This window comes from Lepisma saccharinum, chromosome 10 (genome assembly GCF_977018435.1).
Source record: "Lepisma saccharinum chromosome 10, izLepSacc3.1, whole genome shotgun sequence".
Lineage (NCBI taxonomy): Eukaryota > Metazoa > Arthropoda > Insecta > Zygentoma > Lepismatidae > Lepisma > Lepisma saccharinum.
In genome coordinates, this window is record NC_139238.1 from 47,133,828 (window position 1) to 47,205,916 (window position 72,089).

Genomic DNA, 72,089 nt, shown 5'->3' on the forward strand with positions numbered 1-72,089 from the left:
TGCTCACAGTTTTTAAATTTTTGCCTAAACATAAACATGAGAATTTCATTGAAGTTTGTATGTTTTAAAAATTTGCTCATGCCTGGCTTAAAATCTTCAGGTAGGTATAAATTGCCCTCATCTGTAGTGACATATTCAAGAGGATTCAGGTCCACATAAACTCTGTTTGAGATTTTATAATGGACCCAGTTTAGACTCTGCGGCATAATTATGTCCATTCTGTGCACAAAACAATTCTTATTGCAATTGTTGTACCAGTAATCATCATACATTGCAAATCCACAATGCCAATAATAACACTCTACAGAATAATGCACAAAAAATCCAACAATTCTTTTGCATGTATTGAACATGGATATTTCAAATCTTGTCAGGGATTTCAGGGACAGGTAGTGAAAAGCAAAATCACTTGAAAGCACCCACTGCATCTCAGTTTCATTCTGCACAGAGAACAGGTCATGCTCAGAGAGTCCAGAGAACCTATGCCTGAAATCCCCAACAAGTGATTCTGATTTTATATATTTGTAAATAGATCTTCTGTCAAAAAATTCCATACCTTTGATTCAATCCTCTCTCCCACTGCTCTGCTTTTCCTGCTGTTTCTGCTCTCTCTCTGCTGTTTCTGCTCTATCTGAAATTAAATTTTTAATCTAGATAATTGTTTCCCACAATTGCATGTTCCGCTGAGATTGCTCCCACCAGTGTTTGAATTTTTCTCTTATGAAATACAAAATAATCTCATTCAAGTATATATGCTTAGAGTACCACACGCAATCAGGATCAAAATCATCCCCACTGTACAAGTGGCCACTGTCTGTTGTAACAAATTCAATATTATGATTTGTAGATATCCTGAATTTGTAATGCATCCAATTCAAGCTTGGGTATGAAACAATATTCATCCTATGCTCTGCAAACAAATTATAGCAATTACTCAACCAATGATTATTGAATATTTTAAGCATGAAATAATAACCATAATTATCTGTGTAAAAATTCACAAAAAATCCAGCAATTCTGCCACACTTGTTGTAAACAATTTTTTCAAACTTGCTTATATGTTTGAGGCACAGGTAGTGAAAGGGCAGGGCACTGTCAAGCACCCATTGCATCTCTGTTTCATTGCAAACTGCAAACAGGTCATACTCAGAGAATCCAGATAATCTGATTCTGATATTTTCCACCATTGTTCCTATATAAACGTTTCAACGTATGTTGAACATATTTATTGTATTAGTATTGTTCAGAAGACCGAGAGTAACGATGAATCTGCAACAACCAAGAAACGTGGAGCTGCTACATTGAAGGACTTGTCACCGTTTCTTATCAAGAAACAGCTAGACTACGCCGCTGGTTCAGATGTTCCAGAAATAAAAAAGCTGAGAAACGGGAGTCTACTTATCCAGACCATCACAGATCGCCAAACCAACAACCTTTTAAAACTAAGATCTTTGGGAGACTTGCCTGTTAATGTTGAACCCCATCGTCAACTTAACAGTAGTAAAGGTGTGATTCGCCACTGGGATCTGCTAAATGCTGAGGAGGAAGAGATTCTTGAAGCACTCTCACACCAACATGTCACCGCAGTGCAGCGAATAAAGACGCGAAAGTCCGGAGAACTTATACCAACTGCTTCACTTATACTGACGTTTCAAACGACCACTCTCCCAGATAGGGTACGGGCTGGATATTTGAGACTGAAAGTCCGGCCGTACATCCCTAACCCGATACGGTGTTTCAAATGCCAGCACTTTGGGCACCCTCAGCCTTCCTGCAAGGCCACTACCGCCCTTTGTGGCAAGTGTAGTCAGCCTGATCCTGGGACCGAACCTTGTTCTTCTGGTCCCAAATGCATTAATTGCCAAGGCGAGCAACCAGTCTGGAATCGTGACTGCCCCTCCTTCCAACAAGAGAAGAAAATCAGAGAGTTGGTCGTCATAGAGAAAATCTCTGCTGGTGAAGCCAAGCAACGTCTCCGCGAAAGTGTACGCACTACTTTACCTGTACCATTCGCTATCTTGCTGCAGCTGCTCTTACCCGTCGCAGTGTAGGTGTACAAACCAGCGACGTGTCCACTCAAACTACAACGCTTCCTGGAGTAGCTCGCCCTGCTTCGAGGAAACCAGTAACCACTCCTCGCTCCACAGAGAAGAAGTTCAAGCAGGTGCATACAAAAGAATATTTTATGAAGTCCAGTAGCTCTCCAGTCAGGGCGGCATCGACCACCCTGAGACTTAAAGCGCAGCTGAAAGCTGCCCGGCGGGCGCTGAAAGCTCCCGCCACCTTCCCCCCTTCCCCATCCCCTCCGCCCTCAATGTCCTTACCCGAGGACATGATACAGGACGAAGCCGCGGATGAAGCATTTATCAAGGTGACAGGGCCTAGAAATAGAGTACGCCTTAAAAGGTAACTATCTTACCTACAGCTATGGCTTATTGTCTCCAATGGAACCTTAACGGTTTCGGTACGCATCTCGAGGAACTACAGATTCTAATATCCGAATTTGACCCTGCCATCATATGTCTCCAAGAGACACATTTTCGTCCAAATGAATCAGTGATTCTCAACGGTTACACGCTTTACCGCACCGACAAGCTTCCTGAGGGTCGTCGAGTTCACGGTGGTGTTGCAATCGGTGTTCGAGATACCATCCACTCAACACCAATCTTTCTCACCACCCCCCTCCAAGCTGTCGCCGTGTGGGTCCATCTACTCCAGGCAATATCTGTGTGCTGTGTCTACATCACAAGGAAAGAGCGATTCTCTCTTGAGGATCTCCTTTCTACATTCGAACAACTTCCGTATCCTGTAGTTCTTTTGGGCGATTTTAATTCTTACCATCGTTTGTGGGGCTCCGTTCGTACAGAACCCCGGGGTCAAATTGTAGATCTATTCCGTGAGTCGTCAGGTTTATCGTTGCTGAATGATGGGACTCCCACATATTTCAGTCCTTCCTCAGGCACACACTCTGCGTTGGACTTGTCCTTCTGAAGTCCCAGCCTTGCTCCTTCTACATCTTGGAGCCTTTACCCTGATCTCTGTGGGAGTGATCACTTCCCACTCTTTCTTACTTCCGAACATCTTCAGCACTCACGTGAACAACCCCCTCGCTGGCATCTCAGTCGGGCCGACTGGGGTGCCTTCGAGCGTGCAGTGGACCTTGAAGTCGATCTAGCGTCGACTTTGCCAGCAATCGACGCCTTAGATATGTTTGTGTCACGGGTGCATGATGCTGTACGCACCTCCATTCCACATCCCAGTGGACCTGCGAGGCGACGCCCAGTCCCCTGGTGAACTGCGGAGATCAGTGCAGCCATCAAGGACCGCAATCATGCCCTACATCGATTCAATAGGAACCACATTGCCGCAAACCTCGAGCAGTTCCGCATTAAGCGTCCCCGTGCCCGTCGGCTCATTCGAGCCAGTAAGATGGCGTGCTGGGTCGAATACGTGTCTTCTTTGACGAAGCAGGCTTCGTCGAAAGCCGTTTGGACCAAAGTACGTCGCATCCAGGGGGCTGTATCTGCTCCTATGGGCACTCTGGAGCACGATGGGACCTTGTATACCACTTCCGGAGACATAGCTAATATCTTGGCCACGCAGTTTTCTGATGCGTTTAGATCGGAAAATTATGAACCACGTTTCCGCCATGAGAAGGACCGTCAGGAACGACGTCCTCTAGTCTTTCGAAGTCATAACACTGAGCCATACAACTGTCCATTCACTGAATGGGAGTTCGATCAGACGCTTCGAGATTCTAAGAATACAGCTCCTGGAGTGGACAAGATCCACTATGAAATGCTTCGTCATCTGCCCATTGGAGCAAAAGGTTTCCTTCTGGCGGTATTCAACAGGCTTCGGTTGGAGGACACTTTCCCCACCTCCTGGAAAGAAGCTATTATTGTTTCAATCCTGAAACCAGGTAAACAACCTACCACAGTCTCGAGTTACAGGCCTATTGCCTTAACCAGCTGTGTGTGCAAGTTGATGGAACGCTTGATCAACAAGCGTTTCTCCTGGTTTTTGGAGGAAAACTCATTGATAAGTAATTTTCAATGTGGTTCTCGCTCCAAGCGTTCCACACTGGACCATCTCGTTCAGCTGGAAACACATATTCAGGACGCATTCCTCAACAAGGAACATTTAGTTGCAGTTTTCTTTGACCTCCAAAAGGCATATGACACAACGTGGCGCTTTGGCATCATAAAGCAGCTCCATTCTTGGGGCGTCCGTGGCCATATGGCGTACTTTATTAAAAACTTTTTATCATATCGCTTTTTCCGCGTACGTGTTGGGAACTCCTTTTCAGATCTTTACGAACAAGATAACGGTGTCACGCAGGGCAGCGTATTAAGTGTGACTCTGTTTGCCATAGCAGTGAACAGTGTTATGGCAAACATTCTTTCCCCTGTACATGGTCTCCTCTATGTAGACGACCTCACGATCTTTTGTTTCTCACGGAATCTCGCGTCAGCTTCTCGTCAACTCCAACTGACGATAAACAGTTTGGTTGAGTGGTCCTCCCAAACAGGTTTCACCTTCTCAGCCGAGAAATCTGTGTGTGTCCACTTTTGTCGTCAGCGTACATGTCATGTAGATCCTGACCTGTACATGGGGAAATCTCCCCTGTGCTTCGTGAATGAGGTCCGCTTCCTGGGCCTCATTTTCGATAAGAAATTAACATGGCTACCTCACCTTCGCCAGTTAAAGTTCTCTTGTCTTCGAGTTCTCAACCTTTTACGCGATTTATCTCATACTTCTTGGGGTGCTGATAGGAAGGTACTGCTTCGCCTGTACCGTGCACTCATCAGGTCGAAGCTTGATTATGGATGTGTTGTGTATTCTTCTGCCCGCCCATCTAGACTTCGCATCCTAGACACCGTCCACCATGCTGGTATACGTGTGCTCTGGTGCCTTTCGTACCTGTCCAGTCGCCAGTTTATACGTAGAGGCATCTGAGCCGTCGCTGTCTCTGCGAAGACAGCGGCTTTTAGTGAACTACTTCCTCCATCTTCGCTCGATGCCTTCACATCCTTCATTTCACACCATCTCAGACGAGAGTAGGCTGGCAAGGTATCGGCTCCACCCTAGTGTCACTAGACCATTTGGTGTTCGTGCAGACGAGATCCTGTCAGCACTTGGTGTTGACAGTGATCTTCCTGGCGTCTCTCCACTCATTCCGCCTCTCCCGACCTGGGAGTTTTCTGCACCTTCTATCGATTTCTCTCTGAGTGCCCTTCCAAAGGCAGAAACACCAATGGTTGTATACCAGCAACGGTTTTTAGAACTTCGTGCGAAGCACCCCAATTTTAATGTGTTTTACACAGATGGGTCCAAAACAGTCGAATCAGATGGTTGCGCCTTCGTCCTAGACTCTCAAAGTTCCAGTTTCCCACTACATCCTGCCTTTTCCATCTATACGGCAGAGTTGTACGGCATTCTAAAGGCAGTGGACCTTGCACACGTGAATGGGCTGAACAAAGTCCTTGTGTGCTGCGATTCGACCAGCATGTTGCAGTCTCTGGATTCGCCGTATTTCTGGCATCCGGTAGCGCAACGCATATTCAGACGGCTTGTGTCCTTATCTGCCAGCGCGGACGTACACTTCTGTTGGGTCCCTAGCCACGTGGGCATTCAGGGGAACGAAGCAGTTGATGCTGCCGCCAAGTCTGCTAATGCAGATGGCAACGTTCTCGTCCACCTTTTGCCAGCTAGCGACCTGCAGAATGTGTTCCGTTGTTGCCTTCTTGACATTTGGCAGGCCGAGTGGGATGCGGAAACGGGGAGCTAGCTTCACGCTGTTAAATCCACAATAGCTGCTTGGCGTTCCTCGTCCCGTCCCTCTCGTCGAGAACAAGTTATTTTTACCCGAATGCAACTAAGACACAGCCGTCTAACGCATGGTCACTTGCTGCAAGGGCTGGACCCTCCGTTGTGTCGTGTTTGTAATGTTGTTTTAAGCATTCGACAGATTCTCGTTGAATGTGTCGATCTTGATTACCTCCGGCAGACTTTTAACCTTTCCGGCTGTTTGTCATCCCTCTTGGGTGATGACAGCAGTATTTTATCACATGTTTTTAGTTTTTTGCGAAGAGCTGGACTCTTCCACTGTCTGTAAACAGGTTTTTAGTTTGTTTGTTCTGACTTTATAATGTGTTGTGTTTGTCTCATGCAGGTCTTTTTAAAACCTTGCACTTTTAGTTTTTCCCAAGGGGCTATTTACACCCCTTTTTTAAGTTCTCAGTCAGAATTTTATATAAGGCGATATTTCCCCGTATACATAGAAGGGTGCGAAATGGCCTGAAGTGCCGACGCACCCAGAAATTTTAAATCAATTCCAATTCCAATTCCATAACGTGAGATTCAGGTTGCCTTATCTGTGTTAGGCTGTGTTATTGTGTTTTGATATTTTTTTATTCAGTACGGTAACCTTGGGAGTATAGCGTCGTCGTAAATGAATGGATGTGTACGTAAGCACTGTAGGTAAAAGTGACAACAAGGCTTCTCAGAAAAACAGGTGGTGGCTCGAAACCAGATACGCGTCCGGTCGGCTTCCTCTAGAGCTCCGAACTGGGGTTCGAATCAGGAATTTAACTTTACACAGAAGACGTCACCTGAGCTTCAGTAGATTGGAAAAATCTTGCTTTTTTTCGTTTTGATGGCAGTGGTATTCATTATACTGTACAGTAATGCGGTGTTTAATCCACAAATGTCTGTGTACAAGTATGTGCGTTCACAAAGTTCAGAACATTATCATTTACATTGTGGGCAAGAGGTCAGAAGTGATTGGTTGTGAAAAAGACAAATGATGAGAACCGAAATTCTCAGGCACCAAAATGTATATTCAAAAGTATATACACAGCACATATAAAATAACTACAAACAAGGCCGAGAGATGGCAGGAAATAAAGCAATCGAATCTATTAATTTTTAGAAAATATTATACATGTTTAATGAAAAGATTCTAAAGAAATAAGTAAGACAAAAATGGTACCTAAAGCGTATTTTTTTTAAAAAAACTGAAAATTATTAAAATAGAAACACAAAAACAACGGAAAATCATAAGGATGCTTGAGGAAATAACACAACAAAAATTCAATATCCCAAGATTGTACAGAACACCTTCTATACACAACGATTGCAGTTAGATGAATCACGTATTCAGGAAAAAAAAAAATGTTTTAAGTAATAATAAACAATTAGTTTGACAAAAAGTTCACTATTATACAAGAACACAGATAATGGCACTGACAAACTTCCAAGACAAATAAAAAGATACACCTGCATTTTCGCTTGCTCAAAATCGATCGAATCTCCCACGCTCCAGAGTGATTCGCTCCATTATATATAATATATTCGATCATTTCAATGTGACAATAATCGTACAATTATGTGTAAAATTCGTACTGGCAGTTTCAGCCCATAAACATCTATTTCTTTTCATATATTGCTATGTATTGGAAAGATAGACTAAATTACATTTTAACATGCAGATGGTGACTATGTTCACATTAGTTTCAATTTCACGGCATCTTTCACTTCAAGAAGCATATTTGAAGGCCCACTGCCACAGACGAATTACTGTTGTACCTGAACTACTGGGCTTCTAGCGTATACCGATCGTTATTCGCTCGAGGGAAGAAACAGTAAATTCCGTAACGCTATGTCCAACGTGGATACGGGCAAGGCGGTGCGTGCGGTGTGATGCGAGCGCCGCACCGCAGATATGTGCGTGAACGCAGGGAGTGTCCAACGTTACTGCGTGCGATTGTGTTGAGCAGTTGCGACGAACATGGCTTCCAGTTCGGTGCGCTCCGTGCTATTAATGGAAAGTAGTGTAATTAAAATGAAAATATTGAAGGAACACAAGAGACGTCACAGACAAAAGACGCACACAAACTTCAGGAAAAGGTTGTCGTATGGAGAATTTCATCATCTGTATCCGCAGCTACGAGCAGATGAAAATGCATTTCATCAGTACACAAGAATGACAATAAACACCTTTGACTATATTGTGAAAAGATTGGATGGTGCTTGTTATCATTAATTCCTGTACTCTCAGCTACGGAATCCCACTCCTTATCAACAATTAAACGATCTTTGTAACGAGGGTTTCTTTTATCCCACAACATATTTCTTCTTTGCACTTCTGCAATAAGCCCTTCCATCTTTCTTGGCGACTGGCCACCGGACGGCAAATGCGATACAAAACAAACCTGTTTGAAAATCAAACGTTGCGTGCGTTGCGAGCGGGCGAATCGCACGCGTCACGTGTCTACGTAGGACGGGCCCATTTCTGACTACAGGTTTGATCGGATACGACTCCCGCGTTGCTCGCATCGCCCCGCACGCACCGTGCTGCCCGTATCCACGTTGGACATAGCGTAAGCCATCTAACGTCATCCGTGCGAAATATTAGACGATCGAGCAAAAAAGGCTCGATGCAGCACTCTAGTACACATCATTAGATAATTATTTTTTTGTCTCGAAAAGCTAAATAGAAATTAATGCTTACAGTAAATTTCCTTTAGTAAATATCTATATTAAATACATAATTTGCTACAGACAGTAAAGATTTTTACAATGATTATAAATAGAAATCTTCTTATATTTGGAGGCAAAATAAACTATTTCAAGTTAGCTTCCCGATGTATTTAGGCGTGTGTAGCCCCGTCCTAGCTTGCAGTTAGCTCTATGACATATTCGGGACGATTTATATCCGTCCACGCTTGCAGTTAGCTCTATGACGTATACGGGCGTGTGTAGTTTCGTCCTCGCTTCCAGTAAGCTCTATAACGTATTCGGGCGTGTGTAGTTCCGTCCACGCTTGCAGCTAGCTCTATGACGTATTCGGGCGTGTGTAGTTCCGTCCTCGCTTGCAGTTAGCTGTATAACGTATTCGGGCGAGTGTAGTTCCGTCCTCGCTTGCAGTTAGCTGTATAACGTATTCGGGCGAGTGTAGTTCCGTCCTCGCTTGCAGTTAGCTGTATAACGTATTCGGGCGAGTGTAGTTCCGTCCTCGCTTGCAGTTAGGTGTATAACGTATTCGGGCGAGTGTAATTCCGTCCTCGCTTGCATTTAGCTGTATAACGTATTCGGGCGAGTGTAGTTCCGTCCTCGCTTGCAGTTAGCTGTATAACGTATTCGGGCGAGTGTAGTTCCGTCCTCGCTTGCAGTTAGCTGTATAACGTATTCGGGCGAGTGTAGTTCCGTCCTCGCTTGCAGTTAGCTGTATAACGTATTCGGGCGAGTGTAGTTCCGTCCTCGCTTGCAGTTAGCTGTATAACGTATTCGGGCGAGTGTAGTTCCGTCCTCGCTTGCAGTTAGCTGTATAACGTATTCGGGCGAGTGCAGTTCCGTCCTCGCTTGCAGTTAGCTGTATAACGTATTCGGGCGAGTGCAGTTCCGTCCTCGCTTGCAGTTAGCTGTATAACGTATTCGGGCAAGTGTAGTTCCGTCCTCGCTTGCATTTAGCTGTATAACGTATTCGGGCGAGTGTAGTTCCGTCCACGCTTGCAGTTAGCTGTATAACGTATTCGGGCGAGTGTAGTTCCGTCCTCGCTTGCAGTTAGCTGTATAACGTATTCGGGCGAGTGTAGTTCCGTCCTCGCTTGCAGTTAGCTGTATAACGTATTCGGGCGAGTGTAGTTCCGCCCTCGCTTGCAGTTAGCTGTATAACGTATTCGGGCGAGTGTAGTTCCGTCCTCGCTTGCAGTTAGCTGTATAACGTATTAGGGCGAGTGTAGTTCCGTCCTCGCTTGCATTTAGCTGTATAACGTAATCGGGCGAGTGTAGTTCCGTCCTCGCTTGCAGTTAGCTGTATAACGTATTCGGGCGAGTGTAGTTCCGTCCTCGCTTGCAGTTAGCTGTATAACGTATTCGGGCGAGTGTAGTTCCGTCCTCGCTTGCAGTTAGCTGTATAACGTATTCGGGCGAGTGTAGTTCCGTCCTCGCTTGCAGTTAGCTGTGTAACGTATTCGGGCGAGTGTAGTTCCGTCCTCGCTTGCAGTTAGCTGTATAACGTATTCGGGCGAGTGTAGTTCCGTCCTCGCTTGCAGTTAGCTGTGTAACGTATTCGGGCGAGTGTAGTTCCGTCCTCGCTTGCAGTTTGCTGTATAACGTATTCGGGCGAGTGTAGTTCCGTCCTCGCTTGCATTTGGCTGTATAACGTATTCGGGCGAGTGTAGTTCCGTCCTCGCTTGCATTTAGCTGTATAACGTATTCGGGCGAGTGTAGTTCCGTCCTCTCTTGTAGTTAGCTGTATAACGTATTCGGGCGAGTGTAGTTCCGTCCTCGCTTGCATTTAGCTGTATAACGTATTCGGGCGAGTGTAGTTCCGTCCTCGCTTTCAGTTAGCTGTATAACGTATTCGGGCGAGTGTAGTTCCGTCCTCGCTTGCAGTTAGCTGTATAACGTATTCGGGCGAGTGTAGTTCCGTCCTCGCTTGCATTTAGCTGTATAACGTATTCGGGCGAGTGTAGTTCCGGCATCGCTTGCAGTTAGCTGTATAACGTATTCGGGCGAGTGTAGTTTCGTCATCGCTTGCAGTTAGCTGTATAACGTATTCGGGCGAGAGTAGTTCCGTCCTCGCTTGCAGTTAGCGGTATAACGTATTCGGGCGAGTGTAGTTCCGTCCTCGCTTGCAGTTAGCTGTGTAACGTATTCGGGCGAGTGTAGTTCCGTCCACGTTTGCAGTTAGCTGTATAACGTATTCGGGCGACTGTAGTTCCGTCCTCGCTTGCAGTTTGCTGTATAACGTATTCGGGCGAGTGTAGTTCCGTCCTCGCTTGCATTTGGCTGTATAACGTATTCAGGCGAGTGTAGTTCCGTCCTCGCTTGCATTTAGCTGTATAACGTATTCGGGCGAGTGTAGTTCCGTCCTCTCTTGTAGATAGCTGTATAACGTATTCGGGCGAGTGTAGTTGCGTCCTCGCTTGCATTTAGCTGTATAACGTATTCGGGCGAGTGTAGTTCCGTCCTCGCTTTCAGTTAGCTGTATAACGTATTCGGGCGAGTGTAGTTCCGTCCTCGCTTGCAGTTAGCTGTATAACGTATTCGGGCGAGTGTAGTTCCGTCCTCGCTTGCATTTAGCTGTATAACGTATTCGGGCGAGTGTAGTTCCGTCCTCGCTTGCAGTTAGCTGTATAACGTATTCGGGCGAGTGTAGTTCCGTCCTCGCTTGCAGTTAGCTGTATAACGTATTCGGGCGAGTGTAGTTCCGTCCTCGCTTGCAGTTAGCTGTATAACGTATTCGGGCGAGTGTAGTTCCGTCCTCGCTTGCAGTTAGCTATATAACGTATTCGGGCAAGTGTAGTTCCGTCCTCGCTTGCAGTTAGCTGTATAACGTATTCGGGCGAGTGTAGTTCCGTCCTCGCTTGCATTTAGCTGTATAACGTATTCGGGCGAGTGTAGTTCCGTCCTCGCTTGCAGTTAGCTGTATAACGTATTCGGGCGAGTGTAGTTCCGTCCTCGCTTGCAGTTAGCTGTATAACGTATTCGGGCGAGTGTAGTTCCGTCCTCGCTTGCATTTAGCTGTATAACGTATTCGGGCGAGTGTAGTTCCGTCCTCTCTTGTAGTTAGCTGTATAACGTATTCGGGCGAGTGTAGTTCCGTCCTTGCTTGCATTTAGCTGTATAACGTATTCGGGCGAGTGTAGTTCCGTCCTCTCTTGCAGTTAGCTGTATAACGTATTCGGGCGAGTGTAGTTCCGTCCTCGATTGCAGTTAGCTGTATAACGTATTCGGGCGAGTGTAGTTCCGTCCTCGCTTGCAGTTAGCTGTATAACGTATTCGGGCGAGTGTAGTTCCGCCCTCGCTTTCAGTTAGCTGTATAACGTATTCGGGCGAGTGTAGTTCCGTCCTCGCTTGCAGTTAGCTGTATAACGTATTAGGGCGAGTGTAGTTCCGTCCTCGCTTGCATTTAGCTGTATAACGTAATCGGGCGAGTGTAGTTCCGTCCTCGCTTGCAGTTAGCTGTATAACGTATTCGGGCGAGTGTAGTTCCGTCCTCGCTTGCAGTTAGCTGTATAACGTATTCGGGCGAGTGTAGTTCCGTCCTCGCTTGCATTTAGCTGTATAACGTATTCGGGCGAGTGTAGTTCCGTCCTCGCTTGCAGTTAGCTGTATAACGTATTTGGGCGAGTGTAGTTCCGTTCTCGTTTGCAGTTAGGTGTATAACGTATTCGGGCGAGTGTAGTTCCGTCCTCGTTTGCAGTTAGCTGTATAACGTATTCGGGCGAGTGTAGTTCCGTCCTCGCTTGCATTTAGCTGTATAACGTATTCGGGCGAGTGTAGTTCCGTCCTCGCTTGCAGTTAGCTGTATAACGTATTCGGGCGAGAGTAGTTCCGTCCTCGCTTGCAGTTAGCTGTATAACGTATTCGGGCGAGTGTAGTTCCGTCCTCGCTTGCAGTTAGGTGTATAAGGTATTCGGGCGAGTGTAGTTCCGTCCTCGCTTGCAGTTAGCTGTATAACGTATTCGGGCGAGTGTAGTTCCGTCCTCGCTTGCAGTTAGCTGTGTAACGTATTCGGGCGAGTGTAGTTCCGTCCTCGCTTGCAGTTAGCTGTTTAACGTATTCGGGCGAGTGTAGTTCCGTCCTCGCTTGCAGTTAGCTGTATAACGTATTCGGGCGAGTGTAGTTCCGTCCTGGCTTGCAGTTAGCTGTGTAACGTATTCGGGCGAGTGTAGTTCCGTCCTCGCTTGCAGTTAGCTGTATAACGTATTCGGGCGAGTGTAGTTCCGTCCTCGCTTGCAGTTAGCTGTGTAACGTATTCGGGCGAGTGTAGTTCCGTCCTCGCTTGCAGTTTGCTGTATAACGTATTCGGGCGAGTGTAGTTCCGTCCTCGCTTGCATTTAGCTGTATAACGTATTCGGGCGAGTGTAGTTCCGTCCTCGCTTGCATTTAGCTGTATAACGTATTCGGGCGAGTGTAGTTCCGTCCTCTCTTGTAGTTAGCTGTATAACGTATTCGGGCGAGTGTAGTTCCGTCCTCGCTTGCATTTAGCTGTATAACGTATTCGGGCGAGTGTAGTTCCGTCCTCGCTTTCAGTTAGCTGTATAACGTATTCGGGCGAGTGTAGTTCCGTCCTCGCTTGCAGTTAGCTGTATAACGTATTCGGGCGAGTGTAGTTCCGTCCTCGCTTGCATTTAGCTGTATAACGTATTCGGGCGGGTGTAGTTCCCGCATCGCTTGCAGTTAGCTGTATAACGTATTCGGGCGAGTGTAGTTTCGTCATCGCTTGCAGTTAGCTGTATAACGTATTCGGGCGAGAGTAGTTCCGTCCTCGCTTGCAGTTAGCGGTATAACGTATTCGGGCGAGTGTAGTTCCGTCCTCGCTTGCAGTTAGCTGTGTAACGTATTCGGGCGAGTGTAGTTCCGTCCACGTTTGCAGTTAGCTGTATAACGTATTCGGGCGACTGTAGTTCCGTCCTCGCTTGCAGTTTGCTGTATAACGTATTCGGGCGAGTGTAGTTCCGTCCTCGCTTGCATTTGGCTGTATAACGTATTCGGGCGAGTGTAGTTCCGTCCTCGCTTGCATTTAGCTGTATAACGTATTCGGGCGAGTGTAGTTCCGTCCTCTCTTGTAGTTAGCTGTATAACGTATTCGGGCGAGTGTAGTTGCGTCCTCGCTTGCATTTAGCTGTATAACGTATTCGGGCGAGTGTAGTTCCGTCCTCGGTTTCAGTTAGCTGTATAACGTATTCGGGCGAGTGTAGTTCCGTCCTCGCTTGCAGTTAGCTGTATAACGTATTCGGGCGAGTGTAGTTCCGTCCTCGCTTGCATTTAGCTGTATAACGTATTCGGGCGAGTGTAGTTCCGTCCTCGCTTGCAGTTAGCTGTATAACGTATTCGGGCGAGTGTAGTTCCGTCCTCGCTTGCAGTTAGCTGTATAACGTATTCGGGCGAGTGTAGTTCCGTCCTCGCTTGCAGTTAGCTGTATAACGTATTCGGGCGAGTGTAGTTCCGTCCTCGCTTGCAGTTAGCTATATAACGTATTCGGGCGAGTGTAGTTCCGTCCTCGCTTGCAGTTAGCTGTATAACGTATTCGGGCGAGTGTAGTTCCGTCCTCGCTTGCATTTAGCTGTATAACGTATTCGGGCGAGTGTAGTTCCGTCCTCGCTTGCATTTAGCTGTATAACGTATTCGGGCGAGTGTAGTTCCGTCCTCGCTTGCATTTAGCTGTATAACGTATTCGGGCGAGTGTAGTTCCGTCCTCGCTGGAATTAGGTGTATAAAGTATTCGGGCGAGTGTAGTTCCGTCCTCTCTTGTAGTTAGCTGTATAACGTATTCGGGCGAGTGTAGTTCCGTCCTCGCTTGCAGTTAGCTGTATAACGTATTCGGGCGAGTGTAGTTCCGTCCTCGCTTGCAGTTAGTTGTATAACGTATTCGGGCGAGTGTAGTTCCGCCCTCGCTTTCAGTTAGCTGTATAACGTATTCGGGCGAGTGTAGTTCCGTCCTCGCTTGTAGTTAGCTGTATAACGTATTCGGGCGAGTGTAGTTCCGTCCTCGCTTGCATTTAGCTGTATAACGTAATCGGGCGAGTGTAGTTCCGTCCTCGCTTGCAGTTAGCTGTATAACGTATTCGGGCGAGTGTAGTTCAGTCCTCGCTTGCAGTTAGCTGTATAACGTATTCGGGCGAGGGTAGTTCCGTCCTCGCTTGCATTTAGCTGTATAACGTATTCGGGCGAGTGTAGTTCCGTCCTCACTTGCAGTTAGCTCTATGACGTATTCGGGCGAGTGTAGTTCCGTCCTCGCTTGCAAATAGCTGTATAACGTATTCGGACGAGTGTAGTTCCGTCCTCGCTTGCAGTTAGCTGTATAACGTATTCGGGCGAGTGTAGTTCCGTTCTCGCTTGCAGTTAGCTGTATAACGTATTCGGGCGAGTGTAGTTCCGTCCTCGCTTGTAAATAGCTGTATAACGTATTCGGGCGAGTGTAGTTCCGTCCTCGCTTGCAGTTAGCTGTATAACGTATTCGGGCGAGTGTAGTTCCGTCCTCGCTTGCATTTAGCTGTATAAAGTATTCGTGCGAGTGTAGTTCCGTCCTCGCTTGCAGTTAACTGTATAACGTATTCGGGCGAGAGTAGTTCCGTCCTCGCTTGCTGTTAGCTGTATAACGTATTCGGGCGAGTGTAGTTCCGTCCTCGCTTGCAGTTAGCTGTATAACGTATTCGGGCGAGAGTAGTTCCGTCCTCGCTTGCAGTTAGCTGTATAACGTATTCGGGCGAGTGTAGTTCCGTCCTCGCTTGCAGTTAGCTGTATAACGTATTCGGGCGAGTGTAGTTCCGTCCTCGCTTGCAGTTAGCTGTGTAACGTATTCGGGCGAGTGTAGTTCCGTCCTCGCTTGCAGTTAGCTGTGTAACGTATTCGGGCGAGTGTAGTTCCGTCCACGTTTGCAGTTAGCTGTATTACGTATTCGGGCGACTGTAGTTCCGTCCTCGCTTGCAGTTTGCTGTATAACGTATTCGGGCGAGTGTAGTTCCGTCCTCGCTTGCATTTGGCTGTATAACGTATTCGGGCGAGTGTAGTTCCGACCTCGCTTGCAGTTAGCTGTATAACGTATTCGGGCGAGTGTAGTTCCGTCCTCTCTTGTAGTTAGCTGTACAACGTATTCGGGCGAGTGTAGTTCCGTCCTCGCTTGCATTTAGCTGTATAACGTATTCGGGCGAGTGTAGTTCCGTCCTCGCTTTCAGTTAGCTGTATAACGTATTCGGGCGAGTGTAGTTCCGTCCTCGCTTGCATTTAGCTGTATAACGTATTCGGGCGAGTGTAGTTCCGTCATCGCTTGCAGTTAGCTGTATAACGTATTCGGGCGAGTGTAGTTTCGTCATCGCTTGCAGTTAGCTGTATAACGTATTCGGGCGAGAGTAGTTCCGTCCTCGCTTGCAGTTAGGTGTATAACGTATTCGGGCGAGTGTAGTTCCGTCCTCGCTAGCAGTTAGCTATCCAGCGTAAATCTTGCTTATTTTGAGGGTACAGGAAAAGTATTTAATTCTCTTGCCTTGGCTCTTTCTCAACCGACAAGTAGGTGCCATTCATTTCCCCGAGTTGATTCCTTCCTGGAAGTGAGGCCTGCCCGGAAAGATATTTAAAGTTTAAGTACGGGTCTGTTCTGGGTAGGATTTGAACGATTCGTTGGCTACACATCTTATACCATAGTAATTTAATTTTTCAATTACATTATCATGAGTTACGAAATCGAACGCTTTTGATGCATCTAAACAGAGAACTACACAATTTTCTTCATTATCCAACAACTGTCTTATATGTTTTCACTGACATACAATGAAATTTGCCGCGACCGGAAGACAACCGATTTCTAAGTTTTTTGTCTTGCGAACACGAAAATGATGTTATTTTTTCTCCGTCACGTCTAGTTTTTGAAATAACACGAAATTGAAATAAATGTAACAAAGCTTTTTTTTCGCCATATGATATACAAGGATTCTTCAAGAGAACAAGTGTGGCTGTTTTTCCTGCATAATATGAAGAAAGCATTGTAACAACAAGAAAAAAGACAAACATTGTTGTTTATTTTATTACCCGATAAGATAAGAGTAGAGAAAAGTCTTTGTTAAAGAGGCAAGGTGATGCATTGTACTATGTCTTTATCAGTTGCGTTCTGTTTGCTGGAAGAGTAGGTTGTGTGTTAGGTTGTGTGCTTCATCGCGATTGTTTTGTGTGGTATTTGAAAATAGTGCAGTGATGCCTCGTAACTGTGTAAATTCACCCAATCTGTTTTGCTATGTGTGTGGTGAGTTCACGACAAAATTCCAACGAAACTCAATTATTCAAATACTGAAGAAAGCTTACGAGCTATATTTTGGATGCAAAATCGGAGACCAAGATGAAGGGTGGGCTCCTCATGTCTGTTGCAGTAGATTCTCGCGATTCTTCGCTGTTCCTATGGTATTGCGCGAACCTCGAGATCACATTACTGATTGTTACTTTTGTTTAACTAATGTTACGGGAATCTCAAGAAAGTCCAAATATATCCTACAGTATCCAAATTTACCTTGTGCGATTAGACCAGTGCAACATGATGGGACATTACCTGTTCCAAAGCCACCAATGGAATGGTCTTTGGAAGAGGAAACAGAAACTTCCTCAGATGAACCGATATCTTCTCTCGGACATGATCCTGACTTTCAAGAGTTGCGGAAGACACCGCATCTTATCACCCAGCCAGAATTAAATGATTTAGTATGTGATTTGAACCTTACAAAGAAAGAAGCGGAATTGCTGGGTTCAAGACTGCAAGGGTGGAATCTGCTGGAACCAGGGACAAGCCTTACATTAGAAAAATGTCAACTAAAATTTTCTTCTTAGAAATCAGACGTATGAAGGTTGTTCATCGATGCGTCAAAAACTAACTTGAAGGCGGTCCTCCTGCATAATGGAAATGAGAAACCTTCAGTGCCAGTTGCTCATGCGAGTGAAATGAAGGAAACATATGAAAACATTGCTTTGATTCTCACAAGTGTTAGCTACGACAAACACCAGTGAAAAATCTGTGCTGATCTGAAGGAGATGCAATCAGGTTTCACGAAATTCTGTTGTTTCCTCTGTCCACGGGACAGCAGAGCAAAGTTTTGCATTACAAAACTAAAAACTGGCTTCCCAGAGAGTGTTACACACCTGGAGAAAAAAAGTGTCTCTCACAAACCTATTCTCGGCACAAACTCCCCCACTGCACATCAAGTTGGGTTTAATGAAGAACTTTGTGAAGGCCATGAACAAGGAAGGAAAAGGGTTTGAGTACTTACGAAGGAAATTTCCTGGTGTAAGCGATGTTAAAATAAAAGAAGGGATTTTTGTTGGCCCTCAAATCCGGGAGGTAATAAACTATCCCAATTTTGAAGAACTGTTAAGTGATTGTGAGAAAGCAGCATGGGGTGCGTTCATGGGTGTGTGTCGCAATTTCCTTGGCAACCATAGGGCTCACAATTATTCTGAACTTGTAGAACGTATGCTGGCAACATACAAAGAAATGGGATGCTATATGTCTCTCAAGATACACTTTCTGTGTTCCAATTTAGACTTTTTTCCCTGTAATCAGGGTGCAGTGAGTGACCAGCAAAGCGAGCTCTTTCACCAACAAATCGCAGAAATGGAAAAAAGTTATAAAGGCAGATGGTCTCCCAGTTTACTAGCGGATTACTGCTGGAACACAGTCTCAGATGTTCAACACGCCTGCTATATGTGGGAATCATACAAAAATACGTTTTGAAGGTGCTATACTTTTACTGTTTACTTTATTGTTTACTACTTTACTGCAACTGCAAATTTTAGTGCATGTCATAACTACATCATTTACAATCATATTTGGTTTTCTGTAAACCCAATGTATTACTAAAATGTACACTCTCACATTAAGGTTTGGATCAAAATGCTACATTTTACCCTTCTTTTAATGTGCTGTGAAATTTTTTCAAAATGGTTTCCGCCAGAAATGGTACGTGATATAGCATTTTTGTTATGATTTTTGAAATCAGCGCACCCGATTTATTAAAGATCACCTATTTTCATCTAGTGATAATTGAATACTGTTGTTTCTGTGATTTTCTTTCACAGAAATCATGTTGGTTCTTGGATGGATTAATATTGTGCTTATTGAAAAATATAATCTGTTTATACTTAGGAATTTTAATATCTTTTGTGGAAGGTGATATTTTTATACATTCAGTGTTTCCATCTTTTAAATAGTGGTTTATCTTTTGATTGTTTCAGAAACTCAGAGAAACTTCATTTGGGGTGGACAAGTTTATAATGTATAATAACGCTTGTGTAATGGACCATTTCACTCAAAGCTGCCATTAACTTTGGCATAAAAATAAAGACAGTAAAAATTCTGTCAAGTGATGGCTAAAAGCTTGAACTTCAACATACAAATTGGTATTTACACATTGTTTTAGGTTGGTACTATGATTTTAATAGGCTGCCTCTAGGCTGTTTTCTTGTGCTCATTGGTTTGAAGGTTTGAGTGCGTACTTGTTGACATCTGCAGTTTTCCCGCTAATTGTGCATCACTGAATGGTGAAACTAAGAATTAACTAATTTCATAAGAATAAATGAATCCAAGAACCACAGATTTTGAAAGTGAATTTTCTAAACTTAGATGTTCTGCACTTGACAAGAATAACGGCACAATGTGTTTTGTTTCAAAATGGTTTATTTTGTTTGAGTTTCTACACTTTTACCAAATACAATTGATTTAAGAGAACATTAATTCAGTTATGTTTTCATTAGATTCGTTTCTACGGTAACATACTTTTCGTCACACATATGACGTCACGTGCAAAACTATAAATATGGGCATATAATATTAAAGTGAATGGAATATTAATTCTGTAATGAAAATTACAGGAAAGTGACTTTGTTTCCCAAACTGTGTCATATTTCCGAAATTTGCAATGCATGTAAATAGAGAATTCGATTTTATGGTTGATGTTAATGAACTTATAAATAGTTATTAACTGTTGTTAATACATGAATGGGAAATTGGCAAAAAGAACTGAGCAAACTCTTGTAGAAAAAGTTGAAAGAAGTGTGCTTTCTAAGTGCGGAAAAGATTTATTCACAAGTTGTACACTTCTTCTTTCCAACAGATATTGTTTACACATGTCCTGGTATGAAGGACAGTATATGTATGTTGGAAGGTGGCTGGAAACAAACGCTCCAGAAACAAATTTTCACGATGTTTCTGAAAAAGACTTTGTGTACATTGGAAGCAGAAAATCGAGATTTTCAGTTCAGGTTTTCAAATTCTTGCTCTTTATGGCCAAAAGTATTTATTTTAAATTCACTCATTCTGAACCATGCAATATCCCACACAGCACAAATTTCCAAGGGACATCTATAGGATATCCATAGAATCTCCCGTTTTGAATATCCAGGAGATCTCCTGTCCTGAATATTCATGGGATATGTGGTATTACGTCCACGTGTAAAATTTGACATAAATGTTTTGATATTCGTCTAAAGATTCATTCACAGTATCTAATCTGAAGTTGATTATGTTAGGACTTACACTCTGTGATACAATAATAAATCGTAACTTAGCAATATCTCCCAAAAGAATTGCGTCGTCCTTACCCCATTGTCTTTTCAGCGAGTCACACATGCACTCCATGCCAGATGGAAGTTACTTAGCCACGAAGGTTTCTTTGTATCTCGAACACAACGCCAGTTGCATTGTGAGGACGTTGCCTTGCTTAGCCGTGCTAGTGAAGAATAAGCTCTGCATACTCTGCTTATCATTGATACACGTGTGAATAGAAAGCATTTTTCGGAATTATAGATGTGTGTGTGTGTGTGTGAATTTGTGTGCGTCAGTTCGTGTGTGCGTGAGAGAGAGATAGGGGGGAGTACTTGTTATAAGCATTTGTGTACCCGAGGTTTTCGATATGTGTAATCTGGTCCAGGAATGTTCATTTTGTATCCAAAGTACGTGTGAAAAGAATGCATTATGTCCAGATTAGGCCCAATTTTAGTCCAGAATGTATCCTTATCCACAATTAAATAAAAATATCCAGATAACGTCCCGATCACGTGAACCCATGTCGAAATGGCATCCATAGAATTGACAAAATGATCCACAGAATGTCCAAAACATATCCTGAATATCCAAAATATATCCAAAAATTATTCACAGAATGTCCAAAACATATGCTTCCTGGATATATTATGCATGTCCCCTGGACGGATATATGGATATCCATGGGACGTCCAATGGATGTTTACTGGACATTCCGGGATATCCTATGTATATCCAGAATTTTGGTACGAATATCCAGAAGATATGCATTAGATATCTCCTGGATATTTGTGTGCTGTATGGGCTAAGCTACATGAAAATTTCGTCTTGAAAGTGAATGATTTGTATCATAAGTATGGCAACGACTTTTTGGAGTCACGCCTATTCATTGGAGAATTTAGCGGGTGAGGGGTGTGGGGGCACGTTCCCCTCCCAAAAGAGAGTACTAAGTAGTATAAAGGGAATACCCATAGCATTATATCGTACAAGGAGGTGATGATGTTGGAACAAACCCATTCCAGGTAGTAGAAGACTAAAACAAAGTTTAGCAGATATGCAGCAATCGGGACTAGATTAACTGGACACTTAAATAAGTCGACCCCGGAAATCGAAGCCAGAACTTGTTGGTTACAATGCAACAAAACAACGTTAGCTGAAGGACACAAGGCGAGAGTATTTTAGGTCAAACATTACCCACAAGTGACAGTGACAGAGGAAATGGATTCTCAAGTTTATCCCATTCTGTATTGCAGATTAACGAGTCTCTGGCGCCTGGGCTCATAGCCATCGTCCTGTCGGTGTGTATTTGTGATTGCCATTTCATCCATTTTGCCAAATCACCATTCACATCATCTTCGCAATTAACCAAAAGTGGCAGAAAAGGGAAGTAAAATAAAACAATCAATCAATTATCCCTCTCTGCTATCATTATTAACACAAATAACGTAGAAATACTTCTATTTACCGAAAAACTGCCATCATCTTATCAAATGGTCCTGGGTTCGTTCCCTACAGATACACTCTGTATATCTGTAGACCAAGGCCGCTCATGACGGCAGGGAAGAGAATGAAGAGATCGGAAGGAAGAAAGCAGTGCGCGCTGCTACAAACTACAGGTAAACGCAGCTGAGTTTCCCCTTCGATGCACTAATTCACTTGCTCCAGAGATTCCCGGGACAGAGTGTAGGTCAGGTCTCACTCAGGAGTTGTCACTTTGGCCAAAGGATGACAATTGGAAAGTGGTGAGGATCCACTAAGTATTGCAACCATGTTTAACGAATACTACGTGGCCGTTGCAGATAATTATGTAAATGCAAACACACTCTGTCTCGGGAATGTCTACGCAAGTGGAGACTCGAGACAGCACGACCAATGAACGCGAAAGAGGGGAATTGAGTGCATGGAGGGGGAAACGCATCCGCAAATACGACTCAATTTCTCCCCTTCCCTATCGTTTGAGCCGGCTTGCTCCACAGATCACCCATGTAAAGTGTATTGCGAAACCCTATACTGGCTATCGCTCATGCATCGCAGCTTGCCACGTGTGGAGGAAGGACGAGTAGGTCACTAACCCTTTCGGTCATTTCTCATTACCAAAAGTGTTCTATTTTCTGGAAGTGCCTCGTATATTGACTAGATGCTGACTTGGGTCCCGTCTCTAAGAAAATATACAGTAAAGTCCGTCAAAAGTCAAGTTACATAGGGATTTATAGTATATCTTCAATGTGTGCACCTTGAACATCAATGCATTTGTGCACGCGACGTTTCCAGTTCTCCAGAAACTTTTGCAGAACATCCGGCATAATCATGTCTGGACATTGCACAATGCGGCCCTTCAGATGCTGGATATACAGGATCTGAACTGAGTAGACCTCCACCCCGATGACAATGGCTTACCGTTACGCGGAAAGGAGTGACCTGGAGAAGGGTGGTAGAGTTGAGGCCGCATTCCAAGAATTGGCCCCTTCTACAGCCAGCGCAAATGGCTTCGCAGACGACATTCACGCCTTCAGCAGAGGTTTACAAATATGTCACCTAAATACTCAAGGGTTACTGAACTCGTTCGATGAATTTAAGCATATCATGTCACCTGCTAATTTCGATGTAATAGGTATCACCGAATCGTGGCTAAAGCCCGGGATAAGTAATAACGTTGTGGAACTTCCTGGTTTCGAAATAGTAAGGAAAGATCAAACTCGATGCAACAGGGGTGGAATCTGCTTTTATATCAAAGAAAATATTCGATGGGAAATAATAGAAATTGACAATTTTTTAAAACTAGACGAACAAATCGAAATATTAGTAGTCGAAATTTGTTGCAATAAAGAGAAAGTAGCTGTTGTGTTGGTGTACAGGCCGCCAAACATATCACGATGTATTACAATTTACATTCGTAAACTACGACCATTATATTTGTATCGGCGATGTAAACGCAGATTTTTTAAAACCTAAGGAACCGGATACAAAATTACTGTCGGGTATAATTAAAGAACTAAACGGCATTCAAATTGTAAAAAAGCCAACGCGGAAAACTGCCACGTCGGAGTCCCTAATAGACGTTATAATCTGTTCTAAAAAGACAAAGGTTTTATACATAAATCAACAGTCATTGCCAGGTATATCTGATCATGATACAGTGCATGCAGTATTTGAAGTTTATAATAGTGTAAAAAAATCGAAAACGAAATTTGTCCGTTACCGTGACTTCAAACAACTAGATATCAGCAAGTTCAATGAGGATGCAAAAAATTCAGCCTGGGAGGATATAGAGGGATGTGAGGACGTAAACAGCCAGGTCGAAATGATAAACGATGAAATACTATTGCTGGCGAACAAACACATCCCTGTTAAAACGCGTAGAGTGACAAAGCCTCCCGCGCCATGGATAAACAATACCGTTCGTGAATTTTGGAAGCTTAGGGACTACTATCATTTGAAATACGTAAACACCGGCGATAACGATAGCCTTCATAGCTACAAATACTTTAAAAACAGAGCTAAAAAGATAGTGCGAAATAGCAAGTTTCACTATTATAAATCTGCAATCGATAAGAACATGAATAATGCGAAAGAAATGTGGGTGAACCTGCGTAAACATGGCCTAATAGGTAGCAAATATGTCAGTCAAGATATTCCCGAAAAGATACTAGATCCAAATAGCATTAATGACTATTTTATACAAGCTTCGCAAAGTGAAGCGGACCAGGATGGCCTGGAAGAAATTTGCAAAACATTTTTGACCCTCAAACCCCTAAATTCATTTACCTTTACTAGAGTGACATCTCAAGACATACGGAAGGCATTCTGCAGGATACGTTGTGAAGCATGTGGAGACGATGCCATAAACTTAACCATTTTAAAATTATTACTTCCATTTTGCCTAAATACTATAACCGTCATAATAAATAACTTCCTAGCAAAGGGTATCTTCCCAGAAGCGTGGAAAAAAGCGTGGAAGCCTGTTAAAAATGTGAATGACTTGCGCCCAATAAGTATACTGCCCATAATGTCGAAAAATTTAGAGCGTATTTTACACGAGCAGCTATTCACACACGTAACAGCTACATCTAGTTTTCCAAAGCATCAATCTGGTTTTCGGCCAAATCACAGCACCACGACAGCCATTCTGAAAGTTGCTGATGATGTACAAAAAGCTATCGATGAAAGCAAAATCACCTTACTTGTATGCCTTGATTTCTCAAAAGCATTCGATTGCGTGAACCATGAAGTTCTACTCGCTAAATTACACAGCATTGGGGTTAACGGCATAAGCCATGATTGGTTTGCATCGTACCTTTCTGGCAGGAAGCAGCGTGTACAAATCAGAGGCAAAAATAACTGTTCCTCTGGGTGGTTAAACATTCGAAATGGAGTTCCCCAAGGAAGCATTCTTGGACCTCTCCTTTTCTCCATTTATGTAATGGACTTACATAAGAGCCTCTCGCATGCGCAGTATCACCAATATACTGATGATACTCAGATATATATACATACAAGGACAGAAGAGTTCTCAAATGCAGCATCACAACTACAGAAAGACCTGAACGCCATAGGTGAATGGGCACAAACTAACTTCCTAAAATTAAACCCAACCAAGTCAAAATTTGTCATAATGGGAACGAAATTTCTGGTAAAAAAGCTTAGCCAAAACACAGATAACATGATTCTCCCCAAATTGAATAGCCATCCGTTACACTTATAAAATACTGTAAATAACCTTGGCGTTGTCATGGATTCCCACATAGAATGGTCAGGTCATATTTCAGAGCAGATGAAAAAAGCCAACAAATCTCTTCGAGCATTACATCACTTGAAAAATATTGTAGGCATTGAGGTTAAAAAAAAATGTGCGAGAGTCTAGTTTTATCACGATTAATCTACGGAGCCATGGTTGCTTACAATGCAAGCAGCTCCATAACTAATAAGCTACAAAAGCTACAAAATGCATGCATAAGATTCATTTACAAGCTGAAAAAAGGGACCACATTTCGAAATACTTATTCAATTTGAATTGGCTTAACACCAAGAATCTCGCGAAATACCAATTATTAGCTTTAACACATAAAGTACTAGGCAACAAACAGCCTGCATATCTCTTTGAAAAACTGAATACAAATTCGAGCAGACATGAACATGTAACACGACGAAAAAAAATATTGTCAGTCCCAGTACATAATACGACCACCTATGGAAAATCATTTACAGTAACTGCCACTAAAGAATGGAATTCCCTCCCAACCTCCCTAACATCCATCAACAGCCGTAAGCTATTTAAAAAGCATCTCAAACAGTATCTACTGGCAAGGCAACGAAATACCTAATCACGAGCAACTTTTCATTCATAAAAATACGCACTGTAACATTTGGCAACTGTGTGCACATAAATCTTATAATTTCATAATTTTATTTCACTTCATTATTATTATTATATTTTTCATTGTTCCAGATTACTGAATATATATGAATATGTACTGAAACAAAAGCAAAAAACATTAGATACCTATGTTCAACAATTTATAGGTAAATCTGTTTTTCTTTCTCATTATCTATACATATAAGCGTATATACCTACATATTTAATTGTTCTTATTTGTATTGATATGTAATCCTTTTCATGTTTTTTTTTTCAATGTACTCTTTATTCCATTGTATTAATCTTCCAGACAATGGTCTGTTGTGAGAACGGCCCTAGAGGCCGAAACACGCCCGCTCCAATAAAGGCGATTTTATTATTATTATTATTATTTAAATTACCCAAACGGAAAAAATCCATTGGTCTGGAGACCGAGGTGGCTACTCAAAGGAACCACAGCGACCGATCCATGCATCAGGAAAGTGGACATGCAACCATTCACGCACAATTAACGAGACAAGGAAAACTTCCATGTAATCTGACTTTTGACTCACCCTGTAGAGTCAACCGGGGGATATCAGGGCACGAGGAGTCAGGAGTAAGAAGGCAGGTGACTGGATTCAATGTCCGGAATGTAGATTGTCCTATCACGAACGTTGCGTTAAAGCCTTTGGACGCAAACAGTTTGCATGTGGAGTATGTATGTATGTACCTAGGTATATATAAACAACAAAATAACGATGTGACTTGATTTACCCCAGAACTGATCCGATTTACCCCGTATCACTGTGAAAAACCGTATCACAAGATACTTTTGTTCAACATGTGTTGTAATGGGTTAGAAATTAATTAAAAGTCGTGTGTTACGTGTTGTTTGGATGCTTTAGAGTCGGCGTTTTGTATCGACTTCCAACAGGAAAATATAATTTTCACCAAGTTAAACAACTGTCTTGAAAAAGTGGCCCGATTTCCCCCGGCCTACCATATTCTCGGGGATCAATTTTATGTGCTGACATCAGCTATAGAAGGGTGACTAAGGAGGCAGTTGGGGAGCCGACACAGCCAATATACCTCTAAATATCACGTGCAAAATGCATTAATTGGGTTATCAATTCCTTCATAGTCTATGGAGGCCGGAGTCAGTGACGGCGCCAGTCACCACCCGGTTCACAGCTTATTTTTGAATACTTGCATTTGTATCGACAAGTCTTAAACAATAACATGCATCGTAGTTCGTAAATAACATTGGGCGTTTCGTCGCAATTTACCCAGGAGGTAGAAAACTAACTTCAAATAACCAAAGTGTAATTTTGGGAGACACAACCCTTTTAGAGAAGCTGGAAGAGACGATCCCCCACCATAACCCTCCCTCGTTGTTGTTCTGCGCCTGGAGAACTGAAGTCACTGCTTCCTTTTTTAGAGTCTGCCTCCCTACAACAAAGAGCTCGGCAAGCCACATGTCAGACACATGTAATCCTTACTTATTAAGTTCGCAACTCTGAATGAAAAGTGTTAGATATTATGAGTAGCATACCGTGGAAACGAATTTAAGGACAGTATATTATTAAAAGGGCTAGATGTGGAGTTAAATTTCCTCTCGTAGAGCTACATAAAAAGCTCCTTGGAGCTGTTAGAAATTTTGGAAGCTAAACGAATGTGCAAAAAAGGAAAGATAAATTGACAACCATGTCCTCAACAAAGACTGTTATTTCACGAGAAAAACAGCTAAATAGAGGGGAAGTTCGAAACGTTTAACTCTTAAGGTCATTATTGTCCCAAGAAATGGTCCAGCATGATTTTAAAGGAGAAATAATTTATCTACTTTATTCAGGTTTCAGATTATTATATCACAAAATACACTATTTTGTCAATAATGACCGGACACCCGTAGGACTGTACTTGACTGGAGCTGGTCTGGTATCAATACGAGTAGGTCCGCTATTCGCCACTGTCACAGCCGCTACCCTTGAAGGAAGACTTTCCACCAGGTTGTGGTAAATGTTGACGGTATTAGCTTCCGTTCCTCCAGCAAAATTGCGAACAGCTCGGTGGCAGTGTTTGGATGGTTTGACCTGGATCGCAACCGGTGCTCTAACAAATCCTACAGATGTTCAATGGCATTGAGATCAGGACCCTGAGGTGGCCAGTCGAATTTATTTATTCACATGTCGTCTAACCACTCGGTTATGGTCCTTGATTTATGTACGGATGCGATGTCGTGCTAGAAATAGAAAAGGCCACTTCCGAAGTGTTACACAAGTTGGGGACTAAGGAGTTGTCTAACATTGCGCGATGGGCATCGGCATTCGGGTTAGAGGCATCAAAACAAGAAGACTTACATCATACCAAAAAAAAAAAACAGACATTCCATGATTCGAATTTCACGTTGGGGACAATACACTCTGGTAAGAATCGCTCCCCGGACATTCGCTACGTACAAACACGTTCATCGCATCGTCACAACAAGCGTAATTCGTCACTCCTCTGGATGCTTTTCTATGGTTCTGAAAACCACTGGGGCCGTCCTTTGTCCCACTGTAATCGATGTGCCTTGTTCCGGGTGGTAATCATTGGCTAATGTACTCCATCTCTCCTATGGAATTCCCGTGCCACCATCTCTCGCCACATGGTACAAGTGCTGGCGTCACTTCCCGATACATTTCTGATGTCCTGTGCCCACAGTGTCCAATGAAACCTGTCGGTTTGACTTCGTCATACATCGAATCACTTGCAGATCCCTATCGCTCACTTTTTTCCTTCTTATTTCTTTCTTTCCGACTGGCAGTTGTGCTTTTATCACACTCTCATGTTTCCATTTCACCACGTCATCTCTGACTGTTGCATGTGGTATCTGGAACCTGTCCGAAATCTCAAGGATAGTTTGCCAGAATCGGTGGGCGCCGATAGTCATTCCCCGTTCAGCCTCAATCAGCTAGAGTCGACGAGCGATATGAAAGCGGCTGACCTTGACAAGTCCGCGCAGAGAGAGAGGGAGATACATTTCCGCTGTTGCCACCTACTCACCGTTCGAGGTTCTCGCCATTCATTCAAAATAAAAAAACAATGGCTTACATTCGAACAATTGTAAATTGCCGCTGCACGGCTATTATTGCAACAATCGATACCAATCCTGCACGAGTATTACCAGAAAGATTTAGACAATCGTATTGTGCTGTAAATTAAATGTAATCTTGAAAGTAAGTGAAAGAAATTAAATATTTTATTGACCATTATTATATAGAGAAAAAGTTCTCTTGCGAGCCGATTTTTATTAAATTAGATTTGAAATAACTTCCAGTGAGAAAGTTACAAAGAAAACTCCAAATTTTAAGTTCGTATAATATTTACAGCGATATGTTATTTGGTTACTGAGAAAACGAGAGAAGAACTTGATTCATTCTTTCGCGGCGCGGCAAAGGTAACTTCGTATGCCGCAGATATCATGCGCCGGTCTTATGCCACTCGCAATAAGAAAATAACTGTCTGGCATGCATAACATGAACTGAAAATAAAAAATAAAATGCCATTTACTTACATAACGCTCATTCCGTACTGCTGTCAACCTCGTCACTTGATTCAAGTTCTTCGGAATCCGTGTCTTGCAAATTTATAATGACCTTCTCGATGACATCATCTCTGACTATTTCACGCTGGAAGTCATCATCTTGTATTATTTCTGCGTGAGCCACACAATCTGCCCAATCGGAAACACCTATTCTGTCTATTGCTTCGTGAGTCAGTTTCTGTACGTCGGCAATTTTGAAAGTCTTGTTCTTGTGAGCTACGTACCCCTTCACCTGGGCCCAAATCATTTGAATCGGGTTGTACTGACAATGATAAGGTGGGAGACGAACAACTCTGTGACCATATTCTCTTGCTATTATATCGATTTCGTAACTTTTGTTGAGTTGGTGTATGATTTTTCACCAACTGCATCAATTCTGCTCGGGTTTGCGTGCTTGTGTGGGGAATATTCTTGTTACAGAGCCATGCCATAATATCCGCCTTCCTTGTATTCGAACAAGGCGTTTCATCCACTTGCAAGGAATGTATGCTCGCGTTGTCCATTACAATCACGGATTCGGGAGCGAGAAACGGCAAGAACTGCTCGCAAAACCACTTTCGAAACACGGCAGACGTCATTTCTGAATGATAGTCAGTACTGTTTGTTTTGGAGCGGAAAACCAATTTACTTTGGGGCACAAAGCCTGTAGCATCTGAACCAGCATGACACACTATAAGACGAGCACCTTTTCCTAATGGCAACTTTAACCCACCAGCACCATCACTCATTCTCCAGCAGCTCGTCTTCGTGTGATTCTGGTTGACCCAGGTTTCATCTAAATAGTATATATTTGCAGTACCAGCTTTCCTGATTTCGTGCATGGTTCTGAGGAAGATCACTCTCGCAGCTACAACATCACCCCTCTCCACTAAAAATTTCCTCCCGTCGTTGCCTTTCCTATATCTGAACCCCATGTTTTTCAAAATTTTTAACACTGACCACGTACTGCCTGCAAACCCGATAGCTTCCTTCAATTTAGCCCTAAGTTTCACTGCAGTAGGAAATTCGCCATTTGCGTACATATCAAATATAATATTACGCAATACCCCTTTATCAAAATCGTCCAAGTGCGTAACATTCTTTCGCCGATTACGACGTTTGCCAGGCGAGCGAAAAGAAACCGACCCTGTATCGCCGATCGACGACCTGGCTTCCTTCGCAATCGTCTGAACTGTACGCAGACCTATCCCACATGCAGCCGCTGTACGCTCCTGACATTTGGCAACACTGCTCCCTGACGAACACGAGGCACTGTCTGCACTGCGAGATTCACTTTGGAAGAACTGATACACTTTGTACACCATATCTCGCGCTTGTTTGTGTAGAATACGACGCTTAGGTGTTTCTGTAGCCATCTTGCACACGTATATTGACGAATTTTTGTGATCACACTGAAGAAACACGAACAGTCACAACGAAAACCAAACCGATTCTTGCCGCTCGTAAAACAAAAGAACGACATCGCGCGTTTTGCACGGCAGTCTCCACCACCTCCTTTTGCTACTGCGCATCGAGGCTTGTTCAAGGTCAGCCGCTTTCATATGGCTCGTCGACTCTAGCGTCGTCCACTCATTTTGAGTGCTGCCAGCGGCATACGCTTACTCAGTGTCCTTCATGAGTAATTCTAGTAGATCGTGACGTGTATTGATGACGTATGGGCTATCCTCGTTACAGTCCAGGGGCTGTCCGGTCATTATTGGCAATAGTGTATGTCATTAGTTGTAATCAAAGTTAGTTTTAAGTTAACGTCTTTCAAATTTATGAGTTTGTTTTTAACTACATTTTACGGAAAGGAAGGCTAACCGAGACTGGATGTACAGTTTAAAGTGAGATCCCAACCTCTCCTTTCACAGAGTATCGAACCCAGGACTCCTTAATTGCGCGACTTTCTTATTTATAACTTTGTGCACATCCAATCAAAGTTCTAGCTACGCCTATGACAGTCTATGCAAAAATTGTATATGCTGATTCATCTTATTCTGAATATTTTTCCTAACTTCTTGCATGAATTAATTATTACTACTTACGAAAGTCTTCACTTATTTCATATCCATCATAGCTTTCCTTGCTGCTTTGTCCTTTCAGGATTAACTAGTATGCAAAATTGCAATTAAACATCTTGTTCATTGATTTCAGTGGAATCCATGGTGGCAACAATATGTAACTCTACTATCGTTTGTAGCAAGAAATATTCTCGCATTATTGAATCTTAATCAGCACGATAAAAGTTTCCAAACTAAAAAAATAAAACACCAGAGATGTATTTCATTATATTATCACAAATGCACTAATTCAAGAACTCAGATCTACAGGGCGGTTTTACGAAATGTGAGGCCCTTTGAAAACTCTATACGCGAGGCCTTATATTTCTTATGTTATGCGTATAAAATAATTATCGGCCCCTGAAGTAATTAATTTTACTGTTGCGATTGTTGAAATTAGAAACTTCCCCGCCGTGTCTTGGTCCCAATCCAATGCCAACCTCAACCTAAAAAGTAAAATACCCGACCAGCAGACGACGTAACATGAAAAAGCAGTAGCGAGAAGGAAACTACTCGTATTTCTTCGCCCTTTGGTAAGATGCCGTATCATGTAGTGTCTGCAAGAAGTGGTTTCAACTATTCTGGGAGGGGTAGATGAACAGTGTCGTGGTCAGCCAAAAAAAGTTTAGAATGAAGAAATGGAGCAAACCCGTTGAACGAAAATCCAAAATTCAACGTCAACTGATTCGTTTGGGTAACAACATTGAGAGGAAACGACCATTTAATGGCATTGGGATTCGACTGGTTATATTGCTGCATGATAACGCCATGCCACACACGGCAAAAGGAACTAAGGAAACGGCCTATTCAATTCGTTGGGAAGTTCTGTCTCATACATCTTATTTCCCAGACTTTACTCCTGTCCCTGTAATAGAGTCCCGTAAAAATTTTAGTTATGATTTGTCTAACCAATGGAACCTATATTCCTTTCCCGGATTCTCTGGAGTAAGAGAACGCGTTCGCGTTCTCGGCGCATGTTGAAGGGTGTGCGCCTCGTCCAATGACCGCGCGGAGGGGAGGGGCATCCACGGGAGGGTGCGACTCGACTGCTCATTCTTGGTACAGTAGTTCCGCAGTAAACATGTCAGCTCGGAAGTCGAGGGGAACTCTGCATTCAGGAGAGCGCCGCATAGTGTTGAATGTGTTCGAGAACCTATTTGAACGAGGTGGTAAAACAGTAGCTACATGAATGTGTTTTGGAGACAGCTGCCCTAACGGGAATTGGGAAATCCACCGTCTATAATATCCGGAAGGAAGCGAAACAATCGCGAGGAAAGGATGGAACATCCCTGTTGGAAACGCCGGGCAAGAAGCATCCGAAACAAGCTCAACGATTTGCAGACTTCGATGAGTTTGCGCTAGAGGCATTACGAAGCCTTAAATTTTTGTTTCTCAAGTCTACCTTTTGATAATAGTGATTCATGTGGTAGAGAGGGAGTGGATATTCGATTTTTATTACTTAGCGTTGCTTTTCTGCCACTTCTAGCTAATCGCAACAATGAGTGATGACGTGAAATTGATGAAGAGACACTCATAAACAGTGCCGCAACCACAGGGGCAGAGGGCATTGCCCCCCCCCCCAACCTTGGACCGAAGTCCATTCTAGGGGAAGCAAACATTGAAGTAAAAAATTAGACTAGGAGAATCTAAGAATAGCAGGACAATTGGGTAGTCATGATGGAATTAGTTTCTAATGTGTTTCTTGCATTTTTCTTCCAGACGGACAAGGGCACTTGCAAGGGGCACAGAGGGGCAATTGCCCCCTCGATTTCAAATTTTATACAAAAAAAAATACATTTCGTAAAATTTTCTTGATCGCTTCGCTCGCAATCTCTCCTATTATTATAGTCAAAGTTCAGAGCCATAGCTATGGGCGGCGAGAGTCGGCCCTGGGAGCCAAACGATCTATAGTAAAAAATGTTAAAGATAATGCCATTGCGCTCCGTAAAGTTATTTGCGCCCTATTAAAAGAATTTCTCTCTATGAAACTTAATATGAAATATTAATGATGACACTGTAATCCCTGAAGTCATGGATCAATCAAGGGATTCCTATTTATTTGTCAGGTGTCAAAACATGTATTTCAACTATAATATAATACAATTCACACAATATTTTGCAAAATGGTTAACGTAACCAGTAGGCAAACGTTGTCTGTAGTGATGCAAGAGTCTCCCCTTTGAAGGAAATAGAGTCTGTGGTGGACTAAGGGACCCATGTTTTAATGTTTTAGCAAGTCCAAAAAAATGTATTACAAATTTTTACACAAATCATCAAAGTGTAGATAATATGTAACCATTAATATTTAATTAATTCAATTTTTCTTGCATAACACAACACAATGGTGTTGTTGGATTCTCGTTAGATTCCTTTGTGCGTAAAAATCTTACATACTGGAAACTAAGACGGAATCATTATGAAGCATTATTTTGAAAGGACTCACTTAATCAGTTCTGCAGAGAGGCCCAAAGCTGTTGGTACATATTAATCATCTATTAACATTATCGACCTGTAAATATCAAGTAGATACAGTCCCTATTAGCCTATTTATGTTAAACTTATACAATATTTCAAATTCTTTGGCAATCTGGAAAGGTCATTATCGAAATATTGCTATTTGATGTTTTTTTTTGTTTGTTTCTTTGTTGCAGTTTCTGTTACTTATCTCTTTGGGGGAGGGGGCAAGTGCCTCTGCGTACCCTGCTATATCTGCCAATGCAACACAATATATTAAAGCCCCCTCTAGGATTAACTTCGCCCTCCCCCCTACAAAGAATATTTGGCTACGGGCCTGACTGGCCATTGTTGAGAATAAGAGAAGAAATTGGCAGCAGAAAGCGTTTAGCTTTACGGCCCTTATACCGCGCAGCACTTCGTTGCTTTCATCCCGCACCCTTCCCCACCCAGTCTGGCCCCGCCCACAAGCTTACCCCTCTGCGCGTGAGTCAGAAAAACTTGGGTAGACATCACCATATTCTGGACCTGGTGAATTAGACGCCATTTTCCAAAATGGCCGACAGCGACAATATTTTGCTTTTATTTCCGCTCCTGAAACCGTTAAAGTCATAATTTTGGTGTCTAAATATATGTTTTGAAGGGTGAGGAACCGAATAAAATGGTTCCTGAAGTTGTCTGATTGTTATTTATTTCAGAAAATCTGTTAAAATGAACAAAAACTGACTACAATTATTTGAAAACTTATATATACACAACATAAAGGATTTGAAGAAAAATATAATAAAATAAAGCACACATTAAAAAAATTATATCCCAATAAAACACACATGATAATTATGAAAACTCTGAACTTAAATGTTTTTTTACAAGTTATTGCAACAATCTGCATAATAATATGATCATTTCTTATTTTTCTCCCACACTATCTATTACATTCTTCGCCGCATTTCCAATACTCATTACATGGTAAATATTTCATACGACATTTACATCTCCTAGTAGCACATGCTTTACAAGTACACTTTAATAGTAGGCTACCTCAGAAGGCATTTCATGAAGGCAGATATCAGGCTTTAGTACGCCATTTGCATCTTTGCACCATCCATAATCGGTTGGTTGCAGGGTTCTATCAGGAAAGTAGCTTCGTGAAAGTTTTAAGCATTCCTGCAGAACAGAAAAACTTCTTCTCAAATGTCCATTTCTTATTCAGAAAGATGAGGGTGGTAGCTCAGATATGTGCTTCTGTTTGTGTAATGAATAACGAAGCTCATCAAATGTTTTATACTTTGAGGATGGATGTAAAACTTGAACAAGATATTCCTCTGCTTTATCAGGTGCTTCTTCAGACAGAGTATTTTCTTCTGCAAATCCAATTAGTAATGTTTCTGGTGATACTTTCAGTGAAGATGGCTTTGTTCCTATCTTGCTTGTAACATCACTACCTGTAATGATGAGTGCCTTAATTAAAGTTCTGCAAAGCGTAACTCCCACTTTTCTCCCCAGCGTGTGTAGAGGCACATAACGCACTTTGTCACCCACTCCACTCCCACTTCCAATCCTTTCGTGAATAGTTCAAATAGATATCGAAGGACGAGAACAACTACATCAGTGTCATTAGATAATACTATGAGGTATGTTATGCCTGACTGAACAGTATGGAATATATGGAGTATCATTCTGGAATCTCCTTCTTCAACAAAGGTCTGAAGCAGTAGCGTAGCTAAGTTTCCTGGGGACCCCCTGCAACTAAAATATTTGGGACCCCTGCAGAAAATTGAAGTACCTTGTCACACTATAGTTAAAAATATCTAAATTAATGTGAAACACGTAACAGGTGTGAACTATGTGGGAAATTTGTCTCAGTTCTTATTTGAATATGAAAAGGCTTTGAAAATTTGGTGAGATGGGAAGTTACATTTTAAATACAACACATAAAACTAATATTAGTGGTATAAGTTTATGAATTACCAAGTTTTATTAATTATTGTGTCGCAGTGGCGGCGATTGGGTTCCAAAACTTGGGGAGAGGGCAGTTTACTCTTCCTTGGTAGCTAAGGTTTAGCACAGTGCGGAGGCAAAAGTGGCAAAAAATGGGGGGCAACTGCCCCCCTAATCGCCGATACTCATTGTGCGGCAATAAAAAACAAACTGGTCGAGCAACTGAATCTTCCTACTGAATTCATAACTGTAGACAATTTATACTCTAAAGATTCTGACAAGCGGTATTTCTATAAAGATGGGAAATGAGGGATTACTTTCCTATTTGAGGCGATCAGCAAGCATTTCTGAGGGCTCACAGGTTAAGTTGCCAGGGCTCCTCTGATTGAGCCAGTACGCGCCTGCTTTTTATCGCAGACATCGTCTTATGATATGTTACTGGGAACCCACTCGACCACATCCCCCATAAAAAAAATAAAACAGTCTAAGTTTCTTGTCATGCCCATTGACTCGTACAATACAATAACTCGGTTGATACGTATTCTAAGTTCACCGACAAGAAAAAATAAATCGGGTGTTTCTATTTAGTGCCCATATCAGTGAATTTTGAGTTCTAATTTTGTCATTGTTGACGTGCATTTTGTCTATTTCGTATTTCTTTTTTTTAAATAACCGACACTATCTGTTGGATTTGTGAAATTATATAAAACTTCAGGAGCTTAGAGAGACCAATGCACTCCCCCCCCCCCCCGCATCGCATCGGGGGGCCACTGGTCTGAAGGTCAGAGCAAGTTTGAAGTTCCTTGTTCATAACTATGAAGACATCTCTGGTATCATTGTCTCCTGTGATGGTTCCACTTATCACTGTAGTGAAGTTAGTCGTTTTTGCATGTTCAATAAAACCGGTAGCAGCGGACAATTGAAGCAACTGTTTGTTTTTACTTGAAGACCAGAATCTGTCCTTCTGTATAGGAATTAGTGTGTCCCATTCGATTGTCATAATTTCAATTGGATAAGCAGGTCTCCGTCTTTCTCTTTCACCTTCGTTTAGTGACTGCTCCATGTAGCTGTCAAATACAAAATCCACTCGTTAGTTCCGTGGTATTGAGTTGCATTAGTCCAGACTTTATCAAATATACTTTTAAAAGTTCCCATACACTTAGTTCTGAGTTGGCGAACTTGTGACATAAAATCAACTACGACAGCAGTATTCATGATTTCACATTCTTGAAAACAGTAATCGGTTGGATCTAGTTTTCTCTCCAGTTCAGACAACAGTAGATACTTTACAGGTTTGGTTGTGTAGCCATTATCATCTAATAACATATTAGTTGGCAGCAGATCATATTTCAAAATATCTTTCATTGTTTCTCCTCGTGCTTTAGCTATGTGTATACTTCTATCAGCTGCAGCAATATTATTCTTTTGGAAAGCAAGTGTTGTCTTCGATTTTGGAGTAGGCACTACCGTTTCACCCATCATTGTTGGGAGTTTTATCTTCGTGATGACACCAGAAAGTTTTGTAGTTTTCTTAACGAAACGTTCACTTCTGAATAGTTCAAAACTCTCTTCTCCATGCTCTCTCACTTTCATCAGGCGGATAGCATCCTCTCTAGGTACACATTGTTTACTGATAAAATTATTAAGTTGGGTCTGGCTGGATGTTTGATATGGATTGCCTCTACTGTTCATAAGTTCAAATACTGCATTCATAAACATTAACATCTTGGAACTAAAGTTTCCTGATAATTCATGATGAAGAGTTACCTCACTGTAACTGGTATCATCAGCACAAAGTATTTCTCGGAAACAGTTGCTTATCCCTAGTACCTCGTGATATTTTCCAATAATGTGCCGGACGACCTTTGCGCAATGGAAGTTTCCAATCATTGGAATGATGTCAGGAAACTCAAAAGGGCTACTCACCATAATATCAGCAATGATATGGAATACACCCTCACCTGAAAATACTGGTAAGACTGATTGTTTTAACTGTGAGCAAACATTCTGCAAACTTTTCAACGATAAGAAAACTGTAGCATGTTCTGTAACTGGCTTGGGGATGGATGGAATAAATCCCACATGCATGAGAGGTGGTGTAGCTGTTGATACCAAAGCACGACATCCAGCCCATGTTGGAACAATTAGATCATCAGTTGTATCTTCAGGAATCCCATGTTTAATTAAAGTGATTGCAAATTCAGTTTCAGCATGTATCTTTTCAGTGCTCTCATTACAGAGCAGGTTTTCCTTAACTTTGAAACTTTCATGAAAACATGGTTTGCTGTCTGGTCTCTTGTAATGTAGAACCCTTTGACATGGTAAATCCTTTCATATGTAGTGACTTCGTTGAATAAGATTACTCTGAGATATCCTTGATTTGACTGGCAGTTTTGTTGGATCTGGACAAACAAATCGAAAAAACAAGATTTTCTGAAATAAATAACAATCAGACAACTTCAGGAACTATTTTATTCGATTCCTCACCCTTCAAAACATATACTTAGACGCCAAAATTATGACTTTAACGGTTTCAGGAGCGGAAATAAAAGCAAAATATTGTCGCTATCGGCCATTTTGGAAAATGGCGTTTGAAACACCCGGTCCAGAATATGGTGATGTCTACCCAAGTTTTTCTGACTCTCCTACATGTATTCTACTAGGTTCCATTGGTTAGACAAATCATAACTAAAATTTTTACGGGACTCTATTACAGGGACTGTATTACTTGGCCCGTTCAGACTACCAACTGTCCTGGTCTCTGTAGCACCATCTGGTTGTTTAGTTTAAAGACTCTAAACCGCCGTCGTTCTATCGCCCGGGGATTCGCCAGCTGCCCGAAATATGACAAAAGTATGTAAATTCCAAAAGATATTACTCCGCCGATTAAAATGTACGACTATTTGGTCATGATTAAACATTTTCTTTCTTAAAAAGAAAACTAGAATTAATTTGTACACCTTAAACATAAAAAAGAATAGCAAAATCTAGTAACACTTCTATGGCACAATGCGAAACGTAACGGATTTACGTTTTTAAGAGACTTTCGTTCCATTCCGTGCACGAGTAAGATAAATGAACTATAGACCTCTTTAAAAATGTAAACACAAACATTGGTGAGGTCTTGCCCGGTCCCCCCGGAACTTCCGGTTTAGGCCAGTCCCCGTTGTTGCCAGTAAAGATTCACCAGCATACGAAGTAAGAAATGAGCACTTGTTTTCATCAGTTATGCGACGATAGTCAAGAAAGGTATTTGTTAAAGTTCTACTATGAAGGTGTGGACGTCTAGAATCCGTCAGATGATCAACTGCAGAGCAGATTATTAAAATATGACGTGTCTTTGAGGCCGCCACTTGTATAGCACACGTACCACAGAATCTACGTACATACAAGTATCTTATGTACACGCACGACGAACGTTTAGATATATTGAATTATTTTGTAAATGGAAAAGTGAGGGAAAGATAATTCTATAAAACAACTGATATTATTATATTATAAAGTATACTTAAGTGAATCTTTACCAACAAATCTGCAGAAGTAATGACACATAACAAATGCTAGTAAATATATGTGCTTTCAACGTCGCCTTTCCGCCTGAGCGATTTAGGGAAAACCTATGATATGGCACGCCACTTTCACTTGCATGAATTTACTTCAAGCAACAAGGGAGTTTTCAGATTGAAGCGACAAGCGGTATCGGGTTTCGCACAGAAACATTCGATCTAAAGCAAACCATTCACAATTCACGCTTGCGCAAATAACAGGCCGGGGCAACACAATGCACGGTATTGATAAAGCGGCCCAGTCCGAGCGACAAGCGACACCTGCTATTTGTCGTTCGGAAGGTATTGTTTATTTTTTAATATTGATTTCCAAGAGACACGTATCGCTGCAGTCTGAAAGCTTCCTTACGAGTCGCTTGGACTGGACTGTTGTTTTCTCAGTATCATACATCGTGTCGCCTCGCTCTATTGTACTCGTATGCAAGATGAATTGTTTCCTTTAGGGTAAAGGGGCTGTTGCTTGTCGCTTCGGTGTGTAATCTCCGTGCCACTTAAAATAAAGTGAATCCTCAGTGATCAATGAAATTTTTCGAACCGAAGCGACACGAGAAGCTGCACGTGTCGCTCAGATTCCCAATGGCGTGTATTGTGCCGCCTGAGACTTCATTTCCCATGAGCGGTAAATACTTATTAATAGACTAAATGGGCCTGTGTCGCTTGTCACTTCGGTACGAACCACTGCTGTTGCGTGTCGCTTCGGTGAAACCTCACTAAGAGGCGTGCTTTTCAACACAACACAATACACAGATAAACGATCAACATGTTTTTAACAAAATGCAAGTCGTAAAAATCCTTTCCGGGTATCAGTCCTTTCTCGTTCTGCTTGTATCAACAGGTTTCGTCTCTCTACGTCCTTCAGAAACCTACGAAGTGATACTTGACTCAATAAATTTGTTCCCGATCGAACTATGCAACCATAAGCTACACAGCTGACACCCTATTTCCATGTAAAAGAATCTCCACTTTGCCCTTTCATATTAACGTCCATAGCATCCTAAGTGTAACCGGATGTTCGAGGGGGACCAGACGAGTGCGCATGCTCCGCAGTAGCTCCACCTTTAACACCGTCTATAGAGTAGAGTTTTCAACTCTTTCAGACACTTACAGTCGAGAAAACGTAAGTGGTTTCGTCATCGCATTTCTGCTGACCATAGTCCTGTATCAACTTGCAGGTGAACCGTGGAAAACAACACAAGTCCACGATGGGAAAAACCCAGTGCTTAAAGTGGTTTCATTCAAGAGCCAGAACGTCAACAACAACGGAAGAAACTGACTACTACTACACTTACTACTACTACTGCTACTACTACTACTACTATTATTTTTTTAATAATAATAATTAATGCATACTAATATAACAGTAGCATTATTATTATTATTATTATTATTATTATTATTATTATTATCAGTACTCTTTTTCTGGGATGAAAGGTTTTGGTACTCTTCAAGTTGGATTGTTAATATTCTTTGTTATTTTGTTCATCATACGAACTACTCTAAATATTGTGGTGTGTTCATAACGAATCTATGTAGACACACACACACAGACACATAATTTATTTCGTTAAAATAAAATGTGTTTAGTTTCATTCTCACCTATTAAAAGTTGCATGTGTGGGTGCCATCGCGTACCGCCGGAGAAAGATCACTAATTATTATTATTATTGCATCCAAAGTAAATAATTATATAAACACAAGATGTATCACGTCTGTCATTTCAGGAAAATAGGTTCCCATTTACATCTTAAACGAATAGTGCTGACCAAAATAAATTCTTTTCTCAAAATTTCCGGACCGTTCACCGACAGGAGACAAATTTAACACAATAATTTATCTTTTCCTCTTCACCTATTGTTTACAAGAATTAATGTAACAAAGAATGGACTTTTGTATCGTACACGCAACGGCAAAAGAAACAGTAGGCGAATTGTCCACCACCATTGTCATGCCTGCTTCGAATCAACATAATTTCATTCCTTAAAACAACACAGGGCGTAGAATAAAATAGTAAATAAAATAGTGGTGGACAATTTGCCTAGCATTATCTTTGCCGTTGACTGTAAACTTCATAGTTTATTAAGTAAATAAAATTGATGTCCAGTGTCCCAGCAGGAACCGATTTGCAGGAACTTAGTTCCGGTGCGTTCTTGCTCACACTTTCAACGATGGGGAAACCGAAGAGAGGATCACTTTTGTCTCTTCGACGGAGAAGCAGCGCAGTTAAAAAGGAAACACGAAAATATCGTGAGTGGTGAGAATACTTTAACCTCTGATTGAGCATGCAGATAGCAACAAATACATGAAAATATTCTAAGAGAACTTTGGAAAAATCTATGCAAGTGACGCTTGAAACGGCTCTCTTCAGTGGACGCTACTCAATTAAACGGGTGAAAATCTATGCAAGTGACGCTTGAAACGGCTCTCTTCAGTGGACGCTACTCAATTAAACGGGTGAAAGAGAATGAGTGAGGAAATGGAACAAATAGAATGAAATAGGACAGAGGACAATATTAGATAGAATGAGAGAAGAAGAGACAGGGAAACAAAGAGAAAGAGAAGAATCAGAAAGAAAGAGAAAAAGATGCAGGAAAAGCAATAGATAAAGATAGACAGGAAATGAAAGCAATAGAAAAATAGATTCAAGGAAGATACAGAAAGAGTGATAGATAGATAGATAGTAGATAGATAGATAGATAGATTTATTCCTTTCATGTGCGAATTTTTCTTCTACAACACACACACACACACACACACACACACCCACACACACACACACAACACACACACACACACACACACACACACATATATATATATATATATATATATATATATATATATATATATACATTGAATATATATGTATTATGCAGTGTCTCTTAGTTCGTCTGTCCCCTTTGTACACATTCTTTCCCCTCCCCTAACAGCACATCCACTCCATTCGTTCTTCTTCCAGTCCACCTTACTTCTTCCTCGCCTCACTTATAATTTCTTTCAATTTCACCATAAACACTCCCACTTTTCCACACTTGCTGCACTCTGATCCACAACTAATTTGAGCCTCCATCCTTTTCCAAACACTCCAACCATTTGTCCTGCAGGGCGCGCGATCCCGGACATGCAAACAGGTAATCCGTCCCATCATTCCCCATACATATTATACATTCATACGTCCCTCCTTCCCTTTTCTCCGCATTGTGTCCCCATTTCCCCAATCTCAGCCATACTGTCCCCATTCCCGGATGTCCAGTGATAATTCCGTTGTACTTTCCATCATTATTTCTTGTCGATCTATATCTCCTAGGCGTTGTTTAACGAATTCAAGTGTGCCATCAAAGCGGAGTCCCACATGGTTCGGCTATCAAGAGGATCCATGCGAATGACTGAATAATTATATAAGTCAAAGTGAGAATGGAAGTGTCTTAAGAAGCCTTTAATAGAAGAAGAAGTGCTTTGGCCAAATAACTAAAGAAGAGACCAATAAATTGCAGCTTTCCATGGCGCAGAAACCTGGACGCCACGAAGCAGCGAGGAAAAGCAACTATACTCTGTCTCGGAAATCTCTGGAGCAAGTGGACGGAAGCATGTCTCTGAGCAAGTAGTGACTCGATGAACAATGTACACCTGCGAAGAAACGGGATTGTGTGCAGGTAGGAAAGCGATTGCAGTTACCAGCCTTTGTACTGCTTCGCTCCCCTTCTCTGTCGCTACGCGCGGCCTTGCTCCAGAGATGCCCGGAATAGAGTACAAAAGCTTTGGAAATGTGGCTATGGCGAAGCCATGAAATGAAGTGAACTGTGTTGAAAGATTCATTGATTTGGTTTGTTCTACTTCGTTATTCTGCCACTTTTGGCTAATCGTGGACGTGAGGATAAGTAATGATGATGAAATTGATGAATGGTGACTTACAAAGAACATCGATGCCCAGGCATTCCGGCATCGAATTTCGGGTCCTAGTAACAAATACAATAACAAACCCTCAGACCAACGGATTCACCATTTTCTTTCTTCTTAATTTCTTGCTATAAGTTCACTTTCACTATAAGCTACATTTTAAAGTGGTATCCGAAGCCCTAATTGCCTCCACCGAGTATCGAACCCGGGTCCCCTTGATTACAAGGCGATAATGTTTCCCCTACGTCATCGAGCACATTCACACATACTGCCACAAATTTCCATTTTGAATATATTATAATCATACCCTATAAACATGGCTAAGATAACAACAGAAACGTCATTCACCAGAAGATTTAACAAATGCCTGTCTGCTGCTTTAGACGTTAATTCGATTAGTTAGGAAGCGCCCAGTGACTATACACCACACATTACACCGCTCCAGAACGTAGTGTTAACTGTGCAGACAAGAAATGAACGAAGTAGACGAGTTGGTGTTGCACCGTTTAACAAACTACACGCGCAAGTGCACAGAGAGTCAAAAAGTGCAGCGAACTACAGTGTACGGGGCTTGTCTATAGTTCGCATGTTTTTCTAGGGCGCAGATAGTATATTGGTCCATTTTTTACACAGTGCGATAGAATAAACATTTAAATAAAGTACTTTAAATTTTAAAACACGTAAATCCTTATGTCATGTAGTACAACACTAGTTGTACTAGTTTCACTAGTTAAATAGCCTACTCCTAACTAGTTGTCACTAGATAAATAACTGTGTTTCGCTACAACAGCAAGCAAAAGTTAAAAGTAGAAAGGATTGAAAAAATATCGTATTCTATTCCACAGAAAGAGAAAAATGGAGCGGATTGAGATCTTATTAAGCATTTAAAATATTATTTTCAGCTGATCATAGTGTTGTCGGGTGTCTTTTATCGTCTGCTTCACAACACTATAGTGGCTATTATTGAAACAGAACATGGATGTTCCCATATTAACTTATAGCTGTTGACAAGACCTGTATTTATATATGTGTAAGCCCGGCGGAAGAAAACAACACCGTGAACCGTCCCCTTTCGATGTAAGTTACAACTTTTAGTCCAAGTTATGCCGGCTGGTGATTATATTCTACGTATTTTAAGTTTCTTCTCAGTGGAACCACCTTTGACTATAACACTGACAAACAGGTTTCCCTATTTTATTTTTGTCAAGCTTTGAACAAGTATTTGACAGTAAGTTGAAGATATTGTTTTCTCTACTACCATTACTTCAAAAGGTCAGAAGTTTCGGCATAGACTGCAAGAAATTCGTTCATGATGTATCTGCTCTATTACCATTATAAAAGGTGATACTAAACTCCATATGCATGGTTGGGTTTTATTCCTTTTTTAAATATTACAAAGGTTAGGTTGTGTTGTACGGACTTTTCAGGTTCTGTCTCCAGAATTGCTTTTTACCTGCAAATACCGATGAGATTTTGATAATAGAAAATATATAACCAATTAGTTAACATCGAATTGAGTACAGGAAATACCGCCATTATCAGGTCTATGTCAAAATCTTTTGAACCTTCCAAAAATTGCTTTGGAAACCTCATGATTTAAATCCTGGGTTTCCGGAAGTAAGATTTAAAAAAATATATTTTCAGAGAGTTCCTTTGCACTAGACCAATCTGGTATTTACCGTCTGATTATACCAACAAAATAATGGTAGGATCTGCCGGAACAATCCGTGGAAATTCATCTTTAGATGGACAGTGTTCAAGCTGCCACTCCTCCCATCATTAGAAATTTTCGAGATATCCTCTTAGCGGAGCACAACGTCCGATTCCCACCCTTTCGCCTTGAAATCGAGGGGTTCTGGATTCCAATTTCACTTTAAACAGTAATGTCAGTGACGATTAGCCTATCTCATGATAGAGTGGAGTCAAACCAAATCTAGTGAAAGCTGTTTGTCACCTTGTCAATTTGAAGTTACGACCTATAAACATTCCTTCAGGAGCATCATCAGTCATGAATAAGCTGTGTCGTGCAGTGTGCAGAAACATTTTTATTACTAATTCCTGATTAAACGACTGCAGAGGAGTTAGATACTAAAATCGCCGAACCCAATCGAAAATCTGTATCCAGCTGTTTCAGAGAGAAAATTATTTCCTCTTTTAAACAAATTGATACCATTGGATACTCCGTGCAGAAATGTGGTAAAATATAAAACTGTCGATAAACAACACCCCAACCCGAACAATTTATGTATATCCTAGAGACGCTATTTTCGGTGACAGCACCAACACTTATTCTTGCAATTAGCAGCAATGCTATGTTCCTCTATTCCAAACGTTAAATATATCTATGCGTTTTTAAGCAAATACGGCCTAGAGATGGCAGATAATCATATCATCTATTCAATTAATTTATAAAGAAGGTAATACTTGTAGAAATAAATGCTTGCAAAACAAGAATTAAGACAAAAACTGTACCATTAGGATACTTTCAAAAATGGAGCATTTAGAATCCAAAACTAAAAAACCTAAAGCAAAATATAAAAATTCTTGAACAAAAATGCAACAGAAATTCAATTTCAAGAGATCATACAAAATGTCACTTTTCCATAACGAAATTCAGACAGATTATTCAGCAAACATTTTTGTAAAATATATCTAGTATTAAACAATTATACACTTCCATATTACACAACAACCCTTAGACCTGAGAAATTTCCGTGTCAATAAATTATACACACATCATTAGAGAATAAATATTTCTAACAACAATTTTAAAATAAAGTATAGCATAGTTTCACCCATATTTATTCACGGCTTACAGAAAGTAAAGATTGCTATAATAATTTTAATTTGATAGAAATTTTGAAAATTCGGATTCCGATGAATTTCTACATCATCTGATGCGTCATGACACCCCAATCAACTGCTGCTTCTAGTTATCTTCCTCGTGTGTTCGAGCGTGTATTCCCCCTTCCTCGTTTACAGGCAGCTTCATTATGAATTGGAGCGTTTATCTTTTGGTTCTCGTTTACAGGCAGTTACGGGTGTGTATTTAGGGTGACCAGATGCATACATTAAAAAAAGAGGACAGACATGGTGAAAAAGGAGGACAAATCACAAAAAAAGAGGACACCACAAAAAATGCAAAGATATTTGTCAATAATCTTAATTTAATCACTATAAAAATCTTACCTACAGTTTGCTTACACATACTTATCAGATGATCTGATTTTTTCCAACAACTTTGGAGTTTTTAAAAGATAATCGTAGAAGTCAATACAAGAATATTCTTTGAAATTGTATGGAATCATGATGAGCCCCTTTACAGAATCTACACTCAACGTGTTCCTTTCATCTGTCCATCGTGTCGATATTAGCGAGAAAATTCTCTCCACATTTGCATTATGTCCGGGTATCAAAAAGAAATATTCTGCTATCTTTAGAAGTTCAGAATGGCAGTCAGAAGGCTTGCTTGATTGGAAATATGTGGTACATTTCTCGTTACAGCTCATATTTTGTAATTCAGGATTACCACTAACAAACTGCTTCAAGTTACAAAATTGGTCAAAACATTTAACATCGTCAACGTGAATTGCTTTGGACCCTAAGTATTTCATACATTCTTCAACATCACTGTACTTCAGATTTGTTAAATTCATCCACTCAAAACACTTAAACTCATCAAAACTTTGTGACCACTTTTGTATGTATTCAACACAAGACTCATACAGCAACATAGCATCCTTCATGAATTGTTCTACCTCTTTAACAAACCCATCTTTTTCAGCACTTTCAATAATTTCTCTTACCTTTAAACAAAGAAAGCTACCTTCTAATCTATTAGTCAACACCTGATAAACATAACTACGAATGTCTATAATCTCAAGCACAGAATTTTGCTCTTTTTCCAATTCTTGGATTTTAGAATGGAATATGCCCATAATTGAATGCAAATGCAACAAATAAGCTTTACTTAACCTGTTTTCAAAGAACTGAATTAAAATTTTAGGTGGCTTAGGTTGCGACAAGAAATATGATTTTAATGCCGTGAACATTTCCAGCACTCTTTCAATGGCAGGGAAAAGTGACAACCACCTTGTTTTGGAATGGGACAGCGATTGCTTGTAATTAATATCAACAAACTCGCAGAAAGACTTTAGCTCCTCTGTTCTAACGGTATAAATTGAAAAATAATTGTACATTTTCAAGATTATACACTCTAGGTCTATTGATAAATTATCAGCTCCATGCTGTACAGCATTGTGTAAAATATGAGCTGGACAACCCACACCTCATAGATTCTCATTTAGTGATTTCTTTAGGTTACTGTAAATATTATTCCCTTCTCTTCGATTGACTCCTCCAAAATTAGTATTTGTATTGTCCCCTGCAAAAGCTACACACTTATCTGACAAACCTAGATTTTCTAATGTTTCCTTAACATAACTTGTTATGGTTTCAGCTTTCTCATTTGGAGTTGTCTTTAGTTCAATTACTTTTGTTTTGATGCCACCCACTTTGTAATTGTTACTGTATTAGAATAGGAAACATTTTCATACACCCATGGTTACTTCCATCAGTTGATACTCCAAAACAAGAAATTCCCTTCAAACACTGAATAGTTACATCTAAGGAATGTGGAGCAATAACGTTATTTATAATACACTGAGTTTCTGTTCTTCCTGTCGATACTTTCTTTGCAATATCTGAATCACTGTATATAACTTGATTTAATTTTGGTGTACAATCCATAGATCTGTAGCTAAAATGGTGCCTAACTGTATGAAATGCTAGACCTCCCTCGGCTGCAAGTACACGATGAGCTAGCGCTGAAGTAGACTCTTGTTGAAGAAATATCTTTTCCAGTGGAGTTGATGAACTGGAACACTGAAGGCTTCTCTTGTGTTTATGGGATGCAATATGATGTTCCAAATCTTGACTACCTGTAACAAAATATTTTAATATTAGGGCTCGGAAGTTGATGACCTAAAAAATGTAAAAAAAAAGACCACCCCTTAACAATGAAAGCTTGATTTTTCACAAATTACAAGAGTAGTTGAATAATTTGATAAAATCAGTTTCATGGTTTAACCTATGAAAGCAAAGGGAAAAAAGCAGTTAAGTGCTAATGTAATTTTCTATAATTTTACTTCAAGGTTATTTTAAATACTCCACAAGTCATTCACCTCCATTCAGAATGGGCCTTGCATGACAGTAGTCAGTCAGAACCTGAAAATACAGTTTTGCTTCGTGAGCAATTGTGCTGATCACAGACCACTTAATTTCGGTTATTTTGCAATTTGTACGCGTGACCGCCAAATTTTAACTGCAGATTCGTGATTAGGAGAGCAAAAGTAGTGAGTATGTCGAATTTGAAACAAATTGGAGAAATTCCCGGTATTGTAAAATCGCTTCACAATCATGGCCTAAAAATAATAGTGCCCTCTTGAATTGACCATATTTATGATTAATGGCATACTTGCTAATAAAATGACCATGTGTGGTAATTTGGTTCTAGTTAGATATAGCGAAAACACATTTAACTCGTTTATTTTCAAATTAATTTCATTTGTACTTACCTCATATGCATAGTGAAACATTTTTCAACTTGGGATTACTTTTTTTTTCAAATCTTGATTCACGCTGTCTATCGTCAGCTGATATGCAGTGTTACCAAACTTATGAACCGATAATTGCCGCACAAACTATTCACAAAGGTTTTTTAAGCGAAAATTGATCCACAAACCATTCACGGAAGGTTAGGTTAGGCAAACATAGAAAATTGAATTGAAAAAAAAAAAACTCGCACGTTATCTTGTAAAACTACTGTGTGGTTGCTACACTAACACTTATTAACTGAAAAATGATGGTTTTTAGGTTAAAATTGATCCACAAACCATTCACGGAAGGTTAGGTTAGGTTCAGTTAGGTTAGGCAAACAGAAAATTAAATTGAAAAAAAAAACGCTCACACGTCATCTTGTAAAACTACCGCGTGGTTGCTACACTGACAGGGGGTTACATAATCGAAGGCACGGAACATTTGATTCACGTATTCCACGGTAATGGTGGCACAAGCTATCGTGCAACGGAGATACATGAATGTCGAAAATTACATTATTTACCGGCCGAATAAATTGCAGGAATGGAAAAAACACTATTCCCAGCTTCCAAAAGTGCACAGGAACTCAATTCCATAAGTACTTTCCCGTCTTTTCTCCTGTAAATTTCAAGAAATGTATTTTCGCTATATCTAACTGTTACCGATAATTTATGTAAGGTATGCTAGCAAATGCATTTAAAATTCTTGAAACAACTGGGAGAAAAAAATGATACTAAAAATGCAACAAAAACAGGAATAATACTGCAAAAATGGACTAAAAACCAAAAGGGCAGAAAATGCAAAATAAAAACAATATTTTCTGGTTCTGACTGAAGTGAAACAGACTAGTTTCATGTTTAGTATTCTCTTCAACGCCCAGAAAAAAGATGATTTGTCAATTCCCTGACCCTATTTATGATAGCTACTCAATGAAGTACTATGTAATGAATAGTGTTATGATTAATAATAATTGCAATTTCGTTCCATCACTATTTTTTTAGCATTAAAAGTGGCATTCGATCGATTTCGATGCTTTATGCAATATGAAATGTGTCTCAGTGTATGAAAACAACAAACAACAGATATAGGCTATTTCATCCTAAAGTACTTCCACCATTTATTCTTAAAATTTGGCTGTATGCACACACTATAGAAAAAAAAAACCAAAAAAAACCTTGCAAATGATTTATCACACCTAACACTCCAAACCCAACAATCTACAATTATAAACACTACTAAATCTCAAACAATCTAAAATTGTAAACACTACTAAATCTAGCCCTTGTAACGATAATTTTAAATTTTGGTTTCGTTTTCAGTACGTCGTGTTTAATTTGCTTTATTTGATAATACATTTTAATGTAATGAATGGTTGCAATGTTGGAAACATGACTATTACTTTCCATATGCAAACATGTGTTCTTACTACGTATTTATCTACTTGAATTATTACATGTACCTACCTTTGTTTGCTACTGAGACGTAAGTTCCAGCAGTGCATATCTTACATTCAGCTTCATATTTGTTTCTTCCTTCCTTAAAAGCAGGATATTTTCTTCCGAGATCGTTAGTGAATTTACACTTTCGCTTCGGCATTTCATGAAAAGAAAATTCTCACCACATTTTTCTGTATCGCTCGTATGACCCACGTGTATCACAGATAAAACTTGCGGCGAATGAAAAACTGCACTCGTAAACAAGGTTAATGCACAGACTAAATGCACACACGCTATATGCGCACAGATTAGAAATATGCTATATACGTTTCCGCTTGCATCTGGGACGCATCCAGTATCTACGCGTTCAGCGGGCAAAGCAACGAGGAGTTGGAATCTGATGACTGATTCGTGTAAAGTGTTCGTGGTTCGGATCGCAGATGATGATCAGTGAGCATTGCTCGAATACTTAACACGCCAAGTGAGGTTTTTGGACGTAAAATAACAAGTGGTGATCGTTATGCGTGGAACAATTTCATGAGCAGTATATTGACAATGGTCCAAAAAGGAGGACATTTTCCGATTTTTCAGAAATTCGCCCGGACGCCGGACAGACACCGAAAAAGGAGGACATGTCCGGATAAAAGAGGACGTCTGGTCACCCTATGTGTATTCCTCCGTCCTCGCTTACAGACAGCTTCATGATATATTCTGGGGTGTATCCCTCCGCCCTCGTTTACATACAGCCTTATGATGTATTAGGGGGAGAATCCATCCGCCCTCGTTTATGGGCAGCTTCATGATGTATTGGAGAGTGTATCCCTCCGCCCTACTTACAGGCAGCTTCATGACGTATTCGGGTGTGTATCCCTCTGTCCTCGTTTATAGGCAGCTTCATGATGAATTCGGACGTGTATCCATCCGTCCTGTTTACAGGCAGCTTCATGATGTATTCGGGTGTGTATCCCTATTTCCTCGTTTACAGGCAGCTTCACATGTATTCGTGGGTATATCTAACAGCTCTCTGTTACAGGTAGCTTCATGATGTATTCGTGTGTGTATCGCTCCGTCCTCGTTTACACGCAGCTTCATGATGTATTCGAGTGTGTATCCCTCTGTCTTGGTTTACAGGTAGCTTCACGATGTATTCTGGCGTGTATCCATCCGCCATGCTTAGAGGCAGCTTCATGATGTATCAGGGCGTGTATCCATTCTCCCTCGCTTATAAGCAGTTTCATGATGTATTAGGACATGTATATCTCCGCCCTCTTTTACAGGCAGCTTCATGTTGTATTCAGGCGTATGTCCTTGGTCCCTGTTTACAGGTAGCTTCATGATATATTCGGATGTATATCCCTCCGTCCTTCATGATATATTCGGGCGAATATCCATCCGCCATCGGTTACAGGCCGCTTCATCATGTATCAGGGCGTGTATCCATTCTCCCTCGCTTATAGGCAGTTTCATGATGTTTTCGGGCGTGTATACCTTCTCCCTCGTTCACAGGTAGATTCATGATGTATTTGGACGTGTATATCTCCGCCCTCCTTTACAAGCAGCTTTATGTTGTATTCGGGCGTATATCCATTAGGGTGGAGTGAAATTTTTTTTCTTGAATTTCGAAATGCCTGTAGTCAGAAAAGTTGCATTTTGATGTCAGATAGTCAAATAAAAAAAATCAGTTCTCTAGGTCAATTTCTTCTGGTGTCCCAAGGCCTCCGAAGTTTTCATATTTCCACTTATTTTAGCATATTGAAAGATACATGAAGATTTTTTTTCTTTTTTAATTTCGAAATGCCTGTAGTCAAGAAAGTTGCATTTTGGTGTCAGATAGTCGAATAAAAAAAATCAGCTCTCTAGGTCAATTTCTTCTGGTGCCCCAAGGCCTCCGAAGTTTTCATATTTCCACTTATTTTAGCGTATTGAAAGACACATGAAGAATTCTGGATGTGATGAAATTATATCTTCATATCCGCCATTAAAAGCAAAATGAGAAAAACTCAGGAACCTGTTGTTTCAGAAATTAGTGAAAGTGTTTCTCACCAAGTGGTAGGAATTTTGATGAAAGCTTCATTGCCATCAGTATCACATCAGCAAGTCGTTGCAAAAGTGAAAAAACTTCACGAACACTATCGAAATCTCTTAAAGCCCTTTAAGCGTAGACAAAATGAAGAAAAAATTGCATTGTATTGCTCACATGCTAACTCTACATTATTTGATATATCGTGTTGCAAGTGTAAAGACTTTTCAACCTGTGTTTATTCTGGAGAGAAGAAAATACCTATTCAAGAAAGATAATTTCTTTTGGATCAAAGAACGAGAAAAATGTTCATTGGAGAAACTGATTTAAAAAAATACCAAGAATTGCAGAAGAAGCCAGCAAGAAAAGCTATGGAAGAAGCAAGACTTCAGAAACATTTGTCAAGCTGTAGTGTCAATGCTGCTACAAGTAGTCCTCTATCAAGTCCATCAAGGAGGAAGAAGGTTGAGATACTGACAGCGACACGAGTAAAGTACTTAAAACCAAATCGGAAATGCCCTCCAATTCAGCGAATTCCTCATTAACCTCAAACGAAACTCAAATGTGGTTGCGTCTTAACAATTTTGCTAGAGAGTGTGACAGACATCGCATATCTGACAGAAGTGCAGCTAAAATTGCTAGTGCAGTTCTTCAAGATGTAGGTGTTATTAGTGATGCAGATGTTTCTAAAGTGATAGATGGGAGCAAGGTTAGAAGGGAAAGAAGTAAAGTAAGGAAAACAGCTGTTGATAGTTTGGATACTCTGACTGGATTGTATTTTGATGGCAGGAAGGACCAGAGAAGAATTAATGAGAAGAGAGGAGTGAAGAATTATGGTCGCGTCGTAACAGAAGAGCATGTGACTTTAGTCCAGGAGCCAAATTCCAAGTATATAGGACACGTCACTGTATCACTATAAAAATGAGATCTTGAGCTTCTGTGCTAGGAAAGAAATAAGTATGGACGATCTTTTAGCAGTTGGATGTGATGGTACAAATGTGAATACAGGAAACAAAGGAGGAGTTATTGTTTTACTCAAAAAGAACTTGGTAGACCCCTCCAGTGGCTTATTTGTTTGCTGCATATAAACGAACTCCCACTGCACCATATCTTTCAGAAAATTGATGGATTCACAACTGGTCCAAAATATTTTTCTGGGGAAATAGGAAAAGCTCTACAAACTTGCGAAAAACAACCTCTTGTGCAATTCGATCCAATAAATGTTCCTTCTTCTTGTCAGCTTGTTGGGAATGTTGACTTTGAAGACTTAAGTACTGATCAGAGGTATCTCTATAATTGGTGTATTAGTGTAACAAATGGACACTGCAGTGATGAATTAGCGAATCGCAAACCAGGCCCATTAAACCATTCTAGGTGGCTAACAACAGCTGCAAGACTGCTAAGGTTGTATGTATCGACTGATAAACCCTCAAATAATTTGACAACTTTTGTGAACTTTGTGGTGATGGTATATACTCCAATGCAAAGAGATGGATTTATCTTTTCAACTATCAAGTCAAGAGCATTGATGAAAACATTTCACACTAAGAAAGAATATAAGCTGTAAAAGTAATTAGTATTACGATATTGGGCTATATGTAAGTGTAAAAGTTTAACATTGTTACATATTTTGGGTACTAATGTGTACTTGGGTAGTTTATTTTATGTATTTCGGTAGCACAACTTTATGGTTGTATTCAAATATCTATTTTTTGCACTTGTTTACTTAGGAAACAGGGTATTCTGTGTTTCAGTTCAGGAAAATAAATAAAAAGTTATAATTTTCGGTGAGTAAATGCTGATTTTCAATATGAAATCTTCAGTGACCCTGGGGCACCACTAAAAATCAATTCTTTTTTCTGAAATAGTTAGGGTTAATTAACTGTATAATAACACAGCTTTTCCCACTACAGGCATCTTCATTTTTTGAAAAAAAAATTGCCCTATATTTTCACTCCACCTTAATATCCATGGTCCCAGCTTAGAGGCAGATTTATGATATATTGGGGTGAGTATACCTCCGACCTCGTTTAAGGGCAGTTTCATGATGTATTCGGGAGTATATCCATGGTCCCTGCTTACAGGTAGCTTCATGATGTATTCGGATGTGTATCCCTACTTCCTCGTTTATAGGCAGCTTCATGAAGTATTCGGGTGTGTATCCCTCCCTCCTCGTTTACAGGCAGCTTCATGATGTATTCGGGTGTGTATCCCTCCCTCCTCGTTTACGGGCAGTTTCATGATGTATTCGGTCGTATATCCATGGCCCCTGTTTACAGGTAGCTTCATGATGTATTCGGATGTGTATCCCTACTTCCTCGTTTATAGGCAGCTTCATGATGTATTCGGGTGTGTATCCCTCCCTCCTCGTTTACGGGCAGTTTCATGATGTATTCGCTCGTATATCCATGGCCCCTGTTTACAGGTAGCTTCATGATGTATTCGGATGTGTATCCCTACTTCCTCGTTTATAGGCAGCTTCATGAAGTATTCGGGTGTGTATCCCTCCCTCCTCGTTTACAGGCAGCTTCCTGATGTATTCGGGCGTATATCCATGGCTCCTGCTTAGAGGCAGCTTCATGATATATTCGGATGTGTATCCCTCCGTCCTCGTTTACAGGCAGTCTCATGATGTATTCAGGCGTATATGCATGGTCCCATCTTACTGGCAGCTTCATTATGTATTCGGGTGTGTACCTCCGTCTTCGCTTACAGCCAGCTTGATGATGTATTCGGGTGTGTATCCCTCTGTCCTCATTTACACGGGGCATCATGATGTATTCAGGCGTGTATCCATCCGCCCTGCTTACAGGCAGCTTCATGGTATATTCGTGTGTGTGTATCTCCGTCCTCGTTTGCAGGCAGCTTCGTGTTGTATTTCGGCGTGTATCTATCCTCCCTGCTTACAGGCAGGTTCATGATGTATTCGGGAGTATACCCACGGTCCCTGCGTACAAGCAGCTTCATGATATATTCGGGTGTATATCCCTCCGCCCTCGTTTACAGGCACTTTTATGATGTATTCATGCGTATATCCATGGTCACTGCTTACAGGTAGCTTCATGATGTATTCGGATGTGTATCCATGCGTCTTCGTTTACAGGCAGCTAAATTATGTATTTCGGCGTGTATTCATCTTCCCTGCTTACAGGCAGCTTCATGATGTATTCGGGAGTATACGCATGGTCCCTGCTTAGAGGCAGCTTCATGATATATTCGGGTGTGTATCCTTTCGTACTCGTTTGCAGGCAGCTTCACGATGTATTCGGGCGTGTATCCATCCGCCATGCTTAGAGGCAGCTTCATGATGTATCAGGGCGTGTATAAATTCCCCCTCGCTTACAGGCAGCTTCATGATGTATTCGGTCGTGTATCCATGGTCCCTGCTTACAGGCAGCTTCATGATGTTTTGGGCATGTATCTCTCCGCCGTTTGTCTTTTTGTTTTCGTTCTTGAATTCTCTCGCTCTTGTTTGCAATTAACATTCTCATTTATTTGTGGTTTTCACCATCCGAAATTTGCTTAGATCGCTTTCTTGCATTCTGTCTTTCATCTTTCGTTGTTCGGGGTGTAAGGGGTGATCCTTCCACTTAGTGATTCCAACAGTCAACCTCACTTCCACGTAGTACACCCTGGACTCAGTGGCGTAGCGGCCGCCCCCGCAACAGCCGCAATACGTTGGGCCCCCGAGGTGTTAGGGTCTCCCAATATTTTCTCTGCGCACCAGAAATTTTATATAATATAAGGAATTCAACACATAGTGTCAGTTATTTTTCTAAAATACGAAATAGCCAAATTGTAGATCAGCAATGACAAAATTTCTACCCGAAATTCACTAAGGTGAGCACTAAATAGAAACGCCCGATCGGTGCTTAGAACACGTATTAACAGAGTTACATCAATTTACGAGTCAGTGGACACCACAAATAACTTCACGACTGTTTCATTTATTTTTTTTTATTTTCATGTGGAAGGTGGTCGAGTGTGTTCCCAGTAACATATCATAAGACAATGTCTGCGATAATAAGCAGGGGCGTAGACTGGCTCAATCAAAGGGACCCTGGCAACCCTGTGCGTCCTCAGAAATGCCGTATTAATTTACTTGCTCGCACGTCGCCTAAAATATAAAAAAAATCCCTAAACTCACACATTTATAGATATACCGTTTGTCGGAATCTTTTAGAGTATAAATTGTCTGCAGTTATGAATCCAGCAGGAAGATTCAGTTGCTTGGACAGTCTGTTTATTATTGCCACACAAACAACAAAAATTTGTAATTCATAAACTTTTATCACTAATATTAGTTTTATGTGCGGTATTTTAAATGTAACTTCCCAACCAAATATTTTCAAAGGGGGCCCAAGCCTTTTCATATACAAAGGCTGTCTCAGAGAAGGTGAGACTAATTCCTGTATAGGAAAACAGCGACCTCCATTGGCTAGCAAATGTACTAGGGTGAAAATTTGGTTCATTAGCTGCCGATTGAGACCAAAATGAGTAAAAATAAGAACTGAGACAAATTTCCCACATAGTCCACACCTGTTAAGTGTTACAGACTATTTTAGATTTTTAGCTATAGTGTGACAAGGTAGTTCAATTTTCTTTTAATTGTTTAACACTTGAAAAGGGGGTAGCTAACTGCTGTACGTTCTTTACCCTCTGACGTCATCGATGATATATATACGTTGTAGTATTTTCGATAATTTTTTTACAAAGGCCCCCCCAAAAAAAATAGTTGCAGGAGGGCGCAGGGCACTGCGCTACGCCACTGCCTGGACTGCAGACTAACGTGGCTCTGGCGACTGGCCCCATGGCCAGTATAATTCTGTGTGTGTTTTCCTGTGTTTGATCTTTTGTGCTGAGTGCCCCTTTTTAGCCTCAGCTTTTAACCAAGGTAAGGAAATTTTAGTTTTCAGACAAGGAGCTGGACCCCGTATAGTGTGACGGGTGCAAACGGACGCACCCAAAAAATTTTAATTCAAATTCAAATTTATCGTTGTTCACACATCATAGTCTATATATTTTTTTCCCCGGATGGCTGTGTTACGTTTCTCGTGCTCGTTTCTGCCATAGGGAAATCAATCTGTAGAATGAGAATATACTTGATAATTACCTCTGAGAATTTATGCTCGAAAATTCTTACAAATTTTAATTGGGGCTGTGCGTTTGTGACTTCTATGAGTATGTCATATAATAGTGCATATAATTGGCTTTTGTATTTTTCTTAGGGATGTGCAACCGTGCAGTGTTCGGAAAGTTACATTTTAATAGTAACTAGTTACAGTTGCCTCAAAAAATAACAGAGTTACAGTTACTGGTTTTAAAAAGTAACTCAGTTACAGTTACTGGTACTCGAAAAGGTAACTAAGTTAATTTTACAGTTACTTCGTACTGAAAATTTTCTTACAAGCAATTACATTGTATTAAAATAAGATGTGCAGATTTACCTGCTTCTGTTTAGTACTTAAGTCTAAGTCTTAATTATATAAGTCTTCGCATATTTACATTATTCAGTTGAGGCGGAAGGTATTCCTGTAAGGAGGGGACAAATTACCAATTACACTGTTCTATACACATTTTGTTACAGAAATGAAAGTACCCATTCTTTGATTACGTGCGTCGAGCGCAAGGTATTTGGAGCGCACGCAGAAGAGAAGCCGTTCATCGAGCGCACGTGAAGGTCACATAACTGAGTCACCCTAGCATATCCAAGGTGCAGGCAAGGTATTTGTCGTGATGAAGTCGTGGTTCAGAGCGATTTGTTTTTGAGTAGTTTTTCAAATGAAAGTAATCAGCACTTACAAGAGTAAACCTAGTCTTCTGCTCGACGGATATTGGTACCGTGTTGGCCGTCGAATTGAGAACATTATCCACTGGCGGTATTTGAAGGAACAGCAACTGAAGTGCAAGAGTTAAAGCATTGGGGTTGGTCTCTGAAAATCGTTAAATTGGACTTTAAGATATCGGTGATACAGGTGATCAGAGATGTGTTCCCACAGACTTTCGTGTCCGGATCGCGGTTGTAATTATAATTTTAACCAGTGTGTGTGGAGGCAGATACAGAAACTAGGATTAGCAAAGGAATACAAAGAACACGAGGAGATTAGGAAAACTTGTAGGATGTGTGTTGCTTTGGCGTCGATACCGACAGAAGAAGTCGACGAAGCCTGGCTAGGGATTATGGAGAGAGCGCCACAGGATCTAAAATTAACAAAATTCCTGCACTATTTTGTGGAGCAGTGGTTGAACAACGAGAATACACCAATAAATGTATAGTATGTTTCCGGCCAAAGACACCGGACAAATAATCCGGTTGAAGGATGGAACAACAAAAAGTTCAACAGGGTCTTTGGAGCACCGAATGCGAACGTTTACCTACTCCTCCAGAAAATGAAAGAAGAAGCGGAAGAGATAAGCGGTAGAAAAATGGCTCAAGACTTGGGAATCCAAAGCAGGCAGGGGAGATGAAAGTACATTGAAACGGGCAGACGCAAACAAGCCCTTCTAGAAAAATATGCTGAAACTGACGACCTGCTTCGCTGCCTGACAGCTCTATCGTATGTTACCAAGTTTGGTTGAAAGCCATTAACCTTATATAACGATGCTATTGCCGATTGAAAATAAATTATTGTGAAAAGTTTTGACGAAGCTCACTGCTAAATTAAAAAGTATTAATCCTAAAAAATCTGATGAAGCCGTTGCTAATAGACAACAACCTTTTAACCACCATTGTGTATTAGATTACACATTGTCCAGTCCCAAGCCTGGAAAAAAAAAGTGTGAGGGATTGTTGACATTTAATCATAAAGGTAGAAAAATATGTGTGTCGTGTAAAGGTCATTCAGGAAGTGTGCTCTCGATGTGCGAAATTTCCATTGTGCGCTCGATATACGTGCGTGCGCTCATCGAACGACACCCATTCTTTACTAATTTGAGGATGCTGAACACGGAAATGGCATTAAAAAGTTCGATTGGCTCTAGTTTTGGCGCAACAGAAGGGAGGTGGTTAAGAGGGGGACATTCAAGCACTGGAAGCAACCCAGCTCAACTCGAGTATATATGGCACCTCTGCCGACGGTCTGGCACGTCGCATTCCAGTATATCACGCTATCCTTTGCTATTTCACATCCCCTTAACATTGGCCAGTTTGCATTCAGTTATGCAGTGTCTCCAAAGTATTGTTAGATTTTCTATATGCAGTATATACAGTGACGTGGCAACACTGGTGACTGTTTGGCAACGTAGCATCCCAACAACAGCACTCCATTCCAACAAGTCGTGTATTCATGGAAGTATTTCACCACCTTTGCCTGCTAGCGAACCACACAAGATAACTAAAGTAGTAGGAAAATGGGGAAGCTGAATCATCCGGAAGAATTGGGGGTACCCTATAGGTGCTTTCACCGCGAAGGTGCCTGGCCAAAAACGCAAAGCACCTATAGGGCACGGTTAACCCAGTACCTTCACGGTTATTTTCCAAACTGCCCAAAATAATAACCCCCTTTCACGGTTTTTTCAAAACCTAACGCAGGTAACTGTCAGCGTTGCCAACTCTGCGTAGCCGTTGACGCTGTATATTACAAGAGTTCACGGTGTAGGTTAACCTCACTGTCAGCGTTGCCAACTCTGCCATCAACATTTCACCACAATATTTTACGAGTTAAACTAAACTAGTGAGTTGACAACATGTTGTTTACGCTGTATATTTTAAGATCGTTCACGGTGTACGTTAACCTCACTGTCAGCGTTGGCAACTCTGCCATCAACATTTCACCACAATATTTTACGAGTTAAACTAACCTAATGAGTTGGCAACATTTATTCTATCATGCACGAACTAACCTAACCTCTCCCAATGGCGAATGGCTCTGATTGGTCAGGTCACCTCAGACAGCGTGTCCCCTCCGAACATTTCATAACGTCTTTTGTGATCAATTTTGTGCGCGTGAGCCTCGAAGTCTTTTGTGAGTCCGTATATTTCATATTTTTATGGTGACTGTGCAACACAAAAGTGAACATAAAATTTCAATATTGTTTCTAGCGATGATAAGTGGCACTTTTGGCTCTTTAACCGAGAAAAAACAAAAAAAAAACCAAAAAAAAACCGCTTTTTGCTTGGTGTTACTGTTGTTTGAGCCGCAAGCTAAATTTAACTAACAAATCAAAACGAGCGCTCTTCAAGGGGGGAGTATGCTTTCGAAAACAAAGAAACAATACAAATTCCAGAATTTCCTCTACCGATGATCATCTTTTCACCGTTCGGGCGGCTCTGTTCTGGTTAATTACGCAAGGGAAAAAAGGGCGTTGGCTTCGAAAGAAAATCTTTACCAGTAAAAATATCTGTATAGGAGTCGTCGCTAATGCTATTTACATTACATACGATGTATGTAGGTCAACTCCTAGACGGATCGATATTGTTTCCTACCACGCCATACATCGCCTCGACTTTTCGCAGTGCTTAGCGAGAAGATGACCGAGTGACTATATTAACAGCATTCCTGCCGTGAATTGTTAGTGACATTTTTGCTGTATTAACTCTAGTGACTGAGATCTATATGTGCTTGTGGTGCACGGTTTGTTCAATTGCATGAAAACTTTCGCAAGAAGGAGAAAGAACAGCTTTACTTCAACAGAGGTAAGTACAGCAATTATGTTTTTACTTGCTTTATTAACCCGAGTTAACTTGGAATTTACTTTTACATTGCATATTATTAACTCGAATTATCTCGTGATCACACAATATCAGTGTATTTTTGTGCTAATCAGGAAAGTCTCGTTTAATCTTTAATAAGTTTACATAACAAAATTTTACTTGCTTCTACTGGACGTCGTGTGAGAAAAGGAACACGATGACGATGGGATTTTGTGCTGGTGAGAGCGTGGGGTTCTCTACATACAGTTTATCACCGACATGAATGTCTATGATTTGCGAAGCATCCTCTGCATATGCAGTCTTTCCACTTTCGGGATGTGTGAAATCAACCAGCTCTACATTACGGACTTAGGTTCGTCCCCTATATTCGTCACAGTCATAGTCGGATAGTGAAGGGCTTGCAGTAGCGACCAGTAAGTTACCTTGACAAACTGAAGTTTTCCCCTGAGGTAAAATTGATGGTATGCTTTGACAGGAGTGAGCATGTAGAGTTTGCTTCGTGGATTGAAAGGGGACGGAAATTCTCGATTTGGGATGTTGAATATCTCTAGGACGACTGTCGATTTTAAGTTGTCGAGGCTAACGTTTAGACTGCCGACGTTGGCTCGCAGTACCTCCTGCACGTCGTCCAGTTTGTTCTGTACGGGCTCCAGGTGTTCGCTGAAGAGGTTGACGATGCTGTCGTAAGAAGGTTTGATCTTGATTTCCACGCGAAGTTGCTTGAAGTGTTCGTTCAGTTCGCGAAGCTTGTCGACAAAATCAGCCAAAGCAGACTCTTGACCGGTCTCCACGTCGTCGATTCGAAGTTTCACGTTTGCGATGATCTGTTGCAAGCTTTCGACGAGCCTCAGTTTGGAGTTTTGTGTCGCGAGGTCGTGAACCTGATTTCTGATTTCTGCGAACAGAGTGTGCAGCTCGTTGACGTTCTGGTTGGTGGGCATCGTGGCGATGCTGTCTCGAATTTGCACGATTTCAATCTGAATGTTTTTCACGTCCTCGGATTTGAGCAAACGATTCACTCTCCTCTTCACGGCTTTCAGTTCCTGCGATGTTGGTAAGTTGGCGACTGTATTCTGCAGCGCGGTCAAAGCTTTTCTCACGGTGTCCAGCTCACTGGCATCGGCTACCGTACCCAGCGCATCCCGGAGTCGCGTCATGTCGTCCTGTGTAGGGGTTGATTGCTGCAGTGTTTCCAACTTGCTCTGTATGTCGTCGATCAGGTGATGGAAGTGTGAAAGTTCGGTTTCAGTGTTAAGGCTTTCCAGCTTGGCAATTTGCTATTGAACGGTGGTCAGGGTTTCCGTTATGCCTGGCAATTTCGATTCCAAAGCTTCCTGCACGGTCGATAGATCAGTTCTCATGGTCGACAAAGTGTCCTCGATGTGGCTTACGGTGCCTTGGAATTTACCGAAATCCTCGTACGTCTCTAGCTGCAGTTTGATGTTGGCCACAGACTTTCCTATAATTTTCAGTTCCTAGGACGAAGGAAAGTTGGCAATGGCTTCTTCGACGGTTTGAAGTTTCTCCCTGATGTTTTTCACCGAGTTTTCAAGTTCTGCGAAGGATATCAGAGACGGGATCTCATCCCGAAAACTACCGAGTTCGTTTCGTAGATCGGCCACTGCTCGATTGATCAGAAGTATGTCTTCGGGTGCCGGGTTGGTTTCAAGTTGGATCTTAATGTTAGAAATAACATTTTGAAGTTCGCTCAAGCTAGCTTGGATGTTTGTTTCCTGTTCCTCAAACTTAGTTTTTAGTTGAATAATGTCTCTAGATTTTTGTAGGTTAGATAATTCCTCTCGCAGGTAGTTCACTGTTTCCTGAATACCGCTCAAACTTTCCAAGGATGCTAAATCAGCATACTTGGCGAACAGTGATTTGAATTCCGCTTCGATCTTCAGGATCGGATCCACTAATGTTTTCTGCAGACTTGCGATCTCATCTTGTAGTAGATATAAAACGGGCATTTAAAGCCAAACCGGTTATAACCGGTTATACAAGTGTCATGTGCCATCGGGCTAAAAACATCAAGTGTCATGTGCCATCGGGCATTTAAAGCCAAACCGGTTATAACCGGTTATACAAGTGTCATGTGCCATCGGGCTAAAAACATCAAGTGTCATGTGCCATCGGGCATTTAAAGCCAAACCGGTTATAACCGGTTATACAAGTGTCATGTGCCATCGGGCATTTAAAGCCAAACCGGTTATAACCGGTTATACAAGTGTCATGTGCCATCGGGCACTTAACAAGTGCAATCAGGTGACCCTGTGTCGGGATGTGTCATGTGCCCTTGGAACATGCATGTTAGAACATGTTATTTCCCCAGTAGGGAACAGTGCATCTTGGGCTAAACTGGTTATAACTGGTTATACAAGTGTAACTTGTCATCGGGCACTTAAGAAGTGCAACTTAAGGCTATGCCTACCCCTCTGCAAGAGGCCACCCACACCCACTTCCGGTCCCACTTCCGGTCCACTTCCGGTCCACTTCCGGTCCACTTCCGGTTTACTTCCGGTCCACTTCCGGTCCACTTCCGGTCTACTTCCGGTCTACTTCCGGTTTGCCTACTTCCGGTCTACTTGTGGCCAAGTTGTGGCATTTTCAATGCGGTCTGTGTTTAGGCTATATAAAGAGATTTTGTATTGCATATCAGCCAGTATTGTGAGAGTTGTTGAAGAGAAAAAATGTGTTGTTGCAGTGCTGCTCATATTTTTTAAACACAAAAATATTGCAGATTTGTATACAGAATTTTTGACAACCTGTCATAGGTTTATTAAGTATAGAGTTGTGATTTGAACCCCAAGAAATTGTATATAAATACCAAAGCCAAAAATATTCACACACATACACACACACACACAAAATATACAAAGCACACTGCTGAACCCAACTGATATTTTTTATTAAGCATAGAATTTTGATTTGAACCCCAAGAAATTTTATATAATATAGATACCTGAACATGCAAACATATTTTGAAAGAAGAAATATTGCAAGATATATAAAATCAGACCACCTGTTGGATTGTTTTAGGGAAAAATCTATCAGAGTATGATTTTTTTAAAGTGCAAAATGAAACAGAGGCAAGATGGGTACTTGACAGTGATGTTGGGTTTGGGTATGTGAGCATAGAATTGGGTTCTGAATATGATGAATTTGAATCCAATACATACTGGCATAGAATTGATGCATACCTGTTGCATTGTTATTGGGGAAAATATGTTGCTTTTTTTACAAAAAGTACTTCAAGTTTAGAAAAATTTAGGTTTTACAAATTTTTCCATGATCATAGAATTTATACAAACAGCAGGTGGCCTGTTGATGACATAACATGGGACACAACAATTTCCATACTTGATGAGGCAGGAAAATTGGATGTAAATTCTGGTTTATATTTTAATGAGTTGATTATGTACCTGCTTAAAAACAATATCAATTCTGGCTCATTCAATACAAGATGGACTTAAATAATTAGAGTTTTTACACAAAATATTTTTTTTGTAGATGGAACCTCCACCAGATTATAAGTTAAGTCCATGGATTCTGTCACACCTATTCTAATACAATTAATATCACAAGTACTATTACAAGGCACGCACCGCATAAAATCATAATTCCAAGCGATGGCATGGATTCCACGATTCCATATCATACATACTGCAATTGGAGCTTCAGCAGTTCGGGACTGTGCAATATATTGTCTACAAATGTAGGAAAAATAATATTGTACGGGTTGCAAACAAAACTCCCAAAGCTTATGTATTTCAGGTTTCTTAAATTTGAAACAGAATCCAAACTGTCTGGAAGTTCATAAAAGTGAAGCTATTCTACAAGCGGGTCTATCTCAGCTTCTGCATGATATATTTGAGCAAGAGGTGATGTGTTTATAATATTTGTTGGTATAGAGGTTTGTTCTGAGTACAATTATATCTTATCAATTATGAACAGCTCTGCTGCATGTTGTGATGATGAATATCTAGTCCCTAAACCTAACAGAGCTGTGCAGTGATGTTGTTATTGGGAACAGGATTCAAATCCTACACAGATTTATGGAAGAATTAATTTTTGCTATGAAATTATATCTAGATCCCTGTGCAATAATGCTGTTATTGGGAACAGGATTCAAATCCTACACAGATACAGATTCTTGCTGAGCTTAATAGGTGATTGTCATGGAAGATACTCAATATTTCTGCTGTTATTAGGTACAAAATTCAATTACACAGACACAGATATAATATCTAGATGCATACAGAACTGTGGTTTCTATAAATCTATACTCAATATCCCTATACCTGACAGCTGTGCGGTGATGCTGTTATTGGGAACAAGATTCAAATCCTACACAGAAACAGATTTTTGCTGGGCTTAGAACTATTATGGATAGGTGATTGCCATGAAATAATATCCCTATACCTGACAGAGCTGTGCAGTGATGCTGTTATTGGGAAACAATTTTAACAGAGCTGTTGTTTCCATAAATCTATACTCAATATCCCTATACCTGACAGAGCTGTGCAGTGATGTTGTTATTGGAACAGGATTCAAATATACAGATTCTTGCTAAACTTAGAACTATGCCATGAACAAAACTGTGCGGTGATATAATTATTGGGAACAAGCTTCAAAACCTCGCACAAATACAGATTTTTGCTGAGCTTAGAGTGAAGATACCAGTGATATAATTATTGGGAACAGGATTCAAATTTTGGAACTATTATGGATAGGTGATTACCATGAAGATACTCAATATTTTTGTTATTAGGTACAAGATTCAATTATACAGATACAAAAATATTTATTAACATAGCTGTGCGGTGATGTTGTTATTGGGAACAGGATTCAAATCCTACACAGATACAGAGCCTTGGAATTATTATGGATAGGTGTTTGCCATGAAGATAGATACTCAATATCCCTATACATGACAGAGCTGTGCAATAATGTTATTATTGGGAATTGGAACTTAGGTACAAGATTTAATTACACAGATACAGATACGGAAATAATATCTAGATAATAATTTTTAACAGAGCTGTAGTTTCCATAAATTTATACTCAATATCCTATACCGTGCAGTGATGCTGTTATTCGGAACAAGCTTCAAATCTCACACAGATATAGAGCTTTGGAATTATTATAGATAAGTGATTGCCATGAAGATAGATATTTAATATCCTATTAGACACAAACACAGTATCAATAAATTTATAATATTTTTATATTTAACAGAACTGTGCTGTGATGTTGTTATTGGGAACAGGATTCAAATCATAGATAGGTGATTGCCACGAGGATATATATTAGACACAGACACGGAAATAATATTTATCAATAAATTTATAATATCCCTATACCTGACAAAACTATGCAGTGATGCTATTATTGGGAACAAGCTTCAAATCATGGATAGGTGATTGTCATGAGGATAGATATTAGACACAGACACAGAAATAATATTTTCCATAAATCTATACTCAATATTCTTATACCTGACAGAGTTGTGCGGTGATGTTGTTATTGGGAACAGGATTCAAATCATGGATAGGTGATTATCATGAAGATATATATTAGATACAGACACGGAAATAATATTTTCCATCAATCTATACTCAATATTCTTATACCTGACAGAACTGTGTGGTTAATATTATTAGGAATAAGTTTTAAATCTTACACAGATATAGAGCGGAATTATTATGGATAGGTGATTGCCATGAGGATAGATACTCAATATCTCTGCTATTATTGGACACAAACACAGAGAATGAAATATCCCTATACCTAACAGAGCTGTGTAGTGATGCTGTAATTGGGAACAGGATTCAAATCATGGATAGGTGATTGCCATGAGGATAGATATTAGACACAGACACAGAAATAATATTTTTCCATCAATCTATACTCGATATCCCTATATTTAATAGAGCTGTGTAGTGATGCTGTTATTGGGAACAGGATTCAAATCATGGATAGGTTATTGCCCTATACCTAACAAAGCTGTGCGATGATATAATTATTGGGAACAGGATTCAAATCTTACACAGATACAGAGCGGAATTATTATGGATAGGTGATTGTCATGAAGATAGATATTAGACACAGAGCCTTGCTGAGCTTGGAATTATTATAGATAGGTAATTGTCATAAAGAACACAGAGAATGAAATAATATCTAGTAAATAAATTTTTGTAAATCTATACTCAATATTCTTTTGACAGAGTATTGTTCTTTTATAAACGTTTCAACAATACATTCCAGCAAAACTGTACCTATTAGGGTATGTATTATTCACATCTTATCCATAACATATCAGCAAGGGTAAATAATATTTTCAAAGCAACCTACACAACACAGCTCTGTTAGAGATAGGGATTATGACAATAACAATATCAACAAGGCTCTATATCTATGTGTGAGATTTGTACCTATATAATTTGGATGTTTCTGTATTTTTTCAAGCTATGCTGTTACAAACACTTCCCTGTATACATACTCTGCAACATATGGGCCATCACTATAATAATATTTGCCACATGTTCTGTGATCTGTAATCTTGTAATAATTATTCCTGTCGGTGATACAAACATTGTCACAAATTTCCTGTCTTGAGGAAATATCAACAAGGCTCATTCTTCACAAACAAATCTCATCTAACAATTCCATGCTCAGCTCTGTGTCTGTGCGAGGAGGATTTGTACCTAATAACATCAGTTCAGCACAGCAGCTCTGTTAGAGATAGAGATGATTTAATTATATTATTATTGAAACATCTAGAAATTATTCTTCACAAACAAATCTCATCTAACAATTCCATGCTCAGCTCTGTGTCTGTTCAAGGATTTGTACCTAATAACATCAGTACAGCACACCTGCTCTGTTAGAGACAGAGCAAATAGGTATAAATATTATTTTATTTAATTCTTCATAACATCTCTGTGTCTGTGTGAGGCAAGCACAGCTCTGTTAGAGATAGGGATATTGAGTATTGAAAATCTAGAAATTATTTCATTCTTCACAAACAAATCTCATCTAACAATTCCATGCTCAGCTCTGTGTCTGTGCGGGGATTTGTACCTAATAACATCAGTACAGCACAGCTCTGTCAGAGACATTTAATTCTTCATATTTATATCCATAACATCTCTGTGTCTGTGTGTCAGTACAGCACAGCTCTGTTAGAGATAGGGATATTGAGTATAGATTTAATTATATTATTATTGAAACATCTAGAAATTATTTTATTCTTCACAAACAAATCTCATCTAACAATTCCATGCTCAGCTCTGTGTCTGTGTGGGGATTTGTACCTAATAACATCAAAACAACACAGCTCTGTTAGAGACAGAATATTCAATTCTTCACATCCATATCCATAACATCTCTGTGTAATTCCATAACAGTTCCATGCTCAGCTCTGTGTCTATGTAGAGCAAAACTGTTAGAGATAGGGATATTAAGTATAAATTTAAAAATTATTTCATTCTTCACAAACAAATCTCATCTAACAGTTCCATAACAGTTCCATGCTCAGCTCTGTGTCTGTGTGAGGCAAGCACAGCTCTGTTACATGATAGGAATATTAAGTATAGATTTAAATTTCATTCTTCACAAACAAATCTCATCTAACAGTTCCATGCTCAGCTCTGTGTCTGTGTGAGGCAAGCACAGCTCTCTTAAATATAGGAATATTAAGTATAGATTTAAATTTCATTCTTCACAAACAAATCTCATCTAACAATTCCATAAGAGTTCCATGCTCAGCTGTGTGTCTGTGTGGGATTTGTACAGCAACATAGCTTTGTTAGAGACAGAGTAGATAGGTATAAATATTATTTTACTCAATTTTTCACCTCCATATCCATAACAGCTCTGTGAAATTTATTCTTCACATCTAACAATTCCCATAACAGTTTCATGCTCAGCAAGGCTCTGTGTCTGTGTAGATAGGGATATTAATATTTTATTCCTTCATAATAGTTCCTGTGTCTGTGTGGGATTCGTACAGAGCACAGCTCTGAGATAGGGACTAACAGTTAGGCTATAATTAATTCTTCACATCTATTGAGTGTCTAGATGTTATTTCATCCCTATGCCATGACAGTTTCAAGTCTGTATTTGTATGGAATTTAAAACTTGTCTGAAAAGTGGCAATCAATGCCCATTGTTTCTATATAAACGTTTCAACGTATGTTCAACATATGTTCAACATACGTTCAACATACGTTGAAACGTTTATATAGAAACAATGGGCATTGATTGCCACTTTTCAGACAAGTTTTAAATTCCATACAAATACAGACTTGAAACTGTCATGGCATAGGGATGAAATAACATCTAGACACTCAATAGATGTGAAGAATTAATTATAGCCTAACTGTTAGTCCCTATCTCAGAGCTGTGCTCTGTACGAATCCCACACAGACACAGGAACTATTATGAAGGAATAAAATATTAATATCCCTATCTACACAGACACAGAGCCTTGCTGAGCATGAAACTGTTATGGGAATTGTTAGATGTGAAGAATAAATTTCACAGAGCTGTTATGGATATGGAGGTGAAAAATTGAGTAAAATAATATTTATACCTATCTACTCTGTCTCTAACAAAGCTATGTTGCTGTACAAATCCCACACAGACACACAGCTGAGCATGGAACTCTTATGGAATTGTTAGATGAGATTTGTTTGTGAAGAATGAAATTTAAATCTATACTTAATATTCCTATATTTAAGAGAGCTGTGCTTGCCTCACACAGACACAGAGCTGAGCATGGAACTGTTAGATGAGATTTGTTTGTGAAGAATGAAATTTAAATCTATACTTAATATTCCTATCATGTAACAGAGCTGTGCTTGCCTCACACAGACACAGAGCTGAGCATGGAACTGTTATGGAACTGTTAGATGAGATTTGTTTGTGAAGAATGAAATAATTTTTAAATTTATACTTAATATCCCTATCTCTAACAGTTTTGCTCTACATAGACACAGAGCTGAGCATGGAACTGTTATGGAATTACACAGAGATGTTATGGATATGGATGTGAAGAATTGAATATTCTGTCTCTAACAGAGCTGTGTTGTTTTGATGTTATTAGGTACAAATCCCCACACAGACACAGAGCTGAGCATGGAATTGTTAGATGAGATTTGTTTGTGAAGAATAAAATAATTTCTAGATGTTTCAATAATAATATAATTAAATCTATACTCAATATCCCTATCTCTAACAGAGCTGTGCTGTACTGACACACAGACACAGAGATGTTATGGATATAAGTATGAAGAATTAAATGTCTCTGACAGAGCTGTGCTGTACTGATGTTATTAGGTACAAATCCCCGCACAGACACAGAGCTGAGCATGGAATTGTTAGATGAGATTTGTTTGTGAAGAATGAAATAATTTCTAGATTTTCAATACTCAATATCCCTATCTCTAACAGAGCTGTGCTTGCCTCACACAGACACAGAGATGTTATGAAGAATTAAATAAAATAATATTTATACCTATTTGCTCTGTCTCTAACAGAGCAGGTGTGCTGTACTGATGTTATTAGGTACAAATCCTTGAACAGACACAGAGCTGAGCATGGAATTGTTAGATGAGATTTGTTTGTGAAGAATAATTTCTAGATGTTTCAATAATAATATAATTAAATCATCTCTATCTCTAACAGAGCTGCTGTGCTGAACTGATGTTATTAGGTACAAATCCTCCTCGCACAGACACAGAGCTGAGCATGGAATTGTTAGATGAGATTTGTTTGTGAAGAATGAGCCTTGTTGATATTTCCTCAAGACAGGAAATTTGTGACAATGTTTGTATCACCGACAGGAATAATTATTACAAGATTACAGATCACAGAACATGTGGCAAATATTATTATAGTGATGGCCCATATGTTGCAGAGTATGTATACAGGGAAGTGTTTGTAACAGCATAGCTTGAAAAAATACAGAAACACATCCAAATTATATAGGTACAAATCTCACACATAGATATAGAGCCTTGTTGATATTGTTATTGTCATAATCCCTATCTCTAACAGAGCTGTGTTGTGTAGGTTGCTTTGAAAATATTATTTACCCTTGCTGATATGTTATGGATAAGATGTGAATAATACATACCCTAATAGGTACAGTTTTGCTGGAATGTATTGTTGAAACGTTTATAAAAGAACAATACTCTGTCAAAAGAATATTGAGTATAGATTTACAAAAATTTATTTACTAGATATTATTTCATTCTCTGTGTTCTTTATGACAATTACCTATCTATAATAATTCCAAGCTCAGCAAGGCTCTGTGTCTAATATCTATCTTCATGACAATCACCTATCCATAATAATTCCGCTCTGTATCTGTGTAAGATTTGAATCCTGTTCCCAATAATTATATCATCGCACAGCTTTGTTAGGTATAGGGCAATAACCTATCCATGATTTGAATCCTGTTCCCAATAACAGCATCACTACACAGCTCTATTAAATATAGGGATATCGAGTATAGATTGATGGAAAAATATTATTTCTGTGTCTGTGTCTAATATCTATCCTCATGGCAATCACCTATCCATGATTTGAATCCTGTTCCCAATAACAGCATCACTACACAGCTCTGTTAGGTATAGGGATATTTCATTCTCTGTGTTTGTGTCCAATAATAGCAGAGATATTGAGTATCTATCCTCATGGCAATCACCTATCCATAATAATTCCGCTCTATATCTGTGTAAGATTTAAAACTTATTCCTAATAATATTAACCACACAGTTCTGTCAGGTATAAGAATATTGAGTATAGATTGATGGAAAATATTATTTCCGTGTCTGTATCTAATATATATCTTCATGATAATCACCTATCCATGATTTGAATCCTGTTCCCAATAACAACATCACCGCACAACTCTGTCAGGTATAAGAATATTGAGTATAGATTTATGGAAAATATTATTTCTGTGTCTGTGTCTAATATCTATCCTCATGACAATCACCTATCCATGATTTGAAGCTTGTTCCCAATAATAGCATCACTGCATAGTTTTGTCAGGTATAGGGATATTATAAATTTATTGATAAATATTATTTCCGTGTCTGTGTCTAATATATATCCTCGTGGCAATCACCTATCTATGATTTGAATCCTGTTCCCAATAACAACATCACAGCACAGTTCTGTTAAATATAAAAATATTATAAATTTATTGATACTGTGTTTGTGTCTAATAGGATATTAAATATCTATCTTCATGGCAATCACTTATCTATAATAATTCCAAAGCTCTATATCTGTGTGAGATTTGAAGCTTGTTCCGAATAACAGCATCACTGCACGGTATAGGATATTGAGTATAAATTTATGGAAACTACAGCTCTGTTAAAAATTATTATCTAGATATTATTTCCGTATCTGTATCTGTGTAATTAAATCTTGTACCTAAGTTCCAATTCCCAATAATAACATTATTGCACAGCTCTGTCATGTATAGGGATATTGAGTATCTATCTTCATGGCAAACAC